The 65,258-nt window shown below is 35.3% G+C and overlaps 1 protein-coding gene and 4 pseudogenes across 1 annotated transcript; 1 reads left to right on the forward strand and 4 right to left on the reverse strand.

Annotated features, from left to right (window-relative positions):
- Window positions 1-13,659: 13,659 nt before the first annotated feature.
- On the reverse strand, window positions 13,660-32,920 carry LOC120154644 (annotated as a pseudogene).
- Window positions 32,921-34,559: 1,639 nt separating this feature from the next.
- Window positions 34,560-36,973, forward strand: LOC120154646 (annotated as a pseudogene).
- Window positions 36,974-37,450: 477 nt separating this feature from the next.
- LOC120154649 lies at window positions 37,451-39,934 on the reverse strand (annotated as a pseudogene).
- A 7,025-nt stretch (window positions 39,935-46,959) lies between these two features.
- On the reverse strand, window positions 46,960-50,068 carry LOC120154648 (transcription factor MYBS3-like). The gene is made up of 3 exons (XM_039166320.1): window positions 49,610-50,068; window positions 47,617-47,828; window positions 46,960-47,539 (listed from the first exon to the last, which is right to left on the reverse strand). Exons 1-3 carry the CDS (start codon window positions 49,938-49,940, stop codon window positions 47,000-47,002), a joined length of 1,083 nt encoding a protein of 360 aa, XP_039022251.1. The 5' UTR covers window positions 49,941-50,068; the 3' UTR covers window positions 46,960-46,999.
- Window positions 50,069-51,807: 1,739 nt separating this feature from the next.
- LOC120154645 lies at window positions 51,808-58,185 on the reverse strand (annotated as a pseudogene).
- Between the last annotated feature and the right edge of the window lie 7,073 nt (window positions 58,186-65,258).

Consider the following 65,258-nt stretch of genomic DNA (forward strand, 5'->3'; position numbering starts at 1 on the left):
ACTTCACATTGCATTAGAACACGTGAACATGTGAACTTCACAGTACATAGCTTGACATTCCCCCTGCTTCTTCTTCTTTTTTCTTCTTTAAACATTCTGAAAACACACCCTTTCACGAAACTCTTCAAAGGCTGCTTTTGTCAATAGTTTGGTAAACCCATCAGCAGTTTGGTGATGCACATGAACATAGCTCACTTGTAACTGCTTGGAGCCAACTTTTTCCATACAAAGTGTACGTCAAGATCCATATGTTTGGACTGTGCCTGATAAATTGGATTGGCGCTCATGGTCACCTCATTGGTATTGTCACACCCGATTATCGGCTCACCAGGCACAGACAATCTGAGAGCACTCAACAAGGTAGCCACCCATGTGACTTCAGCGGTAGTATCAGCCAAACACTTGTATTTCGCCTCCATTATGGATCTCGCAACAGACTTTTGTTTCCTAGAACACCATGCAACAAGATTATTACTAACGAACACTCTATACCCCGTTGTTGATCATCGATCATCTATATCGGCAGTAGGCACCCCAGTCGACGTCTGAAAATACTATAATTGACAGCCTTGAATATCCCGACTAGAAGCACAGACCCAAATCAACTGTGCAAACAATGTATCGCAAAAGTCTTTTTGACAGCTGCAAGATGCGTGGTTTGGGGTGCATACATGTACTGGGCAACTTTTCCTACACTGTACGCCAAGTCTGGCCTTGTATGACACGGGTAAAGCAATGAACCTACTATACTACAATATTCACTAGCATCAGGTAATAAATCTCCTTTAGTTGATGACAATTTAGAAGTTGTGACCATCGGTGTAGTGCACGGAGCAGCACTCTTCATACCCATCTTGTCCAGTAACTCTATTGCAAACTTCCTTTGGCTATTCAGGAGACTTCCCTCGTAACGTTAAACCTCTATCCCAAGAAAAATAAAACTTAACTCACCTAAGTCTTTTAGTGAGAACCGCTCGCCTAACATTCTTATGACCTTATTAACTTGCTAAGACGAGCCTCCGGTAATGACTATATCGTCCATATACACCAGTACATATATAGCCTCTCTGTCTTTTCCTTTAACAAACATCGAAGAATCTTCTCGTATACCAACGAACCCCCTTTGAAGTAGGTTGTCTTTATGCTTCGTATGCCAATTTTAAGGAGCTTGTCGAAGCCCATACAAGGCCTTCTCCAGCTTGCATACAAGCTGGCCACCATCTTCAGGCACCTGTTCAAACCTGGTGGCTGTTGCGTATACACATCTTTTCCCAAATGCCATTAAGGAATGCATTGTTGATGCCAACATGCCTTAGTTCCCCATTATTACTCACAGCTAAAGCCAGAACTATATTCAGGAAAGTAAACCTTACAACAGGACTTAACGTATCCATGAAATCATACTTGGGAACCTGCGAGTAACCCTTTGCAACCAACCGGGCCTTGTACTTATGAACCTACCCATCAGGATTACGCTTAAGTTTAAACAACCATTTACATTCAATCATTGTCCTACCTTCATGTAACTTGACCAGCTTTCAAGTTTCATTCCTTTGAAGGGCATTAAACTCATCACTGACAGCTGCTCTCTAGTGTGATGATCGTATGGCTTCATGCACATCTTTTGGAACTTCCTCGTCAAGAACTTCAACATAGCTAGAAAAATTTAGGGTTTAAAAACCCTATACTTTCTTCTAGTCAACAATGGATGCGTATTCTATTGAGGAATAAGTGAACCATTATTATCTCTTGGTTCTTCACTTGCTATATTATCACATCAACCGCTAAATTATCACCTCCATTACCTAATGTTGGGAAATAAGCGAGTACAAGTAATTTCCCTATAACCAGATTAGTGAGAATGCAAAATAAAAATGGAAAAATAATACCCGAAAAATTGATAACGGAGTTCAGCCAATTGTGCCTACGTCTCCGGACTGCTGCAGATCTTTTACTAAGAGAGAAAATTTACAGGTGTTTATAAAACACTCAATACTCACAAGAAAACTCTCTAGTATTGGGAGAAATAAATGATTTGGGATGATTTTGAAGCTAAATGGGTTAGGGTATTTACAGTTGAAGCTTAAGGACTAATCTTATAAATACCCTAAAGTCCAGTGACTAATTATAATTACCCCATTACAATTTGTCAACAAACATCTACCAAACTTTGAAAACCCATTTTTCAAAGAAACATTTACCAAACTTTGAAAACCATTTTCAAAGTTGGTTGCCAAACTTTGGACTTTTAACAATCTCCCACTTGAAGACTGATTTTAATCTGTCTTCACACCTCGATCGATGCAACAGCATTTCTAGTCTTGTTATTCTAGCATGCCAACTGAAGCTGAACACAGCATCAGTTTGTCTGTGGCCACCGTCTTTGTCAACATGTCTGCCAGATTTTGAGCTCCGCTAATCTTTTCAAGTTTCAAAATCCCATCTTCCAGAAGAGACCGAATAAAATGACATCGCAATTGTATGTGCTTCGTCCTGGAATAAAAAGACGGATTCTTTTCTAGATGGATAGCACTTTATTGTCGCAGTACAAGACATTGTTTTCTTGTTTCTTGGCTAACTTTTCCAAGAAACTTTGGAGCCACACCATCTCCTTGCTGGCTTCCGAAACAGTGACATATTCTGCTTCAGTTGTGGAGAGAGCAACTATCTTCTTTAGTTGAGAAACCCAACTCACTGCAGTACCTCCTAGAGTATAGACATACCCCGTAGTTCTTCTTCTGATATCAACATTTCCGGCTAAGTCAGCATCTACATATCCTGTCAGTATCGTATCTCCACCTTTGAAACAAAGTACTTTGTTTGTGGTACCTCGCAGATATCTGAGGATCCAGTGTACCTTGCTTGGATTATTCATGAACCTGCTAAAAGCTCCCACTGCATGAGCAATATCTGGTCTGGTACAAACCATGGCATACATCAGACTTCCAATTGCTGAGTCATACGGCACCTTCACCATGTGTGCACGTTCTTTCTCCGTCTTTGGTGACTGTTCTTTGGAGAGTCTAAAATGAACACCTAAAGGTGTACTTACTGGTTTAGCATCTTGCATGTTGAACCTGGAGAGTACTTTGTTGATGTACTCAGCTTATGATAACATCAAAGTCCCCGACTTTGTGTCTCTCTTGATCCTCATCCCTAGAATCTATTTTGCAGCACCCAGATCTGTCATTGCAAACTGCTTTGACAATTTTTACTTCAAGTTTATAATCTCTTGCATGTTTGAACCTGCAACAAGAATGTCATCAACATACAACAATAAAATAATAAAGTTGTTGTCGAACTTCTTGATGTAGGAACAATGATCTGCTTGGCATCTGGTAAAACCATTACTACCCATGAAGCTATCGAAATTCTTGTACCACTGTCTAGGAGCTTGTTTTAAACCACACAAGCTCTTCTTCAACCTGCATACCAGGTTTTTCTTGCCTACCTCTATGAAGCCTTCTGGCTGCCTCATATAGATTGCTTCATCCAAATCACCATGAAGGAAAGCTGTCTTCATATCTAACTGCTCAAGATGTAAATTTTCTGCAGCTACAATTTTCAACACCAGTCTGATTGTAGACAGTTTTACAACTGGAGAGAAAATTTCATTGTAGTCAATACCTTCCTTTTGCTGAAAACCTTTGACAACCAATCTTGCTTTGTAGTGTTTGCTCCCATCATGCTCTTCTTTGATCCTATAAATCCACTTGTTGTGGAGCGCTTTCTTTCTTGGTGGTAATTCAGCTAGTTTCCATGTCTGATTTGACATAAGTGAGTCAATCGCATCTTTTATGGAAGACTCCCACTTTACTGAATCCTCCACTTGCATTGCTTCATCATAGCACTCTGGTTCACCGTTTTTAGTCAACAACAAGTAGTGCAAAGAAGGAGAATACCATTGGGTTGGTTTAGGAATTATGGAGGGGTGTCTCAGTTCTGGTGTACTTGGTTCTTCTTGAACTGCTTCAGGATTGATCTGAACATCATTTCCATAAATCTCCTAAAACTCAGCAAATTCCTTTGTTTCAGCTTTGGTATTGGAGTTATTTGATTCTATGGTTGCCCTGTCTTTGTACATCACATTCTGATTGAAAATGACATCTCTGCTTCTGATGACCTTCCGATTTTCATAGTCCCAAAACTAGTAACCGAACTCATCACCGCCATAACCAACAAAGACACATTTGTTGGACTTAGCATCAAGTTTACTTCTTTCAGCAGAGTCTATGTGTACATAAGAAATACAACCAAACACTCTTAAGTGTGAAAAGTTTATTTCTTTCTTGCTCCAAACTTCCTCTGGTATTATGCCATCCAAAGGAAATGAGGGCTCACGGTTGATCAGGTAAGCTGTAGTGTTGATAGCTTCAGCCCATAGAAATTTGGGCAATCCGACATGTATCCTCATGCTTCTAGCATATTCATTCAGAGTTATGTTCATGTATTCTACTACGCCATTCTGTTGCGGTGTCATGGGAACTGTTGTCTCTATCTTGATCCCATTGTTTGCGCAGAAATCTCTGAATCTACTATTTTTGTACGCTCTACCGTTATCAGACCTCAACCGCTTGACTTTCAAACCAGTCTCATTTTCCACCATGGTCTTTCATTTTCTGAAGGTATCAAAGACTTCTGATTTATTCTTCAGAAAATAAACTCACACCTTCCTTGTAGAATCATCGATGAATGTGACATAATATAATGAGCCTACAAGAGATGGAACTGGAGATGGTCCTCATACATCAGTATGAACCAACTCTAACCTTTCTGCCTTGGGTGTCTTGCCAATCTTTGCAAAGCTGACTTTTTTTTGTTTGTCAAAGATGTAATCCTCGCATAGTCCGACATCTACATTCTTTAGATCCGGCAGCTTCCCTTTTGACAAAAGTGTCTTCATCCCTTTCTCATTCATATGGCCAAGCCTTTGGTGTCACAAGTTTGATTTTTCATCAGCATCTGCTACTGTAATGATATTCTCTAAATTTGAGGTTACATAAAGAGTATCAGTCTTCTTACCACGAGCAATGACGAGTGCTCCTTTGGTAATCTTCCATTCACAGCCTGAAAAGGTTGTACTATAACCTTCTACATCAAGTTATCCTACAAAAATAAAATTTCTTTTGAGGCCAGGAATATGTCTCACTCCTGTCAGCTTCCAGGTGGTCTGGTTTGGCAGCTTTAATCGGATGTCTCCTTTTTCGACAATCTTCAAGGTTTCATCTTCGGCTAGATGAACTTTCCCAAAATCACCACTAACATAGTTCTCCATGATTTCTCAGCATGGGGTAGAGTGGAAAGATGCCTGTAACATCCCAAAATACGGGTTAGTGACCAAAATTGTAAATTTTCAGAATATGGTGATTAAAGTATAATAGTTTAATAGTTTAATAGTTTAATGATTTGTTCGGAAATATTTCCTAAAAGTTTATAGTAATTATCCAAAGAATTAAAGGGCAAAATGGTCATTAGACTTGAAAATTATAATTAAATGATATATATATATGGATAAGGATGGGAGATTTTCCAGAAATCTCTTCTCTCTTTTCTTCTTCATTTTCTCTTCTCCACGTGTGAAGCCAAGCAAAGGTGAGTTTTCTCTTGAGCTGATTATGTGCTGAAATTTAAGTTTAGTTTTGATTATTAGATGCTAAGTAAGATTAAGGAAGGATTAATTTGCTTTAAAACAACAAAATGAAGAGTTTATGAGGATTTAAAGATTTGGAGTTTTTGAATGAAATATCGAAATAAAGTTTATATTGAGAATTGAATGTTGAATTTGACTTGTCATCAAGTTAATTAAGGGATAGGAAGTGTTAGAATAGGAATTTGAACATGTTGCAAAACTAGTATAATTTTTGCAATTACATAGGAATGACTAGATTTGAAGTTAAAGAAGTGATTATGGAATAGAAATAAGTTTAAGTATGTGTATTAAAGTTAGGAGTATTAAAGGAAGTGAAATAGGAAGGTTTGAGTTGAAAATTGATGATTTTCGATCTTAGAATACAATTTCTGGGTAGAGGGAACCGATACCCTATGAATGGGAATCGATTCCTCCTCTTGAACGAAAAATTCCAGTATGTTCAGGGGGTATCGATTCCCCTGGGGGGGTATCGATTCCCCCCTAAATGAAAATATAGAATTTGATTCATTAAACCGGTTTAAGTTATTAACATCAAGTTTAAAGTTTAGGCTTCTGATACTTGTTTTGAAATGATATATTTATGTAGATATTGAGCCTAAACAAGTTCCGGAATAATCAAAGGATTATAATCGAATCAAAGCAAGGCTAAGGTGAGTGCAATTTAAATTGTACTTATGTGATTGATCAAACATTGGCTTGCGATGAGTCAATGATAGAGTTACTATGGTAAGAAGTAACTTATATAATGTTATGTGATTACTCTGTGTGCATTAGTACATAGAAATGGATGTATGTTTATATGTTACATGATTTACATGCTTACATGAAAATGCAACATATGATATTAAATATGTGCTTACATATACATTTGGTATGTGATAGAAGAGAAGGAACATGTGATTATGAGATCAAGGATTACACGTACATGTGATACGTGACTGAAAAGAAAAGATATGTGTTTATAAGAGAAAGAATATGAATAAGAAATGTGAATGGTCATAAATGATAATGCCCATGTTATGTGATATGAGAGCTAGGGGTATAGTTGGCATGCCAAGGGTCGAGGGTTACCTATGTTCTTCGGGACATATGGACTGTTTACCTATGTTCTTCGGGACATATGGACTGTTTACCTATGTTCTTCGGGACATATGGACTGTTTACCTATGTTCTTCGGGACATATGGACTGTTTACCTATGTTCTTCGGGACATATGGACTGATTACCTAGGTTCTTCGGAATCTATGGACTGGTCCTTCGGGACATTGATCGAGCTGTGGTGACAGTATAATGGTGCACAACCTCAATGTACTCACATACCTTAAGTTCTCAAAAGTATACATGGGCTAATACATGGTCTTTACAGAGAGTAAATAAATAAATTGATTTACTACTATGTATGTTTTGTTGTGAAGTAGTATATGTGCTCCATGGTATGTAAAGAAATGTTCGATATATATATATATATATATATTTATACGATAAAAAGGTATTAAAAGTACTTGTATTATCTTATGTTATCATGTCTACTGAATTATATGCGACACGATTGAATTCATAAGATTGAATGTTTATATTTATGAGAAATGTATTATTATTATTATGTTTTTGCTTCACTAAGTCTATGACTTAGCGTGTAAGTGATTTACACGTAGGTACTGAGAAGCAGAAGGATCAAAGCTAAGTTCATAGTAACAACATATCTCTGCTCAAAGACCAGATCAGAAGTAAATTACACAGTATGTATTATTATGTGATAAATAGGTTGGCATGTAAATAAAGTAGGTAAATTAGGTATTTATGCTCTGATCGAGTTTTGTAATATTTTAAACATATTTATATAAGTACAAATGCAAAGAAATGAACTGTTAAATTTTTACGAGTGTTATGTACAATTTACGAAAATCACTGTAGCAGGTTAATGTATTACTGTTCATATCGTATTTCACCGTTCATAAACACGTTTTATCTCAAAATTTTATACCAAACATAATTGAATAATACATGATTGTATTTTCTTAATATAAATTTAAATGTTCAGTTATTTTACAAGAATAAAGGTTTTGAAAATGTCAATGTGACATCTCGGACTCGTATCCAGGTCGGGTACGGGTTGGGGTGTTACATTTAATGGTATCAGAGCTACGGTTTAGCCGATTCTCGGCATAAACAAGAGTCTAGGGTGTCTTATAATGTATACATGTCAACAAAATAGTGAAAACTTCTGATCTGGTATAGTAATGAGTATGTTGTTTTGCTAATAGAACGATATGTTTATTCTTAATAGATGTCCGGACATGATAGTTATAGAAGTCAAGCGGGAGATGATCGGCCCGCTGAGAGCAGTAATTCACCTGCCCTGGCCAGGCAAGGTGAAGAACAGACACCTTCTGGAGTGCCTGTAACTGATCAAGATGTGTTCTTTAGAAAATTAGATGCGGTATTGACGCGTTTTCAACCTCCTGTTACTTCAACTCCAAGAATGAATGTTGCAAAGGAGTTGAAGGGTTTAGGAGCTACAGAGTTTAAAGGTGAAGCCGAAGAAGCTCTTGTTGCTGCGGACCTTTGGCTTAATGATGTAAAAATTTTGTTAGATGGACTTCACTGTTCTAATGTAGAGAAGTTAGATGGAGTGGTCTCCTTGCTTCGTGGGCAAGCGAGAATTTGGTGGACAAATGTTACTTTGAGAATGACCAATGATCAAGTGACATGGTCTTTGTTCTTAGAAGAGTTTAAGCATAAGTATATAGGAGACCAATTTATCAGGCAAATGAAGCAAGAATTTTTGAATCTGAAACAGATGAATCGCACAGTGTATGAGTACGAGTGCGAGTTTAATAAGTTAAGTCATTTTGCGGCTGAGTTGATCCCAACAGAGAAGGATGTGTGTGAGTGGTTTGTAGAGGGCTTGCGCCCAAGGTTGAAAGAAATGTTAATAGTATTGAACTTGTCCTCATTTCAAGAAATAGTAAATCGTGCTAAAGCTCTAGAGAGAGCTCAGAATGAAAGGTTTGGGGATCAAAGAACCCAATCATCTAAAAGAACCGGGGCTTTATCGAGTTCTGCACCACCCAAGAGGGGTAGAGATTCTGGTACTCAGTCTCAGGCAAGGTCTGGATTGGTAGAATCCTCCGTTAGAGAATCAAATCAGAGGAAAGCTAGACAGACCCAATCAGTAGGGTTTGGTGAGGACAGAACCCAACAAAGACATTGTCAAACTTGTGGAAAATATCATGGTGGAATATGTAGGGTAGAATCCGGAGCTTGTTTCCGATGTGGTGAAATGGGACATTTTGTGAGAGATTGCCCATTGGGGAAAGGAGAACCAGTACAGTCGGAACGATCTGCTTCGATATCTTGGAGAGGGAGAGGTAGAGGAAGAGGTAGGAGCCAACCTGAATCCTCTACTCAACAAGAAATACGATCCACTGCTCGAATGTATAATATTAATACCAATGAAGATTTTGATGATCCGGAGATAATAGCAGGTATCTTTCAAGTGTGAAATAAATACATTATGATAATGATTGATTTAGGCTTGTTTGTTCATATATTAGTAGTAAATGGGTGAAAGAATTGAGAATTCAATTAGAAATTATTCATAGTAATATGACAGTGACAAATTTATTAGGGTACAGTGTGTGGATAAGTAAGATTGGAAATAAACCAGTTTTATAATTACCATAAAAATGTTAATTATAATTGAAAAGAGTAGAGTTAACCAGTTTAGATGAATTGGAAATTATAATGTTAGAGGATTTATATCGTTCTGAAATAGAATAGTTTCTTTGCTGCATTGATAAGATAAGGTATAGGTGATGATTCTTATAAGGAGAATATTAAAAGATCAAATGATGCAGAATATGGTTATAGAAAAGTTTAAGAATATATATATAATAAATATAGATGGATTATTGGTATGGAGTGATGACAATAGAGGTTACTGTCTATATAATGAGTTACATTATATGGATTTTAGAAAGGTTAAAGTAAAATACATTGGAGATGTGTAGACAATATCTTATATCCTGGTGCAATGAAAATTCGAGGACGAATTTTCTTAAGGGGGGAAGATTTGTAACATCCCAAAATACGGGTTAGTGACCAAAATTGTAAAATTTCAGAATATGGTGATTAAAGTATAATAGTTTAATGATTTGTTCGGAAATATTTCCTAAAAGTTTATAGTAATTATCCAAAGAATTAAAGGGCAAAATGGTCATTAGACTTGAAAATTATAATTAAATGATATATATATATATATGGATAAGGATAGGAGATTTTCCAGAAATCTCTTCTCTCTTTTCTTCTTCATTTTCTCTTCTCCACGTGTGAAGCCAAGCAAAGGTGAGTTTTCTCTTGAGCTGATTATGTGCTGAAATTTAAGTTTAGTTTTGATTATTAGATGCTAAGTAAGATTAAGGAAGGATTAATTTGCTTTAAAAAAACAAAATGAAGAGTTTATGAGGATTTAAAGATTTGGAGTTTTTGAATGAAATATCGAAATAAAGTTTATATTGAGAATTGAAAGTTGAATTTGACTTGTCATCAAGTTAATTAAGGGATAGGAAGTGTTAGAATAGGAATTTGAACATGTTGCAAAACTAGTATAATTTTTGTAATTACATAGGAATGACTAGATTTGAAGTTAAAGAAGTGATTATGGAATAGAAATAAGTTTAAGTATGTGTATTAAAGTTAGAAGTATTAAAGGAAGTGAAATAGGAAGGTTTGAGTTGAAAATTGATGATTTTCGATCTTAGAATACAATTTCTGGGTAGAGGGAACCGATACCCTATGAATGGGAATTAATTCCTCCTCTTGAACGAAAAATTCCAGTATGTTCAGGGGGTATCGATTCCCCTGGGGGGGTATCGATTCCCCCTAAATGAAAATATAGAATTTGATTCATTAAACCGGTTTAAGTTATTAACATCAAGTTTAAAGTTTAGGCTTCTGATACTTGTTTTGAAATGATATATTTATGTAGATATTGAGCCTAAACAAGTTCCGGAATAATCAAAGGATTATAATCGAATCAAAGCAAGGCTAAGGTGAGTGCAATTTAAATTGTACTTATGTGATTGATCAAACATTGGCTTGCGATGAGTCAATGATAGAGTTACTATGGTAAGAAGTAACTTATATAATGTTATGTGATTACTCTGTGTGCATTAGTACATAGAAATGGATGTATGTTTATATGTTACATGATTTACATGCTTACATGAAAATGCAACATATGATATTAAATATGTGCTTACACATACATTTGGTATGTGATAGAAGAGAAGGAACATGTGATTATGAGATCAAGGATTACACGTACATGTGATACGTGACTGAAAAGAAAAGATATGTGTTTATAAGAGAAAGAATATGAATAAGAAATGTGAACGGTCATAAATGATAATGCCCATGTTATGTGATATGAGAGCTAGGGGTATAGTTGGCATGCCAAGGGTCGAGGGTTACCTATGTTCTTCGGGATATATGGACTGTTTACCTATGTTCTTCGGGACATATGGACTGTTTACCTATGTTCTTCGGGACATATGTACTGTTTACCTATGTTCTTCGGGACATATGGACTGTTTACCTATGTTCTTCGGGACATATAGACTGATTACCTAGGTTCTTCGGAATCTATGGACTGGTCCTTCGGGACATTGATCGAGTTGTGGTGACAGCATAATGGTGCACAACCTCAATGTACTCACATACCTTAAGTTCTCAAAAGTATACATGGGCTAATACATGGTCTTTACAGAGAGTAAATAAATAAATTGATTTGCTACTATGTATGTTTTGTTGTGAAGTAGTATATGTGCTCCATGGTATGTAGAGAAATGTTCGATATATATATATATATTTATACGATAAAAAGGTATTAAAAGTACTTGTATTATCTTATGTTATCATGTCTACTGAATTATATGCGACACGATTGAATTCATAAGATTGAATGTTTATATTTATGAGAAATGTATTATTATTATTATGTTTTTGCTTCACTAAGTCTATGACTTAGTGTGTAAGTGATTTACACGTAGGTACTGAGAAGCAGAAGGATCAAAGCTAAGTTCATAGTAACAACATATCTCTGCTCAAAGACCAGATCAGAAGTAAATTACACAGTATGTATTATTATGTGATAAATAGGTTGGCATGTAAATAAAGTAGGTAAATTAGGTATTTATGCTCTGATTGAGTTTTGTAATATTTTAAACATATTTATATAAGTACAAATGCAAAGAAATGAACTGTTAAATTTTTACGAGTGTTATGTACAATTTACGAAAATCACTGTAGCAGGTTACTGTATTACTGTTCATATCGTATTTCACCGTTCATAAACACGTTTTATCTCAAAATTTTATACCAAACATAATTGAATAATACATGATTGTATTTTCTTAATATAAATTTAAATGTTCAGTTATTTTACAAGAATAAAGGTTTTGAAAATGTCAATGTGACATCTCGGACTCGTATCCAGGTCGGGTACGGGTTGGGGTGTTACAATGCCCCTGAATCCAAGATCCATGATTCAATCGGACTGTTGACGATTAGAATCATGGCATCACCTGTCTCCTCTGTCACGTTGGCAGAATCCTGTGCATCGATATTTTTCTTCAGTGCGCGGCAATCTCTTTTAAAGTGACCTTTCTTACCGCAGTTATAACAGGTAAAATCTTTCTTTCCCGTTATTGATTTTCCCCTTCTGGATTTTGATCTGCTACGATTTGAATTTCTTTCTGAAGTTATCCCTCTAGATTCCGTGTGCAAGGCTGAGGAGGTTGATGTTTCACCCGATTCTCTCCGTCGAATTTCTTTGCTCAATACCAGATCCCGAACATCGTCGAATTTTAATTTATTGTTTTCCGACGAGCTGCTGACTACTGTAACAGTAGCACTCCAACTGTCTGGTAGAGATAATAAGAGAATTAAAGCTCAAACTTGATCATCAAATTCAATTTCCACGAAACTTAACTGGGTTGTGATTGTGTTGAGTTCATTCAAGTATTGAGACACTGATGCCCCTTCCGCCATCCGCAAATTGAACAATCGCCTCATCAAATGAACTTTATTTGAGGTCGATGGCTTCTCATACATACTAGAGAGAGGCGCCATAAGACCCGCCGTGGTCTTTTCCTTTGCTATGTTGAAAGCAACATTGTGGGATAACGTCAGTCGGATAACTCTGAGGGCTTGTCTGTCGAGAAGAGCCCAGTCTTCATTCTTCATGCCCTCTGATTGTTTTCCTGAAAGGGGTTGATATAGATTTTTCTGGTATAGAAAATCTTTGATATGCATCTTCCAAAAGCCAAAGTCCGCACCATCGAACTTTTCAATTTTCACCTTCCCTTCATCTGCAGCCATCGCTGCCACTCGAATCCGGCTTCGTTTGGATCGTTTTTGACAATTCTTGCGAACCACCGTGTATTAGAATACCTCCGTCGACAAATTCGTATCGCCGACAAAATTTTTACTATTCATGAAATTCACTATTCACATAAATAGTAATGAATAGTAATCTCACAAAAAATTGACAAAATTCATAACCAAAAGCTCTGATACCAGTTGTTGGGAAATAAACGAGTACAAGTAATTTCCCTATAACCAGATTAGTGAGAATGCGAAATAAAAACGGAAAAATAATACCCGAAAAATTGATAACAGAGTTCATCAAATTGTGCCTACGTCTCCGGACTGCTGCAGATCTTTTACTAAGAGAGAAAATTTACAGGTGTTTACAAAACACTCACTACTCACAAGAAATATTCACAAGAAAGCTCTCTAGTATTAGGAGAAAGAAATGATTTGGGATGATTTTAAAGCTAAATGGGTTAGGGTATTTATAGTTGAAGCTTAAGGACTAATCTTATAAATACCCTAAAGTCCAGTGACTAATTATAATTACCCCATTACAATTTTTCAACAAACATCTACCAAACTTTGAAAAACCATTTTTCAAAGAAATATTTACCAAACTTTGAAAATCATTTTCAAAGTTGGTTGCCAAACTTTGGACTTTTAACACCTACCATGTCAGGCATTATACTGAACCTACTCGAGCTAGCAACAGAATCATTTTGCTGCTGAACACCCGGTGTATTTCTGGCCTCACTACTGGAGACACCACCCTCTAGAGAGCTCAACACATCACCTTGCAGCCTTCTAGGGTTGGTCACAATATGAATGGCTTGTGACCGTTGTCCTGACTCCTGATATTACAGCAGACTTTAAGTTATTATTACTTCCTGCAAGTGGAAAAATAAACTCGTTAAACACTACATGTCGCGATATAAAAACACGCCCATCACTGGCAAGGCATTGATATCCTCTATGTTGAGGACTGACACCAAGATATGTGAATGGCTAAGATCGAAAAGCCATTTTATGTTGCTGAAAAGGCCTTAGATGCGGAAAGCACAAACAACCGAACATCGTCATTTCTTTATAAACGAGTTTTTTCCCGAATAGCTTCTCATAGGACGAAAAATCTTGAAAGACTTCAGTTGGAAGTCGATTGATAAGCTGAATAGCAGTAACAACTGCATATGACCAAAGCTTAAAAAGAACAGATGCTTGACCCATCAAAACCAAGGCTAGCTCAACTATATGTCGGTGTTTCAGTTCAACTACACTTGGGGGAGGGGCTTAATAAAATATGGCAGGTTGTTGAATTGGTGGGAGAGAGTATATCTAGCGGGACCAAATCGGCGGGACGATGAAAAGTTTGCATCTGCCTCAATTGAAAAACAAAATTTTCAAATTGATTCGAAGGCATCGATATTCAAGAGTTTCACTATCCATCCTCTTACAATTAATAAAAACCTATTACATTGTTCATACAACCGGATATGTGTCGAAATTAGAAGTATAAATGGTTTATTTCATAATATGTCAATGGTTGACAGCTACGGTAGTGTCGCTACTAGGGATGGCAACTCAACCCGAATCCGACGGGTTCCGACCCGACCCGACCCGATCGGGTCGGATTTTTTTTAAAAAAATTCGGGTTCGGGTCGGGTTTTTTTAAATGCACTGTTCGGGTCGGGTCGGGTCGGGTTTAGGGTAAAAAAATCCGACCCGACCCGACCCGAAAAATATATATAATTTTATCTTATATAGTTAGGGATAATTACAATAATATCCCTCAATATATAATTTTTTTCAATTAAGTCATTATTTTCATTGAATTAATTTTTTTTTTATTATTTCGGGTCGGGTCGGGTTTCTAAGTCATATATTCGGGTCGGGTCGGGTCGGGTCACGGGTGGAGAACCCTTTCTTCTCGGGTCGGGTCGGGTGGCCCAAAAACCCGACCCGACCCGACCCATTGCCATCCCTAGTCGCTACCTATATTATTATAAATGTAAACTTGATTTATCTTATAATTTTAAAATAAAAAAAGGTTTACATAATGTAATTTATACGATTTACCATTTCAAGAAGGAGCTACCTATATTATTATAAATGTAAACTTGAATTATGTTATAATTTTAAAATAAAAAAGGTTTACACAATGTAATTTATATGGTTTACCATACCAAGAAGGCGATATCTATATTATTATAAATGTAAACTTGATTTATCTTATAATTGTAAAATTAAAAAGGTTGACATAATGTAACTTATACAGTTTACAATTTTAAGAATGCACAACTTGTATTGTTATATATATATATATATAAACATTTTTCATGTTACATTTTAAAATAAAAAGGGTTTCACACATGAGAAGTAAACGATTGTCAATGACACACGGTGCTACTTGTATTTTTACAATGAAAACCTGATTTATCTTATTTGTTAATGTTAAAATAGGTTGGGATCATATAATCTTAACGGTCTACATTGAACTAATTTCATAACCTAATACGTTTTCATTAGAAACTGCATTACTATTATCTTACTATAATGCAATCGGTTTTATAATTATAAAACAAAAAGGCAATCAAGGATAGAGCTACCTATATTGTTATTGTGTAACAAGGTTTACTATAACTTCTTAAAGAAAAAAACCAGTGGTTGCAGCTTCATCATTTGCCTCCCAAATCTAAGATGAAAACCCCCCAAACCAGTAACGGTTTCATGGATCAACCAATATCATTTTCGGTTTGCACTTGTGGATATTCGGTGGATTTGCATACATCTTGGTCAACTGACAATCCAGGAAGAAGGTTTTTTGGATGCAAGAAACATGGGAGCTCATTTCGACATTTTTGCAGGTATTTTGCTTATTATGATGAGCCCGTAACTAAGAACTACTACACGTTTAAAAATTATTATTAACGGGCTACTGAAAAGAATCAAGGTTAACGATAGACGAACTAAGAACGAGAAAGTATTTTGGGTTATTACTTTAATTTCTTCCATTTTAGTTGTGTGGTTCAGCAATGTTTGATTGCAGGTTCAGTAAGGTAGTAATTGTACGCTTATTTATCGTAAGAGCACCAAATTCCATCTTTCGTGTCGCACTCATGTTTTGAAACTCCACTCTTTGTTTAACGCCAGATCTGGTCAGTATTACGGTTGACTGCAATTTTTTTGTGAAGTATGTTCAACATGAATGTAAAGTTTTACCCAGAAATACAAAATTTCATCAGAACTTATATTTAATGTATCGCTATTTCGAGTTAATTTTCTTTAAATTCCTTTTCGAATTTAAAATTATCAAAGGACACAACCAACAGCATCGATACATGTACAGGACCTTATTTAAAAAAATCCATGCTTAATATATCAGTCTATTACAGTAAAGTTTATATTTTTCACTTTCACTCCCATTGCAAAAACATTTCGAAATGACAAATATCTAGACATACTTTACTAGTTTCGGTACATATCGAACAGTAAGATTTCCTCTACCAGTTACAATTTTGGACTTTATGCCACAAGTATCAATATCTAAGAAATAACGTATACTTATTTAATGGTTCGAAATAAAAGTAATCGATACTCATGAAAATAATTTCAATATTATCCTTCCCAATTTTATTTTAGTCTAAGTGATTTAACAATACCTCCGATCTTTTAACAATAATAACGATACCCATAGATTATTTAAATTTCCAAGAATGGTTTCAATATTAAAAAAATCAATACTTTTGACATAAGTTCTGATATGAAATGTGGAATACTTCATTACTTGATGTATCAGGTTATGCTGGTTTCGGACTCCCTGCAGTAAAGTATTGACAACTGTCGTTTTCGATGTCAAAATAATACCTTATTCTCAATCAATAAATAAAGGAAATACGTAGTATAGAAAAATAAGGGTCGATTCTACATGGACTTAGAAAATCACAATTTAATGTTTGAATGGTTTTAACCATGCGAAAATAGTAAAAAGGGGGTTTGTAATATGAGATTAAAATGGTAAAAATAAATAAAAAAACAATTTAAGTAAAAATAAGAAGATGAAGATTGTGAATAAATACGGTAAAAGTAGCCTCAAGCTTCGCTTTGATTCAATTTCCTTTAGATCATCGAATAAGATTTTCTCTTCGGGATTCACGTCGGTTACTTTGTCTACAAGGGCTATCCTTGTGACTCTATCTTGTATACCGAATACCCAATGCAATCTTTGATTCCGGCTTCGGTAGTTGATTCTAACAACATCTATTATCGTAGATCAAATACCGTTTAAGTTCGTGGCGACCGACTCGGATTGTTGTTTCTATAATCGTCAATTCCGATCTCAATTCCCTCTTGGCGAAGCTATCTCGCCAAGTGTGTTCCCAGGAAGTCGAATTGCTTTCTATAAGCCGAATCTTCCTCCCACACGTTTAATCGCAATAACTTCTTGACCAAAGTCAATCTTCGATTTTGAAAACTATTTTGATTTTGAAAAATAAGCGCAGAGATTGAGAGAGAGATTCTGAAGATATTAAGGGACCGTTTCAATTCTCCCGTTGGAATTGAATCATCGCGACAGCTCTCGGCTTATGAAAAGTTTAGCTAAGCATGACAAAAGTCATACTTAGCATAAAAATAAAACTTGAAAATAAAGAAAAATAAAAAAGAACTTGAAAAGGAAAAGAGAAAACTTTTATAAAAACTAGAGAGAAAAGAAGAATGTATTCTGAATGATCATTTTAGGCTTACCCCAAGTGGGTATTTATAGCCTCTCAAAGCCTAAAGGATAAACAAAGAAAATAATAAAATAATACAAAAGATAATTGTTTTTAAATTTAAATTCAAACTTAAACTAGTCTCCTAATGCAACTCTACTCGTCAATCTTCCAGAAGGCGTACGGAAGAAGTCTTCTAGAAACCGCCGCTGACTGGACCTTCTAGAAACTGTCACGTCATACCGCGTCGTGCCCATGTCTCCAGCCGTGACCAAATAATAAAAAAAATGCAGAATTCGCCCGTTTTGTCACAAATTCTGGAAAACAATGACCTGTACGAAAAGAACAACACGACCAAATCAACAGCAATAAATCCACAAAACCGAAGAAATAACGAGAAAATATTAACTATTCTGAACACTCATCAAATTCCCCCTCACTTATCTCATGCTTTTCCTCAAGTATGATTAACCAAATCAGTCAAAAACTTCATTAAACGTTCTTTGTCAAGTTTCATATTCAAGGAAGCAAGGTAGAGACCACAATAACTATTGAAGTCAAGAAATCAATCAACTGAACATCACCAATTGAAACAAGTCAAGTATAATTGTAATATCCATTCATTCATAAATCTCAATGCTCATAACTCAATACCTTACCGGGATTCACTCAAATCACTCAATGTGTTTGGGGTAAAGAAACGCTCAATGTCAGAATCTACACAGTATTACCATAAGCCTGTAAGTAAATCAAATCTCCACTACTAATAAGAACAAGATGCATAAATCAAAGGGTCTTTTATTGGTTGTAACGGGGCTTAGGTAAAGGTGGGGAAAAGGCTAAACATAAGACTAAATGTTCAAGGCAAGGAACTAACAAATAATAATCTCAACTCCATCAAAACATTAAGCACAACAAGATAAAAAAACAAAATATCAAACAACAAATTTCTTATCGAAATGCATTTTTCACAATTTTGTTGTTTTGTCTTGCATTTTTTTCACGTCTTTTTTTGTGTCCTTTTTTTCTTTCGAACAGTCTCTCTTTTTTCGAACAGCTGCTTTTTGTTTTTTTTTTCATTCAACATTTTTTCGATGGAGAATACAATGGTAAAAATTATTCACTTGCCCTGAAAATGGTAGAAAAGAGGGATAAAATAAAAAGGCTCGGGTTTATGAATATGGTGAAAACAAAGAAGCGGGAATAGGCTCAAAAGTGTTTAACTAAGGGAAAATATGCATGGGTAGGCTATTTAGTGGGGAAACGGAATGGTTAATCCTAAGGTGCCCAAATCATTTTTAAGCATCATGTTCATGTGTAATCTCGACAGTATTTAACATGCAGGTTCTAGAATACCAATGCCAAATTCGACACACTCAATCAAACAAAATGAGAGCGAAAATGATATGCTCGTAAAGGCTCAAATCTCACCAAATTGTTTCATGCATTGAGCTAATTATATTTCAACCAACAAAGTCATGGAATATCACAAAAATACCAACTTATCACAATTCATGCTATTCGCTATCAAGAATATCCTAACCTAAACAATTATGTGTTCCCAAGCAAGCATAGCATTCCAAAAAATTTCAACAAGACAAAGATAATTAATGAAATTTCCGACCAATTCAACCAACACATACTAGATTCAAAGCATAAAGATAAGCGAAATGAAATTCAATCCTACACTCTACTCCCCCTCACTTAAAGCGTTTTGCCTCAAAACGAGAAAAAAAAATTAAAGTGCAAGAGAAGGAACAGAGTACTCCCCGGATTTACTGTCGACCGGTCTCCTTAGAAGTGTGCTAACGTGCACCGTTACATGCTCCTAGGGGTAGAATTTGGCATTGTTCGGACGATAATCTCTCAATTCTTCGTTGTTTAAGTTTGAAATTCCTGCAAAATTAACTAAAATATGCTTAATCGGAAAAAAAAATAAAAGAAAAAATAAAAATAAAAATATAACGGAATTGAAAACAATGGGTTGCCTCCCATGAAGCGCTTTATTTAACGTCATTAGCTCGACGACCTGGTTCAGACTACAAGTTCTTCCAAGTTGAGATCTTCAATTAAGCAAACTTCGCTATTCGCATAATATGGCTTAACCCTGTGTCCATTTACTTTAAACCGAGTGCCCGAACTATCTTCAATTTCGACTGTGCCATGAGGAAATATTCCAGTTACTGTATAAGGTCCGTTCCATTTTGACCGAAGTTTACCTGCAAAAAGTTTTAATTTTGAGTTAAAAAGAAGAACTTTTTGCCCGATAGAAAAAGATTTAGAAACAATTTTTCGATCATGAAATTCTTTTGTTTTGTCCTTATATATTTTTGCGTTGTCGTAAGCATCTCTCCGAATTTCCTCAAGCTCTTGTATATGTAACTTTCGTGTTTCGCCAACCGCTTCTAGCTCCATATTGCACTGTTTTACGGCCCAATACGCCTTGTGTTCTAACTCGACAGGTAAATGGCACGGCTTACCGAACACAAGGCGGTATGGTGACATGCCAATAGGTCCTTTGTATGCAGTCCGATAAGCCCACAGAGCGTCAATCAATTTCAAGCTCCAATCCTTGCGATTTGGCTTAACTATTTTCTCAAGAATCATCTTGATTTCTCGGTTTGAAACTTCCGCTTGTCCGTTCGTTTGCGGATGATAAGCCGTGGCAATTCTATGATTCACTCCATACTTCCTCATAAGCACATCAATTACTCGATTGATGAAGTGTGTGCCACGATCGCTTATTATCGCTCTCGGTGTACCAAACCTGGAAAAAATACAATTCTTTAGAAATTGAACAGTAGTTTTAGCATCGTTGTTGCGAGTGGCCTTAGCCTCCACCCACTTCGAAACATAATCAACCGTAAGAATTATATAACAATTGCCAAAAGAAGAAACAAATGGACCCATATAGTCAAGTCCCCAAACATCGAATATTTCGTATATATGTATAGGATTAAGGGGCATTTCGTTTCTTCGACTCAAATTACCTGCACGTTGACAATTATCACAAGTTTTGCAGAACAAGTAGGCATCACGGAAAATATGAGGCCAAAAGAATCCGCATTCAAGAACTTTATGAGCAGTTCGTTTCGGTCCAAAGTGTCCACCACACGAATAAGAATGACAAAAATTTAAGATTGAGCTTACCTCGCTTTCAGGAACACATCGACGAATTACCTGGTCTGAACAATGCTTACAAAGATATGGATCATCCCAAATGAAGAAACGAGATTCTCTCTTAACGCGGTTTACTTCGGCTCTCGTTAAATCAGATGGTACCTTCCCTGTAGCTAAGTAATTAACTATATCTGCGAACCAAGGTATTGATGTTTGCGCCATCATCAAGATTTCCTCCGGGAATTCTTCACGAATGGGAGAATCAACCGCAGTGATTGGAAGCCGGCTTAAGTGATCGGCTACTAAGTTCTCACATCCTTTATTGTCCTTGATTTCCAAATCAAACTCTTGGAGGAGTAAGATCCAACGGATTTGTCGTGGTTTCGCCTCCTTTTTGCTGAGCAAGTACTTCAAGGCTGCATGATCGGAGAAAATAATAACTTTAGTGCCAAGAAGATATGATCGAAATTTATCTAATGCAAAAATAATGGCAAGTAATTCTTTTTCGGTTGTTGAATAATTTCGTTGTGCGGAATCCAGGGTGCGGGATGCATAAGCGATAACGTGAGGTTCTTTCCCGATATTTTGTCCGAGCACAGCCCCAACGCTTCCATCCGAAGCATCACACATAACCTCGAAGGGAAAGTCCCAATTTGGCGGTTGGACTATGGGTGTCGACACTAACTTTTCCTTCAATATGTCGAACGATTGTTGGCATTTTTGGTCGAAATTGAAGATTTTATCCTTCTGTAATAGCTCGCACAATGGTTGTGCCACTTTAGAGAAGTCCTTAATGAATCTCCGGTAAAAACCTGCGTGACCAAGGAAAGAACGAATTTCCCTCACCGAAGTGGGGTAATGAAGTGAACGTATGATATCCGTTTTCGTCTTATCTACCGCAATTCCTTTGGACGAAACAACATGTCCTAGAATCAAACCTTTATCAACCATAAAGTGACACTTTTCATAATTCAAAACAAGGTTAAATTCTAGGCACCGACGCAACACATTTTTCAAATTTAATAGACATTCCTTGAATGAATTACCGTAAACAGTGAAGTCGTCCATGAAGACCTCAATACCTTTCTCAACAAAATCAGAAAAAAATACTAATCATACACCTTTGGAATGTAGCAGGTGCATTGCAAAGTCCGAAAGGCATACGTCAGTAGGCGAAGGTACCGAAGGGGCACGTGAATGTCGTTTTTTCTTGATCTTCAGGTGCTACTGGAATTTGAAAGAAACCTGAAAATCCATCAAGACAACAATAATGAGATTTACCGGCTAATCGTTCTATCATTTGATCTATAAATGGAAGAGGAAAATGGTCTTTCCGAGTTAATGAATTCAACTTCCTGTAATCGATGCAGACTCTCCACCCATTTTGAACTCGTGTTGGTACAAGTTCTCCTTCAGAATTTTCAACTACAGTAACTCCAGTTTTTTTAGGAACTACATGTACCGGACTTACCCACTTGCTATCCGAAATTGGATATATAATATCTACATCTAGGAGTTTTTGTATCTCCTTTTTTACCACTTCCATCATTGGTGGATTCAGCCGGCGTTGACCCTCACGTGTTGGTTTTGCGCCTTCTTCGGTTTTAATTTTGTGCCTACAAGTAGATGGACTCAAACCTTTTATGTCAGCGATGGTCCATCCTATAGCCCCCTTGTTTTGGCGCAAAACCGTGATCAAGTCTTTTTCCTCCTCCTCGGATAACCCTTTTGATATGATTACTGGCAGAGTGTTGTTTGGTCTGAGGAAGGCGTATTTCAAGTGGTCAGGCAACTGTTTAAGTTCAACTTCGGGTGCCTGCAGAACGGAAGGTAAGATTTTAGAAGAAATCAAATTCAATTCTGTATGATCATAATTCACGTTCTCATCCTGACCCTCCAGCTCCCTGCATATATCAAAAGAGAAATTAGTCTTTAAAAATTCGTCAGCCAAAGGATCAATTGAGTCGACAGAATTTAAACTTTCCACTTTATTAGGATATCTCATTGCCTTATATACGTCAAATTTAACGATCTCACCGTCAAACTCCATAGTTAAAATTCCGCTTCTCACGTCAATTTTTGTGTGTGCAGTACTCAGGAAAGGGCACCCCAAAAGAATATCGGACGATGTGTTCGTGCGTTCATTCTCCATGTCGATTATATAAAAATCGGCAGGAAATATCAAGTCGTTTACTTCCACCAATACATTCTCCAAGAGTCCTTCAGGATAGATTACTGATCTGTCGGCAAGCTGTATCGAAATCTTTGTATCCTTCAAAGGATCGTTAGTAACCATTTTATAGATAGATAGAGGCATTACATTAATTGATGCACCAAAGTCACACATAGCTCGTTTAATCTCAACCTTACCAATTTTACAAGGGATTGCAAACATACCTTGGTCCTTCAGTTTGGGTGGTAACTTTCGTTGGAAAACGGCTGAGACGTTCGCTCCTAAGCTTACTTTCTCGACTCCGGTAAGCTTCCTCTTTGTCGTACAGAGATCCTTCAAAAATCGAGCATACCTTGGAACTTTTCGGATAACCTCAAGGAGAGGTATATTAACCTCCACTTTCCGAAGTACGTCTAATATTTCCTTTTCTTCGGTTTTTTTATCCTTTTTAACTAACCTTGATGGAAAAGGTGGTGGCACGTCATAGGGAGATGGCGTCGGATCGTCCACTTGTTCTTCTTCATTCTTATTCTGGGATCCTGCGTCATTGGTCTTCTTTTTTTTTTGGACTACTTGGTCCGATGGGATAGGTGGCGCTACTACTGTACCACTCCGAAGGGTGATGGCGCTAACGTTTTCCCTCGGATTCACTTCAGTTTGAGACGGAAATTTACCTTGTGACTCTAATCTCCCCACGGTTTGAGCCAGTTGGCTCAATTACTTGTCCATCTCTTGGAAGTGGGCTTCAGTTCGGGTCTAAAATTTCTCCTGGGAGAGTGCTAACCTTTCGACAATCGATTCTAGTGATGTCTTCTGCGGCTGTTGTTGTGGTGAAGGTCTCGCTTGATAGCCTTGATTCGGTCTCGGGTTCTGCGCATAACTGAAGTTCGGGTGATCCCTCCATGCTGGGTTGTATGTATTACCGTAAGGATTATAAGCTTTTTGGGGAGGTCCCGGGAAGTTTCCGACTACGTTAACTTGAGTTGTTGCATCGTCTTGAATCAGTGGACAACCGTCTGTTGGATGATCAGGCAATGCACATATTCCACATACTCGGTTTTGTCATGTCTTTCCTGCAACAAGAGAGTTTACGACTTCAGTTAACTTATCTATTTTACTTTCCAAGGAAGATGAACTTATCTCATGAACCCTTCGAGAAGGTTCATTATTTGCGCGGAACTATTGGGAATTTGCAGCCATCGTCGATATTAAGTCTCTAGCCTCGGTAGGAGTCATATTCACCAAGGCTCCACCGCTAGCAGCATCGATCATCTTCATTTCCAGGGGAGATAATCCTTCATAGAAGTATTGAATGAGTGTTTGTTCGGTTAGCCCATGTTGTGGGCAACTAGAACACAACTTCTTAAACCGCTCCCAGTAGTCGTAGAGCGACTCTCCATCAAGTTGCTTGATTCCAAGTATTCTCCTTCGTAGTTCACTTACTTTTGCCGCGGGGAAAAAACTGTCAAGAAAAAGACGAGTCATATTAGCCCATGTAGTAACAGAATTAGGAGGAAGATAAAATAACCACTCCTTAGCCGAGTCGCCTATGGAAAAAGGGAAAGCTCTAAGTTTTATTTGGTCCTCGGTTACTCTCTGTGGTGTCATGCTAGAGCAGACCATGTGAAATTCTTTGAGATGTTTGTGTGGATCCTCGTTTGGAAATCCGCGGAATGTAGGGAGGAGATGAATAAGGCCAGTTTTCAATTGGTATGGAGTTTCGCCTTGGGGAAGATCAATGCACATAGGCCCTTGTTCAGTGGGTGCCGCGGCTAACTCCCGAATAGTAGGTTCGGCCATCGGATTTGTATTACCAGAATTTGATCTTTCTTCTGGATCTAATTGTTGTCTCCTTCTTTCCCGAAGTGTCTGTGCGTGGAGTCTCCTAGCTTCAGCTTCGATCTCCGGGTTGTACTCCACTAATGTGCCCGGATTTGTCCTGGTCATAAATCAAAAACAAACAAAAATTAATAACTTTGGCGAAGTCCCCGGCAACGGCGCCAATTTGACAACTGTCGTTTTTGATGTCAAAATAATTCCTTATTCTCAATCAATAAATAAAGGAAATACGTAGTATAGAGAAATAAGGGTCGATTCCACAGGGACTTAGAAAATCACAATTTAATGTTTGAATAGTTCTAACCAGGCGAAAATAGTAAAAAGGGGGGTTTGTAATATGAGATTAAAATGCTAAAAATAAATAAATAAACAATTTAAGTAAAAATAAGAAGATGAAGATTGTGAATAAATACGGTAAAAGTAGCCTCAAGCTTCGCTTTGATTCAATTTCCTTTAGATCATCGAATAAGATTTTCTCTTCGGGATTCACGTCGGTTACTTTGTCTACAAGAGCTATCCTTGTGACTCTATCTTGTATACCGAATACCCAAGGCAATCTTTGATTCCGGCTTCGGTAGTTGATTCTAACAACATCTATTGTCGTAGATCAAATACCGTTTAAGTTCGTGGCGACCGACTTGGATTGTTGTTTCTATAACCGTCAATTCCGATCTCAATTCCCACTTGGCGAAGCTATCTCGCCAAGTGTGTTCCCAAGAAGTCGAATTGCTTTCTATAAGCCGAATCTTCCTCCCACACGTTTAATCGCAACAACTTCTTGACCAAAGTCAATCTTCGATTTTGAAAACTGTTTTGATTTTGAAAAATAAGCGCAGAGATTGAGAGAGAGATTCCGAAGATATTAGTTTCAATTCTCCCGTTGGAATTGAATCATCGCGACAGCTCTCGGCTTATGAAAAGTTTAGCTAAGCATGAAAAAAGTCATACTTAGCATAAAAATAAAACTTGAAAATAAAGAAAAATAAAAAAGAACTTGAAAAGGAAAAGAGAAATCTTTTATAAAAACTAGAGAGAAAAGAAGAATGTATTCTGAATGATCATTTTAGGCTTACCCCAAGTGGGTATTTATAGCCTCTCAAAGCCTAAAGGATAAACAAAGAAAATAATAAAATAATACAAAAGATAATTGTTTTTAAATTTAAATTCAAACTTAAACTAGTCTCCTAATGCAACTCTACTCGTCAATCTTCCAGAAGGCGTGCGGAAGAAGTCTTCTAGAAACCGCCGCTGACTGGACCTTCTAGAAACTGTCACGTCATACCGCGTCGTGCCCAGAGTCGTGCCCATGTCTCCAGCCGTGACCAAATAATAAAAAAAATGCAGAATTCGCCCGTTTTGTCACAAATTCTGGAAAACAATGACCTGTACGAAAACAAGCACAACACGACCAAATCAACAGCAATAAATCCACAAAATCGAAGAAATAACGAGCAAATATTAACTATTCTGAACACTCATCAAGTATCGACACGGATACATTGAATGAGTCCTAATAAAAATATATCACATTTTTTATAAGGTTCAATAAAGCAACGGTTAGTATCGATATTTTATGAAATTTTATCGATACGTTATGGACAACATTATTGTATGCCCCATTAAATGCACACACACCTAACATTGCACGCAGAAATAAATGTTGTAATTCAACTTCAATAACCACACATTAATACCCTTACCAAATTCAGGAGCTCACCGTGTGGTTTAGGTCAACAGGAAGCACTGACTATTGCATCCTAAAGTGAATAATATCAAAATCTGTTGTTCTTTTTTGGGTCACTTTTCCATTGTTAAATGGAAGTTGTTGCATCGCACATAGTTTCAGTTAATAGAGAATGTGGTGAATCAGTCTGTCGAGATAGTTATCAAAAGTTGGTAGGGGTTGTATTTTTGTCTCGTGATCATGCTTGGGATTTTTATCGAGCTTACGCAAAGAAGCGTGGTTTTAGTGCACGACACGGAACAACACGGCTAGATAAGGATGGCAACGTGAAGTCACAAGAAATTTGTTATTCAAAACAAGGGTTTCAAAAAATCTAAAATAAATAATGTTGATCGCCAACGCGCTCATCGGGATGTTACGAGAACATGATGCAATGCTAGATTAGTAGTGTATTCAACTAAAAATGAAGATCAATAGGTAGTGGGCAAGGCTAATGAGGAACATAATCACGAATTGTGCCACACGTTATGTCACCTTTTCTACGTTCAAATAGAGTTGTCACTAAGGTTGATTTGGAGGAGGCAACAACTTTTAAAGATGTTGGAGTGGGGATATCACAGGTCATGAATTATTTCACGCATCATCAGACAGGGGATTATCACAATGTTGGCTTCACACTAAAAGACATGTACAATGCACTTGAAAGAGATAAAATGAAGGAAATTATCCATGGAGATGTCAATGTTCTGATCTCCTACTTCGGTTTCAAAATGCAAGATGATCCTGGGTTTTTTATGACCTACTTAGTCGATGGATCGGGCACATTGCACAGTATAATCTGGGCCAATTCAACATCAAGATCAGACTACACTTGCTTCGATAACGTAATTTCTTTCGACACAACTCACAAGGATAATTTATATGATCGACTAATAATGCCTATTTTCGGTGTAAATCATGATCATGCCATAGTAGTTTTCGCTACTACTATCATCGTCGATCAAACAACTCAAACTTCTGAATGGGTTCTAAGTAATTTTGTGCAGGCCATGTTAAATAAAACACATGTTTCGGTTGTCACCGATGGAGATTGATCCATGCAAAGGGCAATCAAATCTGTTCTCCCTTATGCTAAGCACAGATGTTCATGGCATATGTCTCGGAATGCACAAGCAAACATTGGTGCATTTTCCAAGATTATGTCTTCTTGGTGGACAACTACTGAATTTGATAGAGAATTGCATTCACTTGTTTCTCAATTCAATGTGGAAAAACATCCATGGGTGATTGAGAAGGGAAATACTCGTGAGTTATGGGCACAGACGTACCTAACAAGTCATTTCTTTGCTATAATTCGGTTGGCGCTAAGCGCGAGTTGATGAATTCTTCGCTCACAAAAACGTTGGCTAATAATAAGACATGTAAAAGTTGTTCGTGCAATTGATGAATGAATCGACGAAATGATGATGAACGAGTTGCAGGAGGATTTCTTATGTTCAAAGACAAAACCTTTCTAAATGACTAAACTCACTGACCAAGAAACCCATGTTGTTGAAGTTTATACACGAGCATCGTTTCTTCTTTTCCAAGAAGAACTTCAACATGAGACATTGTACCGGCTTCAGGACACGGTTAAAATATCAGATGAATCTTAGACTTTTGTATTGCCAAAGTACAAGGAAAATAAGAAGATTGCTCAAGTTCGTTTTGACCATGTTTTAGAAAGCCTAACATGCTCTTGTCGAAGATTTGAAACAGTCAGGATTCCATGTCGACATCAACTGCACGTCCTAAAGAACAAGGATTACACATCTCTATCAAATTCATTGATTCTTAATCGGTGGACAAAGGATGCGAAGACTTCCGCCATGAGTTTTTTTTATTTCGATGTACCATCCAAGTTTACAGAAATGGCACGGTTCGCTTCTCTGCGTGCAATAGCAACAAGATTATACTACGCTGTATCAAAGACATATAAGTCCTTCAAAACAGCAATGGATCAAATGAAAAGACTAACAACACAATTTAAAGACATGTTTACTATGAAAGATTCATCTCAACATAAAAAAGACATACATCGCGTTTGTGACCCCCTCGAAAACAAGGAAAACGAAAAGAAGTGCCAAAGCAAAGGTCGGAAAAAAATTAGGCGATGTGGTTTCTTGAAAAAAAACGGACATAACAAAATTACTTGCCCATGATTGCAACTCTGATTACCAACGAGCTCACCACCAACACAGTCTGATTTCTTCAAAGATCAATACATGCGAAGTTCTCCGATTGTCGGAAATGATGAGTATTATATGAGTCAATCCGCATATATATTTTACTGTTATTAATTACAATTTTTGTTTCCCTTTCTAATTTTTTTACCATTACATATCAGGACAACGATGCATGTTGGAGTACCAAAAGTTTGGGTCTACATCTACAGTAACGGTTCTAACATATGCTACATTACGTCTACATTTGTATATTAACAACTTATACATTTCCTTCATGAACATGTATACATGCATTCAGTTACGTTTTAAGCATTTAATATATACATCCAAAATTAGTTCTCATTTCAAGTCAATCATACAACGCCACACCACTCCCTTCCTCTTTATCTCGTTGATACTCCTGTGCGGCATAATCGATGAAGGGCCTTTTCTAGTTATCTCGATAGCTAACGAGATCGGTTAATATCCTCATCCGATCCCATTCCCCCACATCCAATTTTTGCATTGTAATCCAATACAATACCGCAAATAGTTATTCACTTTATTAAATATACCAATTATGCAACGCCTTACCATGTCTTGTCCAAGTCCCAACAATTCAGCTTGCATCCTCCATATGACATGAACACCACAATCATTTCTGTTCAATTTAATATCTTGCCAACGTCGAATCAATATAGTTGCACAAAAATTAAAGAAAAGATTAACGAATTTCTAATGTCAGAATACCCGTTCGTTTCGACTTTCGGTTTTTCCTCCACAACTTTCAAATCTTTGATTCGTGTCTCTGGCATCCCCATTGCCTCCTGAAAATATTTAAACCAAATCATTTGTCCAATGATTTAAGTCGCATTGAAAGAATTTGTAACTAGGATCACCATCTAAATCTACACTACAATATGCATAATAATCAACAGTTTTTTACAAGTTACTAACCAACTTCCTCGCCAACTGTACTCTTACTTTTTCCTTGATGAAGTAAGAGTATCGTATACCCGTGCTTCCAACATAATCAAATCCATAACCACTAAATACCAATGGCTAGCATTGTCATTCACTGGACACAGGATCTGCGCAATTAAATCACAAACGTTATTTCACAACATATAATAAGTCTCCACAGTACATTACATTGAGCAATTAAAATTCATTCGTTCTTACCGTATCAGAGTTTGTAAACTTAGCATAGGACCTTAACACAGCACCAAAAACTTACGCAATATGCTTATAATCGACTTTTCAACTAGAAGCATCAGCTGCAATTCTATCTCGAAATCGTTACTTTTCTAACATCCATAACAGTATTTGTTAGATGAATTTCTTTAATTCAACTTACCGCTGTGTTGCAAGAAAGGTACCCAATCTTCAATGTCGTTGACCCTCTGTGAGAGTCTCGTACCAAGGTCAACCCGACCATATCAATAACCTAACATCGTGCATTACAAAAATGTTATGCCAAAATTGTATATCATAAATATGAATCTCCATAAACTACACAATTTCAAATCAAATGTTATCAACAAACCCCTGAGCCAACCCATGTTGTCGGTTTCAATGTCCCCACGTCTACTACTGTTACATGTTGCCCTTAAATTTCGACAACAACTTCACTGAATATAAATTACATTTAGTTATTCTTACACAGCCCAACCCCTAACAACTTATTTTAAAACTAACTTCAATTTCAGATACCTACCAATTTCGCAAATCAGAGTTCCAAATATAATCACAATAAGAATACTCCATTTTACAAATCGCCCTTGGTATTTTCACCTGCGACATTAAAAAAAAGAAATACTCATCGACAATACAACTAATGAAGCAAACAATTGTCATTCCCTTTTATGTTTGAAACAAATAGTAATCCCCATTTGCATGCCACTAACAATTCATGTCTCTACAAAAGTTCGTCATGGGTACTTTTGGTCCTAACTAATATTTAATCTTTCCGTTCTAACAACAGTTGCTTCCCACTAACCTTTGGCCCAGAACCCATAACCTACAAAATTAAACTTCAATTAGACACAATAGTACAACAAAGACAAATATAAACTTCACGTACTACGATTCATATTACCTTCTACTTTTTTAGCGGTGCAAGACACTTGGAATCAAATTCGTCAACACTGACTATATTAGGTGTCTTCAATCTAGCCGCAGATACCTCACCAACGTGATCATTTTTCACTTTTTCTTCTTCCCCCCTCCACTCCTTCGAATGACCGCTTCTCCATTTTACACATATCAACAATTTTATTGTCAATTGATACAAAACATTTCTTTGTCTCACTCATTTCTTCCCTCAGTTCCCTAAACCCCTCTAGACATTTTTTTTCTTAATTTCACCAATAGCAATAATCACCTCCTTCATTTCACTCCTCATCTTGTCAACTTCTTTTGATATCCCATCGAAACTGGCTTTATTCTTCTCACCAGACTCCTTCCCATTGAATTTCAATTTGTCCATCACTTCCTCTATTCTCATTTGTCTATCACAAACCTCTGAAATAGTTCATTTCATTTGCAGCAACTTATACATTATCGCATCATGTTTGTTTGTCCCAATATCATTCGAGGAAGTCCCCTTACAACCATCTTTTTCTCCAATGTTCTCATCCTCCACTGGAGCACCCTACAAAATTATAGTACACTGTTGAACGAAGTTATTTAATGATTCATAATAAAACCTAGATGTTATTACCTTTTCTTTTCTTTTCTTTTCCATCTTTCTGATTTCAGCTTGTTCATAATTCGCACCACCTCATCCTTACCCCATGCAAGGATGCGTGGAATCCCCTTTTTTTTGTAGGTCGAGACACTCACAGAATTTGACTATAATCAAACAATACAACCTAGATTCCAAAGGAAATTAATCAATTTAACTCTACAAATTTGTTCAATTAAATAAATATTTTAACAAAAAAATCTTCAACACTCAATTACCTCTAATATTGCAATGCAACCTTGCAAGTATATGTGTTTTTCGGGCTTTTGGAAAATCACTATTGCCACTATCAATTTATCCGCAACGAATTTCGCCCAGTTTAATTTTCCTTTCATCCCTTTGTCACATAGCAGCTTCAGATAGTCCGTTCTCAGGGATGTATCACCCGTTGGAGCAAGAAGTATTCCAAGAACGTACAACAAAACTCTCACCTTCAGACATCACCAACAAATTTACCGCTTTTAATCTCTGCCTTCAGCTCAGCTAATGTAACCTTTGGCTTGATATTATACTTCATGTTGTGTTCTTTCCAATCCTCCCTCTCAAACACTTCTTTAACACAAGTCCCTTCGTTTTTTAGACCCAACACAGCTACAACTTATGCAACCGCCACAGGAGAATGATAGCCACCAAACTGAAGCATGCGGTTTTCAGTATCAAATTTCTCAAACAACTCCAGATACAACTCCCAAGGAATTGGTTGTTCCTTTACCTCAATCAAACACTCAAATCCTAATTATTTAACAACATTGAGGCTTCCCCTCCCTTTCAACTCCTCCATCAACTCATACAATCTTATCAAACTACATCTTATGGACACTGCCTACATTTATTTAAAAACCAAAAATTGTGTTATGTTATGTTATACAATATATTTAAAAAATGTTATAGAATGGAAAATATTCGGAGTACCTTCTTCTCATGTCCACTCATTCATTCGTTATAAACTTATCTATGTTTCTCCTTCATTTTTACATAAGGTTTTTTCTCCTCTTTTCTCATCAACTTCTATTTCGTTGTCGTTTCCTTTCTCACCTATGATCAACGTTGCTTTATCAATAATGTTGATAACAATCCATCTCTATAACCTTCTCAATTCAATTCACATACAAACAGAACCAACCTTCTTATCATTTTTCGAAATTCCCTCCAAACGTCTACATTTCATCACACTGTAAACATTTCAAATTTCTCATCAATATAATTATCTATTATACTTTTAATCAATAAACACCTTTCAAACAAGTTGCAGACAAATACATGGTCACTTACTGAAAGTTCATATATGCACACATTGGTTTCTTCGGCCTTCCCTCTGTGTCAATCGTATCCTGGTCTTGAAAAACATCTTCTCCCTCTTCTCGAGGCATATTTTCCATGTCAAAACCTCCTATTTCATTCATTTCATCAACTGAATCCATCTTTTTCTTCTTGCTTTACATTCAATTATTACAATACAAAACAGATTTCAACAACAATTTTTGTTATAAACTGTTATGTAAATGTAACAGTAAATACTTCTCATGACTATTTATATCAATAACGGTTCATTACAGTCACTTATCATGTACAACTTATAAAATTATTTACAACCTAATTTCCCCCAACAACCTATAATATTCATTTCGTTTAGTTTACTAACAATAATCAATTCACATTCCTTTAACCTTAACAATAATCGGTCCTCAGTTCCATAGCTTTACCCTCTACAATAAACCCTAATCACTAAATCCCAAATAACTTAATTGAAGAAACAAACTAGGGTTTCAACAACGCACCTCTCTCTTCTTCAAATTGAGATTTCAGTTTTGTTCTTCTGACTTGATGTTTACTTCTCATATAAAACAGATTCTTGAGACGAACCCTTGCTCTGCTCTATGATTCTTGTCTTTACCGTCATTAAATGGCTTATGTTATGTGTAAATACTCGGTACTTTTCCATTTGTATCGAAATATGTGCATATGTCTGATACTTTTAAATACAATTCTTCATTTACTTCTTTTTACAATTCGAAAGTATCGATACTCGGGGAAAAACTTTCGATATAATCGGTTTCCAACTAAAAAAATTGTACTCATCGACCGGAAAAATTATACGTTACTTTAATGATATTGGTTGAAATTTAAAATTTTACCTTCTTAGTGTCACAACATTTTTAAAAAAACGTTATTGTTATACATTTCAGTAATATTTTAGGTTTCTACTATAAAAATTAAGCTCATGTTGCCCTCTTCCTTCACACATTGATGTTATAAGTTGGTCTCTATACTATAACCGGTTTCGCTCTGAACTATTATACAATTCGAAAATATCGATATTCTTCTAAGTGAGTTTCGATACTAACCGGTAACTTAACTTACCCGGTTAAGCCATTCTTTTGTTTCCTAAAATACATGAAACTTAATATATATATATATATATATATATATATATATACACACACGCTTAATTAATATTTCCGATAACGCTTAAGCTATTTCATTAAGTTCCTTTAAATATTTTCGGTTACGTTATTTTTTAGCCTTATATTACATTGCAGTTGCTTAGAATTCCCTATATTTTCCCCGTAAATTAATCAAAGAAATATCATATCTCATGTGTCTTTTCATCATTGTCATATGGTGTGACCCACCAAATCTAAGTTCTTGTATAAAGCTACCATGTTTTTTTTACATACACGTGTGCATTCATAACCTATTTCAGCAAATAAAAACCTACAGCGTTATTGCCTCATTGGTAATTTGCTTTTTTTAGTTTGGGATCTTCCAAATGATTTGATCTACTCATTCTTTCTTCAGATCCTTCTATAAAGGATTTGTTTTCTTCTCAAGATACAAGAGATTGATCTTTGTAATATGTTTCCTATAACTGAACCCTATTGAAAATTAAAAACAATATGTTCTCATCTGAATGAAACCCACCGTTGCTTACATTGGAAAGCAATATCTTTGCTTTGATTTATATGTTCATCGCACCGAACTCTAATCTACATTCAACAACCCAGAATTCCCATTTTTCATTTTGAAATACCTTTTTCTTTATTCCTGTTTATTTAGAAAATGAGGAAGGTTGCAGTTGGGATAGCGGTGGCATGTGGGGTAGCGGCGGCGGCCGTTGTTGTTCTTCGGAGGATGAAGAAGGCGGGGAAGTGGGTGAAAGCAATGGAGATAGTGAAAGATTTTGAAGAGAAATGCGCTACGCCTCTTTCGAGGCTGAGACAAGTGTTGGATGCCATGATCGTCGAGATGCAAGCAGGCCTCGCCTCCGAAGGCGGCAGCAAACTCAATGCTCATCAGCTATGTGGACAGTTTGCCTACTGGGTATTTTTTCCCTTTGTTTATAAAACATAAAATGCATTGAAGATCAACGTTCATGCAATACATATAATATATTGCTGATGTATATGTGTGTTAGAGATTGTAGAATCAAGTTCATGTACATGTTAGAATTGGATGTCGATAATCGTACTAATCGATTAGTGTCCACCGTCCGATAGGGACTTTTGTTGAGATTGTAATGCAGTTTTCTTTACCTACATTAGGAAAGAGAAGGGATTGTTTTATGCATTGGACCTTGGTGGAACTAATTTCCGTGTGTTACGACTGGTACTCGGAGGGAAGGGTCGTGGTATCATCAATCAACAATTTGTGGAGTGTCGATTCCGACGAGTTTGATGACAGGGTCTTCATCGGATGTAAGTGCTTCTGCTCATCGATAAATGACCGGAAAACTGGTCGAGGCATAAAGATGTCTCGAATGTCTGATGAATGATCTAGTTGATCTCAGGAGTTGTTCGACTTTATCGTAGCGAAACTGGCGAAATTCGTAGCTCAAGAAGGCCCGGATTTTAAACCGACTCCGGGTAGGCAGAGGGAGCTTGGTTTTACCTTCTCATTCCCTGTGGTGCAAACATCCCTTGCTTCTGGCACACTTCTTAAGTGGACAAAAGGCTTCTCCATAAACGAAGCAGTCAGTTCTAATTGCTCACTGTTCTTTGTGTTCTTCATAGATGGATGAATGCAGCAGCTCTTATCCTTGACTTATGTTTCTTTACTGTCATTGAGTGCTGAATTAACAGGTCGGCCGAGACGTTGTCGATGAATTGACCAAAGCCATGGAAAGACATGGCCTTGACATGCGTGTTTCGGCTTTTGTAGGCTTATGTTAATGTACCTTTGTATGCTTAAATTCGAGTTCCGATTGCTTTTCATTATCGTTACTCTTTCCCCCACGGTGCCTTACTGCAACCATTTCCATAAAGGTCAATGATACCATCGGGACACTAGCCAGTGGTCGATATGCCGACAACGATGTTGTCGATGCTGTGATCCTTGGTACTGGATCAAAGGCAGCATATGTCGAACGTGCAGACGCGATACCAAAAGGGCATGGTCCACTACCAAGATCTGGAGAGATGGTTAGCTGTTCTTCTTTAATTCCTACTAGTGATTAGTGAACACTCGATAGCTTCGACATCGTTTCTTTCGAAAACTAAAGTTGCTACCGGTATTTGTCTGAAGGTTATTAATATGGAGTGGGGTAACTTTAAGTTAGCACATCTTCTATTATCAGAGTATGATCTTGAACTGGATGCTGAGAGCTTAAATCCTGGTGATCAGGTAAGTTGGTAAATTCGCACCGTTACGGTTTGTTTCGCTTTTGCATAGTCCCGACATCATTTATTGGCATTATATTCGATTGGTTTGCCGCAGATTTTTGAGAAGGTGATGTCTGGTATGTATTTGGGAGAAATTGTCCGCAGAGTCCTAAATTGGATGGCTAAGGAAGCTGCATTTTTTGGTGACACAGTTCCACCCAAACTTAAAGTGCTTTTCATATTGGGGTAATTTCACCGTTTTACAAAAAATGAAGGGTTGGAGTAACATAGTTAAAAAGGGTCACCGGTTCTTTACCGATATTAATAATTGAGCATTGCCAACTTGCAGGACGCCAGCCATTTCTGCCATGCATCAAGACACTTCCCCTGACCTCAAAGTGGTAGCCAGCCACATTAAAGACATTTTCGAGGTATAATCTTGATCATCAAAACTTGGTTGTTGAGGAAGTAGTACTATTAGCGAACTCGGTGTTGTGTTTAAGCCTTTTGTTACATCTTTTATTGCAGATATCAAATACCTCTCTGAAGATGAGACAAGTAATCGTCCGGATTTGCAGCATCGTCGCGATGCGAGGGGCACGTCTTTCGGCTGCCGGAATATTAAGTATCCTGTGGAATATGGGACGGGATACGATCACGGGAGGGGAGAAACGAAGGACGGCGATAGCGATGGACGGCGGATTATACGAACACTACACGGAATACCGAAAATGCTTGGTGAACTGCCTAAACGAACTGCTAGGGAAAGAGGTGTTCGAAAGCGTCGTGCTCAAGCTCTCGAAGGATGGTTCTGGTATCGGAGCTGCTATTCTTGCTGCTTCTCATTCCAAGTATCTCGGATGGGATGACTGAAAACTGGGCTGCAATTCTTGCCAATTTCTCATTCACCATTTTTGTTTCCCTTCTGGTGGTCTTAAAAGTGGCTAATGCCGCGCCACCAAAATAATTGCTAACCCACATTCTTCGTAATGCATGCGCCTCACACATAATCTAATTTATTTTTCTTCCAAGTCATTCATGATATTTTACCTTGCAATATGTCTATCTAGTTTACTATTTAATCACCAACTAAAGTTCGGTGAAAATTTTGAGAATTTTTTAATTAGAGTGGAGTGATTATTTGTATAGCTTTCCTTTTTATTAAATTATTCGTGTTTTATAACTGAATCATTTGATTTTTCTTAGTGATAATAGTTTAAATCAATTGAATTAAGCTCCAAAATAAGAAGAAGAAAAATTATGGGTTAATGACCATCCCAAGAGGGTTCTTCTTAATACAAAGTACAAAACACAATTTACATATAAAATTCAAAAGAAATTTGCACTTTGCGCCAAATGCCATTGACGTTTAAGCTGAAGAGAAAACACATCAAAACTTGCATATAAAAACGACTTACACACACCGTTGAGTGCAATAAGTTACATTGCAAAATAGGGTTAAAAAAACTGTCAAAACATAATTCAAAGCTCTCGTTCTCCAACATCAACGGAGAATCTTCCGAGGAAAACTCTTGTTATTATGGTGGCAAAGAGTTTCAAGCCTTCATCTTCCCTTGCTTACCACTCCCAACTGTAAAACAACAAACACTTCTGTTCAATTTCATGACCAATGGTTAATCGTTCTTATAGTAATAAGGAAATCGGCGGTCCGGCACTCACGGCGAAGCAGGGATAGTTCGGAGCTCTTCAAAGCACGCAGCCTCTTCACCTTCGACACAAACATGCTGCAAATCCAATAAAAAAACCAGATGGTATACAACATAGTATTAAATAACCAAAACAAAACAAAACCGGTTTCCTGTCGTGTACTTCGGTAATGCGCGCATCAAGAAAAAATATGCCAACATTGAAGAAAGCATGCATGATTTTGGTTGAGATATAAGGAATCTAATGCTGTTTTTCCGGGAAAAACTAGAAGACAAAAGAAAAAGGTATTCTACTATATCCTCAGTCACTAATATTGGGAATATAATATGGTATAGTATAATCTCAAACTGCAATCCACCAACAGTGATAAAAAGATACTGCTTACTGCCATGGGACATCCCCAACAAGCATACTGTCTCCTTCATTATCCTCATAAACAAGTGTATATTCTCCGCTTCCGTCCAATACGCCGGTAATCGCTTTCTCCCCGTCTTCCTTGTTCACTATTCCACCAGCAGAGGAATCTCTTTGTGCTACACAGTTCGAACAAAACGACAAACGGATGAGATCAACCATATCTGTCATTTAAGATCACATTACCAATTTACCATAGCCTAAGAGCTTAATTGCAATAAGAAAAGCAAATGAGTCCAAAGTTTCGGCCCTTGAAATATGCAAATCCCCCACTTCCACCACCTAAACCGTTGAAAACTAGCACTTATAGGTAAACCAGATAAGTTGCTGGTGATGTAGGTGTCATATTAAACAATGAATTAAACAAAATGTTTCCCCTAGTGGCTAACGGGGACATTACTATCATTATATCACATCTGCTTCACCTAATCCAAGTGAATAAATTATTACCAGCAAGGAGGCCTCTGAAGAGTTCATCCACAGCAGTTGACAGTTTTTCATAGCCATCATAGGATTTGAGATCCACTTTTCTTCCTATGGGAACACCATCCATGTTGATTTTCACAAACAGGCCTTTGCCATTAGGTTCAGCTGCTGGTTTTTCAGTAGGAGGGTCCACACCTGGTGTATCAGAAGCTAGTTTTGAAGAACTGGCGAGATTTTTTCCTTATGGATCGAATTGGAGGCCAACCCACAACTGATCCAGGAGCAGTTCTAGTTTCCATGATGATCATAATTAGACCAAAAAAGGTAACATTTGGAATATTAAATGGAGATTTCAGGGTTTAACATGAGAAACGTAAAAGAAATGAAACAAAAGAGGTAACAAGAACAGCATGCATGGGTGATCAGTGATGGACCACACAAGCATCAAGTAATGTAACTTGTAGTGAATATCCTCTGTCAAAAAAATTGATTTCAAAAGGCAAAAATAAAGTAAAAGATATGCACAGAGAGAAAGAGAGAGAGAGAGAGAGATGTAAAAGCTGGAATACCTTTTCTGAGAAGTATTGAGAGGCACAGCTGTGTTTGCAGGAGCTTTAAATGCTTTTCTCTCAGCATCCTGCAAGTCCACCGCTTTATTGCAGCAGGGCTGTGACGATTCCTTTGCCATAACAGGCAAGCTATGTGTTGGAGCAGTTGTTGATGGGAACTGGAGAAATGAACGAGTCTTTGTCTGTTGCTGTTGGTGGTGGCTTTTGCCCCATGGGGTGGACAAAACTGACCCCATTGAAGAAGAGAAGTAGCCGAGTGAGATTAAAGATTCATCATCTCCCTCTGAGTTGTCCTCACCAGGCGGACCGAGCCTCAGTTCCAGCTTCTTCTCCACTGAAGATCCATCCTTTCTTTCATCTTCTCTCTTCACATGATGCCACTCTCTCCCTTCAGGAATCAGATCAAGAAGTTGAGGACACGATGATTCAACATTCTTTGAACAACCGCTCGCCATCAACTAGATCACCTTTGCTCGATAAATTTGAAGACCAAGAAGAACCAGCAACAAACTGAAAATATACATGTAAAGCTTGAAGTTAAGCCATGCATATGGTTAAAACGAAGATGGGGAGTTGATGCATATACCTTAAAGGGAACCAGTCAACCAGAGCTCAAAACAAAAAAGACCCACATCACGAAATCAACAGAAACCTTTAAGTTCAGTAAAGAAAAACACTGAGAGGAAGAGGTGAAGAAAGTAGCTAACAAAGCAAGAACTGTGGAGCTTAGAGAGTCTGTCAACCAATAAATGCTTTAAAAACCGACACCTTTGAATGAGAAAAGCCAGACCAAAAAACGCTATATTATAAAAAATGACAGCTTTGAAATATAAAAAAACCCCACCAAGGTGAAAGGTAACCTCCCAATTGAACAAAGTGGTTTTAGCGACAACCCAAAGCGCAAATGATATAGAGAGAGTGAATGTGTGTGTGTTTTAGTGGGTCGTTCTTGCCCTCTCTTTCTAGTAGAGGTGTTAAAAAAATCCGAAACCGTTAACGTAATTGTTAATGGGTATAATTATTATATTTAATATGTTAATTAATCAAACTATTAATATTAAATAATTTCAGTTAATTAAAAAGCTAAAAATTATAGTTAACGGTTAAGGTTACAGTTATAAATTTTGATAAATGTTTAATCATTGGTTAATTATTAATAAATTAAATTTATAATTATATTTTTAATTTATTAAATTTTTACACAAGAAACTTAATATAAATTTCTATTATTTATAATATATATATATATATAATAAAATTTGTATAGAAATAAATTAATGTTTTTTTTTATATTATTTATTTATTTGAAAATATATAAATATACTTACATCAATATAATTATATGTTTATTATTAGGTACTAAAATATTGGAAGACGTACATACTTACACCAGTGTAAGTATATATTAAGTATTATATTTTTTTATTTTATTTACTTACATCAGTCAGTGTAAGTATGTGTTAAGTACTACATTTTTTATTTTATTCACTTACACCAGTGTAGTATGTGTTAAGTGATACACTTGTTTATTTTATTCACTTACACCAGTGTAAGTATGTGTTAAGTGTTAATTTTTTGTAGTATGAATTATGAAAAAATTTCAAAAAAATTGTAATAGGTTAATCGTAAGTTAACTTGTAACCGAACCGTTAAAAATGGTTAACCATTAACATTAACTATTTCTTAATGGTTAAGTTACGGTTAAAAAAAATCTCATAACCATTATAACGGTTAACCGACTGTTTAAGTTAAATGGTACAGTTAACCGTCTTTTCTAGGCTCCACATAGGCAGCTGATTCTAGAGAGAATAGTGTTTCACTGTCTTACTCGCAAAATTAATCAATCTACTAATTATTAAATATTTTTGAATGATTAAAACCTTATTTTATAACTCAAATCTTATTTAAAATCTTTTCAATTCGATATAAATTTATGAAATGGTGAATCAAATCAATTTTTTAACTTGGAATGGAAATTTTAACGTTGAATCAAATTCAAAAATATATTTTTTAAATTTAAGTCAAATTTTATTCACCCTCTTTAAAATACTAAGTTGATAGCCCACTCATTATTATTATTACCGATTACAGCAATTCAATCGTACGAGGATGCTGGTACCTCATCCAATTTTATATAATCTTACCTTTTAATTTCAGCAATTTAAACTCCCAGTTTCTGCGTTGTCAAACACAAATCGCGATGGAAATGGGAATGTAAAAACCTAGTTAAGCTTTCTGGTTATCATAGTTTTTTATCATTCACTTAGAGAATTTAAATGACAAAAACAAAACTCAGATTTATAATTGTAGGCGCACTAAAGGTAGCCGTCTAACCATGGTACACTTGTTTGATGGGATACTCTTCACCGTCAGATTAGCGATGCTAACTTCTTGGCTATCATTTGTTGTGCGATTGAATTGGTACCATCGAGGCAACTTTTAATTCTTAAATTCAGCGATAAACAAATCACATAAGTGTTAAAATATTTGTCATTTTTAGGTTCATATTTGAGAATAGCGCATATTAAGTGTATAAGTGTTTATTATTAAATTATTACATTAAAAATTATATTTGAATATATAATATATTATATTTATTTTAAATTTATCAAAAAATTCTTAAATTCTAGATTTTTAATTTAATTTACAATTTTATTTGAGTCTATATTTTTTTGAATAATATAATATAATTACATGATAATATGTGTTTACAATATTTATTAACTATTGATAACGCACACATACCTGCAACTGCTTAAACTTAGAACTTAGAACCTTTAAAAAAATAACACTAATTTTAACCATTGAAGTCACTACGTAGAATCTTATTTGAGACTATATTGATTCTTAATTCTAGTATTTTTTTTAATTATTTTGATAATGAGAATTATAAAATTCGTACTATATGACATAATCTAAAAAATATTATATTATTAAAATGACAAAAATACTAATTATTAAAATGATAAAAATGTTACATTATATATTTTTTGTTTTTAAAATTATATCTCAGTATCACTTTATTATCTAAAGAATATTCTTTTTAACATTTTTATTTTCATAAAAAATATATTTAAATTTAAACTTCCATTTAACGAATATCAAACTCGTTAATATTAATTTAATAGAATTTATTTTTAAAAATAATTACATGAATCAATTATGCTTGTTTATCTAAAATGCGCTTCTCTTGTTCCCCTTTACCTTCGGCATTTCCTTTTCCAAGTGGCTATTCTTTTTCTTCACTTTCATTGATTGCTTTATGACTGTTTTTTTTTTTTAATGGGTTTTCATTTGTGTATTGTCTTGCTTCCATTTACATATTGTTTTTCATGCGCCGCTATTAATGTACTAAATCACTAGTTGGCATTGATATCCATATCCCCCAACTTCACTCTCACCCTTTGAGCTGATAAGCCCTACCCAGGAATGCACAGGGTCAATTGTCCCTATAAAAATTTAAAATTATCATATATTTTTTTTAAAAATATATGTATTTCTTATTGAAAATATGTTTCGTCCCTTAGAATTTTAATTTGCCCCCTAGAATTTTAGTTCATCCCCTTTAAGTTTAAGTTCACCCCTAATATAAAATTATGTGTGTCTCTGGCTCCACCAATCAATACCCTAATCATATATATATAAACAACAATTGTTGATCAGTATTTAAATGAAAAATAAAATAGATTATCATGAGAAATAAGTAGGGGCGATTCTGAGTGGTTCATCCTTTTTTAGTCTCGATTAATAGAGTATTTATAGTGGGTTTTTAATGTGAATGTCAGTCGTATGATAATGAATCAAGATGATTATTTGTAAGTTGATCATATTAGAAAGATTTGATAGTTAGACCTTGAATTTTATCATGGTGTGTCATTTGGACCTTTCAGGGGGTCTTATCTTAATATTGTATGTGCATTATAGTTGACTTGTGGATTTATGCTCGAGAGACACAAACTTTTAGGGGCTCCAATAAGCAGAGAGATCTATATGAAAACCCATTATCAATGAAGTGTTAAAAGATTTAATACGATGAATACTAAGAGATTCATGAATGATATTTTTGAAAATATACCAATAAGTGAAAGCAAGGAAATAAAATAAACTTTTATCATTACAAATTTGGGAGAGGGATGAGTTTTAACAAATGTAAACTCTGATTAGAGATAAAGTTACGAGGTTGGTTTAAATTGTAATAAAAATATAAAATCATAAATTCACATATGAGAAAGTTATATTTGGACATTTTAAAACGAAGTGAGGATGAATATATAATTAAAATATATAAATAAAATATGCTTTTAAGGTCTAAAGATTTCTAGACGTATCAACAATACCACTTGAAGCAACTCGTTGGTTTAATTATTGTTATTTTTTATCAAAGGTGTAATAATTATTAATGGATTCAAATAATGATACATAGGGGTAGATTTAAAAATAAAATAATCTACTAAAAGAGGGGCCGTGTTGTATTCTCCTACCAATTATATTAATTAAGAATCCTTTAGGGTTAGGGTTTAGAGAGTCTAACTTTGAATTTAATGATGACATGCGTTTAATTAAGAGATCTATGCTTAGATTAAGTCAAGATTATATGCTTTCATTCTTTTAATTTTTAAAATATTTTCATGCACGCGCATAAGCATGGTAACTATTACACGTGTACAATTGTAAACTAAATTGGAGTAAACAAAACCGTATTAACTGCTTTTTTTAAAGTGTACAAATCAATCATTAAATTATAGAATAAGATCATACAAAAAGGTAAGTGAAAACTCAATCAAACAATTAAAAAAATAATAAATACAAAAAAAATATCAATTTTGAATCAGTCTATGATCATCGATAAATTGATTTCATCATAACACGATCATAATTTATCTTTAATGATTACAAACGTTTATAAATAAAAGAGAATCAAAATGAAAATTCAAAATAAAAATAAAATAATAAGATAATCAAATAAATATCAAATATATTATTTTATTTTTGTTTGTCATTTAATTGTTATTTTTTCAAAATCTTAATGTTACATTTTATTTTGTTTATATTACTCACCATTAAAAAATTAATGTTGATGCTGATGTGACATCTTTAAATTATCTTTCACTTCTCACTTAATTAATTTTTTATAATTTTTTTAACAAGATGGAGAAAATTAAAACCGAAACTTAGCCCTCTTGAAATAGGGTCATGCTTGTTTTGTGTGAGTAATTGAGTGTTTAATAAAATTTCTTAATGTTTTCTATTCAAATTCGATGTATTTATTAGATAATTTATTAAATGTAATAAAGAAAATAATTTACAAGCAAATTTATTTATTTATGCTTACTCTTACAATTCAACTTTTTTCGATACATATTATTAAAGACCTAGTTTTTATGTTCGTCCTAAGTCACTAAAATCTCATAATATATCGAATCGAGTAGGTTTATCAAAATATAATTTGATAAAGCCATAGTTATTATTTCAAAAGGAAGACTTTTATTCTATCCTTTTGCCTTTATATACCAAACGACAAAAAAAGCCCATATGCTCGGAATTATTGGTACAATATAAATTCATAAAGTGACAAAAATAAATGAAAAATTAAAGAGATAAACTTTCAAACAGAATGTTCTCTGTATATGTATAATTATATAAATCATAAAATTATCTACAAGAATCTTGTCAATTTTTTAAAAATAATTAACATGTGTATTTAATATTTATACTTACTTAAGGGGAATGCATGTATTTATGGTTTAAATTTAATACTAATTACACATTCAATTTAATTAAAAAAGTGAAGCATGAATATAAATGTGTACTAATATTTATTTTTATCTCCAAAAATCAATATTTTTATCCAAAAAATGTAAACTCTATTGGGCCAAAAAAACCATTCTAAGTTTCAGTTGTAAGTCCATACTAAAGACATGGATAGACTAATGATGAAATTAAACATTATATAAGCTAAGTGTTAAATATAAACTTTTTATATAAAGTTATGGATATAAGATAAAATGATATCGTAAATTTATACAATTTCTTCAAGTATAATTAGGATGTCATAATATTCTATCTATTGGGATCACACTTGTAAGATTTTTGGTTACATTAGTAGAGTTAATGATCAAATTAGTAGAATAACGATCAATGACCAAAAAAAATTATTACTTAAAAATTTTAACTGATAAAATCTGTTTGTTCGAACGTTGAATTTAAAATAATGAAAAATTAGTTGATATTTTCTTAAAACAAAGTTGAGTTTCTTATACCCTTAAACTAATATAAAATAAATTGGATAAATTTTACATGTTAATATGATTAGCTATTTTAATTAAGGGTAAACTCACCATATATCATTGAACTTTAGTCGTTCTATTGTTTAAACTATTGAACTTTCAATTTTTCCAATTATAGCATTGAACTTTGATTTTTGTTTCAACTATACCACTGGACCGTTAGATCGTTAACTGTCAGATCAAAACAATGTCATTTTGGTGAGCTGTCTATATCAGCAGTTGTCATCCACATCATCATTTCGTTAACGATTTAATGATTCAGTGCTACAATTGAAACAAAAATTAAAATTTGGTGCTATAATTGGCAAAATTGAAAGTTTAACTAAAGTTTGGTAGTATCTGATATAGTTTGTTGTAGCCCATAGCATCCTTGAGTTCATGGGATAATGAATAAGTAGCATTTTTTGTGGATTCGTTTGTTTATTTTTATTATGTCTTATACAAGCCTTCATCAATTTGCTCTTGCAGCCAGCAGAATATATAAATGAGTTGACCAAGTAATTACAGAATGATAAATGATTTCTTTTAATTTATCAAAAATTAAGTTAAGATCGGTCTAATGTTAATAAATGAAATTCAGAACAAATATCGGATGAAGTTAATTTTGAAAAACAGAAAATATTTATAGAAAATATTAAATACTTAAATTCAAATATCAAAGAAAGGATAGGACTTTAATTTAACTAATACTTAAAGTAATAATGAGGGCTAAATTCCTCTCTTACTTATAATCAGTTACATATAACTAATATAAATATATGAGTTAGAATATGTTCACAACGTGTAAAATTTTTTAATTTTATATTTCTAGAATAGTTGGATAGGTGAAACTAGATGACTGAGACGAATAGTGTAAAATGAAATAATATTTTTACAAAATGAAAAAAAAAGAAATAATTTAACATTTTAATTTTACTTATTTAACGATATTGAAAAAGTACAAAATTAAAATGGAGTATGTGGTGAATCACTTGAGATTATTTTATTTGGTAAATCGCCTTTGTCTTGACTTACAATTACATCCATCATTTATAGCTTTTATTACTCAAATTAGAAATAGATACGCCGCCATAACTTCAGTATTTCTATGTAATTAGTCTCCTAGCTTATGTCACATTATCTACATATCTATTAATCAAAAAACAATATATATATATATATATATATATATACATATCTAAGTTTTTTTTGTTTAGTTAACTGTATATTTTTATTTCATTTAATTATCATTTGAAGATACATAATTAATTATTTTTTATGGTACGATATTATTGATCTGAAATTAAAGTTTTTGCAAGGTGAGTATCAAGTAAATCTGGTTCAATTTATATCGTCAGAAGCTGTAAAATCTCAAAATTAAAAGTCCGGCAGAGCGGAAATAGAAACTGATCTTACCCTATATTATATGGTAAGGACCTTGAAATTTCATACCGCAACAAATAGCACAAATAAAGTAAACATTGCAAATGTTTTTTTTTTTTTTTTAATAACCCAAACAAGATGTAGCTGTACCACCTTCCCTCCCTGCATTTCCGAGTTCAGAGTAAGACCGCTTCAATGGCACTGGTCTTACCATTGCTCAAATCCCTCCCACCAGGTTGAGCATTGGCATGAAATGCTGATTGTCGCGATGGTTCTCCAAGTAGTTTCAAGGATAGTGGTGAAGGCTCTCTGTGGCCATTCTCGGCCCCTCCGATACTAAGCCGAGACATACCGACTACTTCGTCTACGTTGACAGGTTCTTTGGGAAGCAATGGGATCGGCTTCAGTACCTGATGTTGAGATGCTTCTATGCCCTTATCTTCATTTGGTGGGGCTGGATTCGGTGGCCAGAAGGGGTAAGGAACGGGTACGTAAGGTGGAAAGAAACCATGGACCATAGGTGTGATTCCGCTTGATCTCATCATGGTTTCTTCAGTTTCTTTAACTCCTCCTTGTGCTGCTGCATCTTCTCCATGCTCGAATTCCGAGTTGAGAGAGAGGTTTAATGAAGGTATTGAATTCGCATTGTCGGCTTCTTCTACCTGTGAAGAAGGCGGCAAAACGTGCTCTTCGGGCACAGTGGGTTTATCCGTATCCTGCAAAACAATAAAAAATGAGTTGTCTTGCCAGTGTTAGCAAATGCTAAAACGCAACATAAAGAGGCAAGAGAAACCATGTCATCCGGAACCATGTCGAAAAGGCTTGAACGTCTCTTCCTTCGGCTAAAATTACTCTGACGGATGAAATACTTCTGGGCATGACTTGCTACCTGAGTAGGTGTCCTTGACACCACAAAATTCCGAGCTATCCCCCGCCAGTCCCCTTTCCCTAATTTATGGAGGCCAACTAGAAAGAGCCGATGTTCCTCTTCGGTCCATGGGGTACCTGTGAAGCAACCAAATTTTAACTGCATTTCTCCAAATATCATGGCAAAATCAATAATTTTCTGTCACCATATATTTCCATTCCACCAGTTAAACGGATCATCCATCCCTGATCTCCGTCCTCTCCTCTATCATGGATAACTTAAAGTTGCATGAAACAAAGGGTAAGCTAACCATTGATATTTGTTGTTGGAAACAAGATTGACTCGTCGGCCGGTGACGGTTCATTCCTTCAGATTTGGCGAGAGCCATGGCCAATGAAAATACGATCGTTGACCGATATTTTTCTGTGATAGAGATGGAAGCATAAGTGGAAAGATGGGGGTTGAGAAGGAGAAGCAAGTAATCACAATCCCCATCTTCCCTTATGCTTCCATCCCTATCATAGAAGGATACCGACTAATAACTGTGACTCTCTGTCTAAGTCAAAATAGGTAAACCCGGTAATGGATCAAGAGTCAAATTTGTTCCATCAACAATGTACAAATATAGAGAATGCATTGTTGCTTGGAAAACCAATCCTTCCTTTGGCGGAACTCACAAAAGTTGCAATCACATCAAAGTTTGCTAAAAAATTAGAGCCGCTCCTAGTTCACAGGCACATCATTTCCCAAAACAATGAAGCAAAACACTTTGGAAGCCCCAACCTTCCAATCTTATACTATATAAAGAAACCTATACCTAGACCACTCAAATAGCTCTTCCCACGAGCTAAGAATCAACTGATGCAACACATTGAGGCAAAAAAAGTAGTGTCCCTTCCAGCAATTAACAAGAAAAAAATACAATAATTATCACTCTAAATATCAAAATCTCCTTAGCAGTATGGAATAAAAACCGTATAAAAGACGGCCAAATAAAATTGAAATTGAATTCAAGTTCTCGTCCAGAATCCTCACACGTGTCATGCAAATAAATAAACCACTTAAGCCAGCCGAAAATTTTGATTTTGCCCAAGGTTGATGTTATGTATTTGTCCTTGAATATGAGTGGACGATAATGACACAAGTTTCTACAATAAAGCACAAACCACGTATTTACTTTTCACCAAGAACGAGGGTAGCTCGGATTACTCAATAAAATACAATAATTTTTTAGAGAAAATTAGAACTTGAAAGCTCCATTCACGGTTCAGGTATGGCGAAGTGAGAGAGAGATTATTCTATCACGACAAAGCAGCTAATTATCCTTACTCATCTGGTCCCCGAAAATTACCCATATATATATAGAGAGAGAGAAAGAGCTAAACTAGAGGAGGCAGGCTATTTTAAAAACCAAGTGTGACTACATAATATAATCTTAAAAAACACACACAAGATCATTTCTACACGCTACTGATCTCCCGTAATTTCTAAAACCCTATATCAGAAATAATAAAGGTTGGTACTCGAACTTTCTTAGCCAAAATATTTTACTGAAAATGAAGAAATTGATGTATTATACGAAATTTGCCTAAAAGAGGAAGCTCTTACTTAAGTAACAAAGTATAAAACTAATGAAAAAAAGGAAATTTTATAATGAAAGTAATTACGTTTAATTAACAGGAAGGATTAAATAAGCATTTTCTACATTTACTTCAAAACGAAGATAAGAAAACGAAATCTACAAAATCCCAAAAAGAAATAAAATAGTTGATTGACCATTAATATGCTGTCAACACTGTTTCTCATGAGAAAAATGTTATGAAAATTTGTAAAAATCAACCTTAAATTAAAGTTAAATCCTCGCGCTAAAAAATAGTAAATAAACAACGCAAAAAAGGCGGCGTTCTGAACTAATCACCTTTCTTTCTATCTCCGCGACGATTGGTTGAGAAGTGTGCAGCGGGGTCATCAGAGAGATAGCCGTCGGGATCGTGGTTGTGGTCACGAACGTGATCGGATAGAGGAGAGTCATGATTAGGCGAAACGGCGGCTGATGACGAGCTATGGTAGTGCGCCGACGACAAATTTCCCATACTCGCACTCTTTTTTATTATCGAGCCATCCGTCAGGCGGACGCCGAATAGCTTCACTCCTCCACCGCTAATTCCGCCGTTTCCGCCACCATCGCGCGTGGGACACGTGCGTGAGTTGTGGCCGTTGTTGCTGCAATGCGAGCATCGCCGAGTCATGACTCGACGAGCCAAAACCAAAGAAAAATACTAATCTGGTGTTATTTATTTATCTATTCGTCAAAAAATGACGGAAAATAGATCAATAAACACAATAAATTTAGAGAGAAGAGAAACTGAGAGACGAGTGCTTGGAAATGATGGGGAAGAAAGTAAAGAGGGCGGATTATAAAATGGGATAAAGGAGAAAAAGGGTCTTTTGGGTATTTCGTAAGCCAGTTCAGACTCGGAGGATTATCATATCTCAGTGGATCGTTCATTAGGATAGACTAAATTACGGAGTTACCCTCGTATGAAAATAACGTCCTGCTCTCATAAATGTGAATACTTTATTCTGTGTGCGTTAGATACGTCTATTCATATCAATTATATTTCAACACACGACAATTTTTAAACTATGTTCAAATGTTTTTTTTTTATCACTCAACATTTAAAAGTTATGAATTTATTAAATTATTGTAAAATTAAATATGATATATATATATATATATATATATTATTATTTCAAAAATTAATGTAATTGTAATAAATAAAAATAAAATAGAAAATGTAAAAGATATTCAACATTAAGTGATAAAGTGGATTCTTATCTACTTAATATTTTTCACACTTTTCATTACGAAAATTTTAATGGATAATTTAATGATTTATCAAAATATGCCCTTTAATTAAAAAAATGTAATCGGCTTTTGTTACGAATATTCAACATAAAACGATAATAAAATCACAAAATATAAAAATATAGAGTTATATGAAAAATTAAAAAAAAAATCACAAGCAGAATTCTTTTAATAAAAGTAAAAAAGAATAAAATATTTACAACATCTAAAATCGTCTTACCTTTTATCCCATTTTCTAACGAATAATCCATATCTTTATTGATAATATCAATTAAATTTGAAATATTAAAAATAAGTCATCGTGATTTAGAACACACAATAAATTATCAAATTCAATTATCGAGTGAATGATCTTAATTGTAAACGTAGAGTTCTCTCATAGATACACCTTACCCTTTTAGTTTAATTTTATTCGTCGTAATTAATCTTATCTTTTAAAAATTAAATTGAAAAACCATTTAAATGGGAGACCATATCCAATGAATTTTTGAAAAACGGGGCAAAAAAGAACCTTATCAAAGGACAAAACATTAAAGCCAAATGTGTAGGGACACCCTTTGCGTTTGCTAAAAGAATACGGCATATGTATTCCTCCTTTAAATACCAAAGAATGAAACAAGCTTTGTGGACTCTATCTGCAAAACAGACAAAGTCTTGCTTCTCTTTTTTAAAACACAAATTGGCCTTAGAAATAGGAGATTATGGCCCCCGGACAAACCTATCATACATTATATCTTATTATATTTTAATAACTGTTTTACAAGCTTATTTTTAATATGACCAGACTTATAATTTGCTTTATGAGTTTGGGATTAGATTGAATAATAATAATAAATACAACTGTATTACGGATACCTTTATCCTCTTCTAAAAGGAAAATGGCGTTGAGTGTGAAAAGGTGAGATCACAGCTTTCTTCTTCTGTTTTCTTTTCTAAATAAAAGTTGAGTTTCTCTTTTTAGAATTATAATTATGATCAACGCATAGGACATAACTATTAAAATTAATTATTGCAATGCACAAATATATTCAAATTTAAATTTAGATAAGATTTGCACTGGATTGACCTTAGTGATAAAAAAATGTTCCAACAGTTATCTTTATAAGTTGATTTTGTGTTATCAATTGGCTAACTGAAATTATGAACATAAACAATTTGATTCCTTTTGGTTTTTGCAATTAAAGTTGAAAAAGCAGGAGAGAAGGGAAAATAACCCCATCATTGACACTTCTGCAAGTTCATATTCCATGTAATGTGAAACACTTCCAAAGTCCATATCTACCTTTTATCAAATGCTCTATATATTTGCTTCATTTGATCTTAACTACAACCACCACCTTACAGGATGAACAAAACTTCAAGAATGGCGAAACCAAAAAATAAATATAAAATACAACACTTCAAGGACTGGTTAAAGTGGGTTCTTTTCGGGGTTATATATATATATATATATATATATATATATATATATATATATATATATAATGAGGTAAAAGCAGACGCCTTCTCGTGCTCACCATCTTCACCCGTAACTTTGGTAGGCAGGATTGTACATGCAGTTCTCGGCATACTTCACGAGATCGTGGGGCCAAGGCGTGCGAGTAGCCAAACCTATCAAACAATGGGGTGATGATATTTCCGATTAGATAACATGGGAGTTGCATGTCGTATCATATTAATCGACGACGAATGAATTTTACCGAGTTGGTATGCTTTAGCTGCAACATTGGCTGCAATATGGGCTGAAATCTTTCTGATATCTCTGAATGGTGGGTAGATGAGTCCCTTGTCGAAGTTTTCCTGTGTAACCTGTGCAGCCAAAGCCTCTGCTGCGCAAAGAAAACAAAGAAAAGGTTAGGCTCCATAGCATTTGAAACTCGTAAACGTTAAATGTTAACTTACAGGCTGCCAGAAGCATATCATCGTGAACACGGATCGCACCGGACAGTATTAGACCCAGACCGAGTCCAGGGAAGATGTATGCATTATTTGCCTGCAGAACAGAAATATAACAAACTCAAATTAGCCCTCAATGCAAGACAGAGCCAAATATGGAGGTAATATCGCTCTAGATACTACCTGGCCAGGCACAAAAACTCTTCCGTTGTATTCTACAGGATCAAACGGGCTTCCACTGGCGAAAATGGCTCGACCCTGAAGGCGAACAACAAGGGAAGAACCATTTAGTGTCACACCGTTAACGGTCATATTTCAGAAAGGCTGAAAGAATAAAAAACAAAAGCTGCCTGAATGATTTACCTGACTCCATGTATAAGCCTATTCAGCAGTACATTCAGATTGCGAAGTTGGATTAGAAAGAGAATATAATACGTTTCTGCAAGCTCACATAAACAACGGATCAGTTTAGCTCGAACATATAACTTATTTATTAAGCAAATTATATCGACAGATACGGTACTTCATTCAAGGCACCCATAGCCTCAACCACTTCTTTTCTTCTGTAGTAAATGTCCTTCCTACTCCTGATGTTCCTACTCTTGATGTCGCAAAATCTTCTCGCGAGCCTCTTTGCGGGACATATTTGTCTGCATGTGTAATCCGGCATTATTTCCAACGGCTTCATGGCATGTGCAACCAAATTCAAAGTCAGGTAACCAAAAAAAAAACAGAGAATGGAATCGAGGACTTTCAACAAGTTGCAACAGCAACTCTCCTCTCCAGCACCAAGGAATAAGAACCTATGATCGGCCAAGGTTCCACCAACAACTTTTTGTGCATCAAGAAGCCCTGCAAGGACCAGGTAATTTACCCAAATCATAAATGAAATGTTTATGCTTACGTGGTTCAATAAAACTAAGCTTAAATGCTAACCTGAATGTCATCATTGAAAACAAGAAGAGTAGTGCTATATTTAGCAAGCAAGTCAAATGCAATGTGGTTTTCAAAATCTTCAAACTGCAAAAAATGGTTCAAGATTCAGAAAACAATTAAACTTAACATATAGGCAAACACATAAGTCATGTAATACGGCCAATATTTCATAGATGTCTTTGCTCGAGTCAACTTGCCAGAATGAGAACTTTCTCCCCATAGGTCTGCTTGACTGCAGACATGAATTCGTGCATAAGTTCAGCATATTCCTGGAGTCGAAAGAAGCAAAAATCTCTTTAGTATAATTATTTTTATTAACCCGATGGCGATAACAAAAATGAAGCAAGTGTAGTTTAAGCTTGTGTACCTGCCCAGTAGCTCTTCTTTGCCTAAGCCCAATATAAAACTTGTCATTCAACAATTCCTCGTGTTTGTACCCACATCGATGGTTACAGGCAAGCACTGCAAACAGTAAGTTATAGCTCATTACAAGGCTCGTCCGAAGTCATAACCTAATAATGGAAGCAATATGCAAGGAACTGCCATCACTTCTTAATAATAAAGCAAAGGGTAGTGATTACGCATCGTTACAGATACTTACAGCCGTGTATAAAGAAAGCTTCCCTATAGGTATTCCCATTCCCTGAGAATACAAATTCCAATTAACAAGTAAACAATACGTGAGAAAGGAAAGAGAGAAAGAAGCATTTATCGATGGATGTCTTCTAGTATTTATACCTGACAGCCAAGATCACCTAGACCCAAAATCCTTTCCCCATCAGTGACAACGATGACTTGAATATTCCTCTGGGGCCAATTTCTCAGAACTTCACGAATCTTCCCCCTACAAAAGATACATATCAGAGTAATATACCGGGAAAGAAGGTGGAAATCAAGAAAGCCATCTATAATCCGAGGAACCAGTTCTCGTTTGACAATCTTGCTTTTCTTCAAACTGATAAAAAGACCCTGAGGACGCCTGAAGATGCTCTCATATTTCTGGCAATCTTCACCAACAGTTGGAGTATAGACAACCGGCAGCAACTCCTCAACATTGTTGATGAGAAGTTTGTAAAACAGCCATTCATTTAACTCCTGAAAGCAAGAGTAAATCGATATCAATTCAAAAGTGTTAAAGTCTTTCATGGAAATTGATTAAAGAGCAGCATTGGTTTGAAATCAATAAACATGCAGTGACAACTCCATCCAAAACCAACGACTATTAATATAGTGCATGGTTACCTGCAAATCCATCATGGCCATGTACTTCTGCAGAGGAACTTGATACTGGGAGATGCTATGCATCGTTTTCTTCACCTGGTGAATAATAGTAAAATGGTTCATTAAAATATCGCACGGTTAAGGAAAACAAACAAAATTCATCATGAATGATTCAAATGAAGGTAAAACAGATGTACAATCCGGGTAGATAACCTGAAGATCCTGGGAAATAACTGTTGGAAGAAGAAGACCGCACAAGTAATAAGCATCTCTTTCTTTATCATTGAAGGCAAGTCCTTTGTTATGGTGAGTATCTCACAACAACGCATACCTGCTGCAGAGGACAAAGAAGAGCTAAGACTTCGAAAGAATACGAAAGCTAATTCATATTCGATTTCGATATACACTAGTTCATTAAAAACATACCATTCGATCTAACATCATCAGAATTCTAATAATATCTAAGAACAAATACAACCACTAATCAAGAAATGGAAGACCAGAATTGATATTCATATTCGGTTTCGATATTAGACTAGTTCATTAAACATACCATTCGACCTAGTATCATCAGAATTCTAATAATCTCTAAAAACAGATAGAACCACTAAACAACAAATGGAAGACCAGAATTGATAAATTATTGTTGGCCAGTTGACCACAACATTAAGATCCATCATTCAAACAGAGTCCACAACAAAGACATCGAAATAAAATAAGACCCGGCACTTAGGCAAAGACAATGATACTAGATCTGAGGGGCATAAATTAAACTCAGAAAAGAGAACACATGAAAAATACAAAGAACTGTTGTGAAAGGGAAAGTGATAGAATCCTACCTGGCGACAGAGAGAGACCAAGGGGTGACAAGTTGATCATCGGTGGCAGCCTCATCGTATGAGACCTCAGGGTCTTCGCCAGCAACGGTAGAAATGGGGTCCACGTCAGCAACGGAAGAAGTGCCATCATCTTTTATTTCTTTCAATGGGTTGTCGTTCTCAATCAAACGTTGCTGTTTCGGTCCCTGTTGGGGCCTAAAGCCTTCACTTTGACTGAAGCTGGTGGCGTCTTCTTCAACTTGTAAGAGAAAGGGCTGGACGACCCAGAAATGCCAGTGTTGTTCTGTTTCCAAAAAAAAAAAATCAGTAACAAAATTGAAAACAAAACAGATTCTTCTTTAAATAATTATGTAAATATGAGATATTTATATAGGAAAAAAGGAAAACTTTTGTTGTGTATCTAAATGTAAAAGAGTTACGACAAAAAAGACCCTGAACTACAAAGAACAAAAACAAAGGTAAAAATCATGTGGTTTTCAAACTAGAGATTAAATTCTAGGAAGTGGGTATCGGAGAAACATCCAAAAAGAACAAATTACCAGAAAACAGCTTCTGTGCAGGGAGATATTGTGATAGAAAAATGTGGAGAGACAAGAGAATTCAACTTTAAGTTTCTGGGAAACTTTGAATCTTTCTCTCAAAAGAAAGGAAAGGAAGAGCGATGGGTGGAGATTTGAGGATGCGTTATATAAAGCTATTCCCTTCCCCCTTTGACTTGTTTTCTCGCTGGTTTCATGTGTGACAGAAAGAGAAAGGAAAGAAGCAGACAAAGGTAATACTATAAAAACGTCCGGTGTTTTTTCCCCTCTTCTGCAGACATTTTTCCTGGCTGCAAATGACAAATGGGTAGCTGCATTTGGGCATTTATTACGAAAGTGCCACCATCGTCACCATTAATACGAGCCCAACCTCTTCTGAGTGGACTGTAAATGAGTCAACTCGAGTTTTAGTATTATCTATCTCGATTATATTCTAAAATTTTAAAATTAAGTTTGAATCAGTTAAAAAATATTTTGAGTTTAAAATTTTTGAGTTGACTCAAACTTGAAATAGAAAATGAAACTCAACTTAAAGTTTGTGAGCTTAGAATGTTCAACTCGAGTTCGATTTAAAATCAAAAATTAAAATTTGACTCAAACTCAAATTTTAAATATATGAAAATATATATATTTTAAAAATATATATTAACATTTTTCGTGGTTGTCTTTCTGTGAGCCTTTAATTGGGCTTCGACTTGAAATAATAGGTTAGAGTTGATCATTTTAAAACGAATTTAGGTGAGTCGGACACCATCTTACATAGTCTGCGTTTTACCAGAAACGTGTTGAGTTCTGGAGTCGGTTACGGTCAATGAAGGATTAATACCCTTGAACGCCCTTTCGATACCAATTAATTTAACGATTGTCTTTAATTGCAAAAATTAAAAAAATAAATTAAAATTACCCGATTTGAATTGTTTACCTTTGATCGATTGGAAGTATCTCTTTAAAAAATGTCAAGAAAAGTGTTAGATAAAAAGGTAACGAAAATAACTAAAATTAAAAACAAAACAAACGAAATAAAAAATGAAATAGAGAAAGAAAGGAAAATAAAATAATAAAGAAAATAAAAGAAATAAAAAACAAATAATAATAATAATAATAATATATAGAATAAATAAAAACAAGAATAAAATAAAAAATAGAGAAATAAAATAAATATAAAGAAAATAAAAAAATAAAGAAAAAGAGAGAAGAAATAAATAAAAAGAAATAAAATAATAGAAATATGCATATAATAAAATGTATAATAAAACATAATAAATAAATAACATAAAATAAATAAAATAAAATAAATAAAGTAAAAAAAAAGATAAAATAAATATAAAAGGTAAAAAGGATGAAGATAATAAAAATAAAAATAATATATATATATATATATATATATATATATGTATAATAAAAATAATGACTAATTCGAAATAAATATTAAAATTAAGGGTCAATTCAAAAAAAAATCGGAATGAAATTAAATTTTAGGGGCAGAATACATGTATGGTAAATACGGGGGACTAAAACTGAAATTACCCCATTTTAGCTTGAAAACACGGGAATAAAGGGGCCAAAACGACATAGTTTCAATCCCAATATAAAACCCACAATACCCCCAAAACACTCATTCTTCCTCATTTTTCAAATCTCTCTCTCTAAATGATATCTCTCGTCTCTCTTTAGAGAGAGCTCCACCGATGGGAAACTGGCCTCGGGCCGTCGTCGACGACGCGGTGGTCGAAAAAACTGCAACCCACCAAAACGTTCACCTATTCACCCTTAACCTGAATCTGGTCCCCGATTGCTCATAATCGAGCCCAAACTGCGTAGATCTAGGCTAAAAGGTCTCGATGTTTACCCTTTCTCGGCATCTTCTCGGCTTCCGATCGGGGCTCCTTGTGCTGATTCCTTTCGATGTTTCATATGGTTGGGTATTGGTATTTGTTTATGTGGTATTTTGGGTTTTGCTTTTCTTCTTGTTGGTTTCGATGTTTATGTGGGCTCTCGGTTTGTGTTGTTGGCTCCTGGTCGATGTTTTGTTTGGTTTTTCGAGTCTGTTATGTTTTTCGATGATGGTTGTGGACTCACTGTCTCTTGGCTTCGTGTTGATGGTTGTTCTAGTACCCCGTTGTAGTGGCTTGGTGGGGGTATTATACCCCACCAGTGGCATGTTGGTTCCGATTGTTAAGGTAACACTCGTCATTGACCGGGGACTTCGGGATGGGTCACTCCGATTTCCGGTCGAAATCTCGCATCTTTGTGACATGCCTTGACTGGCTCTCGGTCTCCCTGTATCCCTCCTTTACGGCACCTGACTGGGGATGTGACTAGGGTTTCCAAACCTAAACCTTATTGGGCTAGATCAGGCCCAAACATGTTGGACCTATTGGACCATGCAACAAAATGAAAATGAAAATCAATTAAGTAATAATAATAATAAATAAATAAATAAAAAGGTAAATAAATTTTAAAAAATAAACTAAAAATATATTTTCAAAAAATCTATATAATATATATTTTTTAAAAATATTTTAAAATTATATATTATATATATTTTTAAAAATGTTTTCAAAATTATATAGTTTTCAAAAATATTTTTAAAACTATATATTATAAGTTTTCAAAATAATTTTAAAATTATATATGATTGATTTTCAAAAGTTTTTTTAAAAACTATAATATATATATATGTTTTCAAAATGCTTTATATATTATATATTTTCAAAATCTTTTAAAAACTATAATATATATATATATATATATATTGAAAAATGTTTAAAAACTATATATTATATTTATTTTTAAAAATGTTTTAAAAACTGTATAATATATAAATGTTTTCAAAATGTTTTCGAAACTATATATTATATATATTTTAAAAATGTTTTCAAAAACTATATAATATATAAATTTTCGAAAACCGTTTTCTGAAAATTATATATTATATTTTGTTAAAAACGTTTTCAAAAACTATATTACTATATATACATATATAAAATATATATATATAAAACAAAAAAAAACTTCGGGCGAAAATGAATGTGTACAGCTGCCCCTCTTTGTCCTTTTTCGTGGAACGAAAAATATGAAAAAGATAAAAGGGCACAAATTTTCGCTCGGTGGAGCTGAAAATTGATTTGAATTAGGAATAACTCCCTGTTGAATTTGAGATACAGCTGACTCCCCCATCGCGAGGTCGAGTCCATCTTTTGGGTACGATATCATTCGTTGTGAAGTTGAAATCGTAGGATGGCTCCTTCGCTGTGAAGTTGAGCCATGGATTGGATATCATTCGTCGTGAAGTTGAAATCCAATATAAAGATAAATGTTGTTGGTGAGCATGATATCATTTGTCGCGAAGTCGAAATCATGGATTCTTTGCTGCAAAAGATGTCATCTTTGCTTCGTTCTCTTGGCTGAGTCTTCATCTTCAGTTCTTCAAGTCGCAGGTTTTTTCTCATCGTGATCTTTCTTCCAGAAATGTTGATCCCTCAAGAGAGGTGTTACTGATTCAACTTCATATGTGATGAATCGAGCAAGAAGTTGATGTTGATCCAACTCCTTCGGTGATGGATTTGAGTGAAAAAAAAATGTCGATCCACCTCCTTCTGTGATGGAATCGAACAAGATGTTGGTGTTGATCTATCTTCTTCTGCAAAAGATTATCATGTGCAGTAATAATTGTGTTGGAAGTAGCCGAAGGTATTGACCTGAAGGTTCTGAATCTTTATTGAGATCACTTCTTTAAAAAATAAAGACGTGAATTGATTCTTTGCTGAAATCTTCTACTTCAACATGGAATTGTGTAATGAAACCTCTGTAACTTTGGAATTCTTGTCAAATATTCAACATCTGGATGAAAATGAATAAGAAATCTGTTCTAAGAAAAGCTCTCTCGAGTGAGATAAATTTCTTGTTTCAAGGGAAAATTGTCTCAAGCGAGACGAAATTTGTTTCATGGGAAACAATCTCAAAGGTTGGTGTTTTCAAGAGAAATTGTCTCAAGAGAGACAACATGTTTTAAGGGAAACAATCTCAAATGTGGGTGTTTCAAGGGAAACTGTCTCAAAACTCGTTTCAAGGGGAACTGATTCAAATATTTTATTTTCAATGGAAATGTTTTCAAAGTTTATATTTCAAGAGAAATTGTCTCAAGGGAGACAAAATTTGTTTCAAGGGAAACTGATTCAAATATTTTGTGTTTCAAGGGAAACGTTTTCAAAGTTTATGTTTCAAGAGAAACTGTCTCAAGGGAGACAAAATTTGTTTCAAGGGAAACTATCTCAAGAGAGACAAAATTCATTTCAAGGGAAATGTTTTCAATGTTTATGTTTCAAGAGAAACTGTCTCAAGGGAGATAAAAAAAATTTTCAAGGGAAACTGTCTCTAGCGAGATAAAATATTTTGTTTCGAGGGAAACCATCTCAAGCGAGACAAAATCTTCTGTTCGAGGAAACTATCTCAAGCGAGATAAAATCTTTATTTCGAGAGAACTATCTCAAGCGAGATAAAATATTCTTTTAAAACAGACTTGAGTAAAATGAAATGCCTTCTTTCGAGTGAAAACGGTCTCAAGCGAGACAAATCTTGTTTTAAGAAAAACAATATTGAATGAAATAAATCTTCTTTCGAGTAAAACAGTCTCAAGTGAGACAAAGTCTGTTTTAAGAAAAGCAATCTCAAGTGAGATAAATCATCTGCATTAAATGAGACTGCCTCAAACGAGACAAAATTTATATTGGAAATTTTGAATCTGAAGATGATTGTTCCTCTTGATGAGGATGTCTTGTTGTCTAGTGGATGTTTGATGTATGCCAAGATGAAATTTATTTGTTGTTTTATTGAATTTGTGCTTAAGAGAGGAAAACTCAAGGTCTTTATTACACATGATGATGAATGCGAAGATACAAATTTCATGCGTCATGTATGTATGTGTTGATGTATATGTTGATATGTGAGGGAATAGTTGAGTGAGCTGGGTATATTCTATCCCTGCTCAGTTTATCTTCATTTCTACCATGGTGTACTATTAAAAACCTCAACTTGAGACAATTTGTTTTACTTGCTCCAACAAATTTTACCCCAAAAATTTGGCTTCTCTTGCCCCAACTTCAATCTTGAGCTTCGGAGAGATATTCGTTGATTTCTAGATATGTTTCCAGAGAACTTATCTTGTTTGAAAATGTTTTCCTTCTTCTTATTTTCAAAATTTTGAAAATTATCGAAAGGAATTTTGAAAATGTTACTTCTTTCTAGGTTTCACAATTGAAGCAAATCATAAAACAGGAGTTCATTGGATATCAAAAGAATCAAATGCTCTTTTAATCTTTGATAGCTGTAAATCTTGACAAATATCAAGATCAAAAAGTTGGTTAGAGGTGGGTTATTTAAATAAGGTTTGTTTCATCGATTCAGTTATTATGAAGATCATGGCATACCCCTTTTCTTGATTTGGCATTTTGATCGGAGGCAAACAAAATGGCACTAGCATAATCAATGGCTAGACCTTTCAGAACACTTCTGTTTCAGTTCTTTGAAATCTTACATTGTTCAAGCTTTGTAGACTTACCTAGTCAAGGGAGTGCAGGAATCGGTCTAAAATGAGATCCTCGAGTGCTCGTGTGAAATTGACTATAACAGGTGTTCCTTAACTCCCTTAGTACATTTTACCGAAACTCCTTATTTAAATTTACCATTGTCTGGCTAGCTGAATTCATAAAGCCGGGGCGTTCAACCAATTTCTCTAGAGGGATGGCTTAATATCATTGTATTATAATCACCTTTATCAGGCTAGCTAAATATTATCCATAAAGCAGGGCGTTTAACCAATTTCTCTAGAGGGACAACTCAAGCTTTATTGCATATTATAAACGCCTTTATTAGGCTAGCTGAATCTTATCCATAAAGTCGGAGCGTTTAGCCAATTGCTCTAGAGGAACAACTCAAGCTTTATTGTATATATATAATATTATAATCTGGGTATACGGATTCAACTTCTTAAGTTTTTTCAAGAAGAACCTGTTATAGTCTAGGTGTTTGTTGAAGGTCACAAATCTCATCGTTAGAGTTCAATTCCCAAGCAACTGACCTAAACTAGATTTACCTACTTGACCATTCCATTTGAGAAGATCATGATCATCATTGAACGTCATTAACAGAAGTAGAAACCAATTAGCTTTGCAATTTCAAGTACTAGATGCCTCATTTTATCTGCTCCTAATACATGTAAGAGAAGAGCATGTAGTCTGATGTATCTTTTAAATTAGGATCAAGGGGTCTTTGTTTTGCAGGGTTCAATCTGTCATTTGTCAAAGATTTACAACTCAATTATTAAAAAGTTTTAATTTAGGTGATATTCAAGGAATTCAAGATTAAAATTGTTCATTTCCTTAGAATGAAGCATTTTATTTAAAATGTTTGAACGTCAAGTGACTTTTAACATAAGAAACACAAAAGAAAAACAATTTCAAACAAGATGACATGCATGAGAATACAATAAAAACTCCTGATGGATGCCCCAATCAACTCCCGATCGGATTACCCTATTATTGAAAACCCATGCCCTTGAATCGATCAGTCATGGCCTTGAAGATATAGGGTCTCTCTAGGTTTGGATTGAACTGCAGTCACAGATTTCTCAACTAGAGTTGGGAGCAACTCTTAATATATCATTGGGATTGGATTGATGCGAGTCTTTTTATGGAAGACATTATGAGGTTAATCCCCCATATTAGTAGATGCGATCCCCTTAGCTGATCTCAGCTCTTTCCTAAATAATCGTATTGACCCTGCCTTCTTGGTGGTTAGGCAAAGGATTTTGAGTACATCCCCTTTTCGATTTTTCCTTTCTTTATGGTCATTTATATAATTTCTCCGGCCATTACTATGTCAGCAAAATTTACAGATGTGATTGCGACCAGGTGCCCGAATAAGGAGCCTTTAGTGTCTGCACAAAAAACTTCCTGGTTTCCTTCTCATCCAAGGTGAATGAACTTGCATAGTTAAATCCCTCCATTTCCGTGCATATTGTCTGAAACTCTCGTTATGCTTCTTTACATGCTTTGTAGCATAACTCGATCGAGTTCATCTCATTGATGTGTTTGTATTGTTCCAGAAATAACTTGGCCAAGTCATTCCAAGTCTTGAAATGGGATCGGCTTAGCTGATTATACCATCAGAGATGGCTCGACAGACTCTCCCGGAAGCAATGGATTAGAAGTTGATCGTTTCCTCCATATACTGTCATCTTCGGTAGAACATGGTATGTGGGTGGATGGGCAGCTGTTTCCATCAAATTCTCGAACTCCAGGGACTTGAATTTCGGAGGAAGAAAAGTCTGGGACTAGACTGAGTTGCGGCATCGACTCCATGGTAGTCATGGTATCCTTTAACTACCTTCAGTTGGTCCTCCAATGCTTGATTTTTTCTTCCATCTTTGCTTTGCCCCCTTCGTCCAAATCGGTATATGGTAAAACTCAGATTGTTCTTAGCGTTAGATACAATAATTTGTATCTTTACAGCAAATGGGGTCTTTGCTTATAACGGATGAGTCCCTTGAAGTTCAGGTAAGATTCTAGGTGCGATAACCACTTGTGGGGTAGGTGATATATTTACCCCTTCCGATGAACATGCCCCATGTACACTCGCTTGTTGTAGACCGGATAACTTGGTCATAATTGATGACCAAAGATTTTGGCTTTTCATGATTGTATCCAGAGTACTCAGACTACTCTGGTTTATCTTATCTCAAGTTCTTTCTGCAATTTCCATGTCTCATGATTTTCGATTCTTGCTTCCATCTTCTTCTTTTTTAGGGGGTGTTATGGGGATGGGGTGTGTCCAATGCTTGAGGTGGTGTATCCATATGTGTTCCTTTCGATGAGACAAGCTTTGTTAGTTAATGTGAATGTAAAGAAAAATAACAAAATGCAAAATATGTCTAAATGCATGATGCATGAAATGTTGAGGCATTGATCAAAAATGTGTCTTTTGTTATAAATAATCCTCATTAGGGACAAAAATGTTACGTCTGAAGAGACAAAACATTTCGATGGTATAGATCCAAACAACCTCTAACAAGTTGATTCTTCTTCCTTCTTTTTCTGTCACTGGTTGAATATCCTGTCGAATCGTTCCGGCTCCTTTGGCTAAACTATGCAAGTGACGAGTTTCTTGCCCAAAAAATATCTCGAATGACTGCATCTCTCGGTTTTCACTCTCTGTTGAGCCCGTTCCTAATGAAAGTGCCACTGGAGCCCTCAATCGATTGGAGTTATCCGAAGCTTGCTTCTTGAATTTGTCAACAATGGCCTCCAGTTTCAGCTATCGTTTGTCATCTTATTCTTGTTGTCTTTGAAAGGACGCTCCAGGTCAGCAACCTTTGCCCATGTAACTCTTACTAACTCAAAATGTTGGCATTTGGTGTACTCGGTGTAATCCCAGTTTGTTCTGAATCCTTTTTGACCATAGCAGGACTTTGAGATTTCATCTCTTTAATTATAATCCTTTGTCCATTAATGTCAATTAATTACGTTTAACGAACACGTTTTTGGCAGATCAAACACTCTTTCGAATGATGTAATAACGAAAACAAATAAAAGGGAAAAAATGAAAAAGTTAGTGAAAAAATAATCAAAACGTCATGAAAATAAAGGTTCTACCACATGATATCTACCTCACATGCTTAGTATTCATACCCGGATATGATCTATATCTCGTATGCTAATTTTAAACAAATCCTAACCACATATTTGTCTAGTTCGCATGCTTGAACAGAAAGTAAAGCAGAAAATAATTCAGGCATCCTAGGGTTTGAAATGAGTTTTGGGGTGGGCTCTAATTCCTTGTAGTCTCCTGGTTTAGGTTCTAAAGAAGGTACCCGAGTTCTCCTCCCTGGTGCCCCCTTGGGCTTGCCAGACCCTTAGTCTTAAGCCCATTACAAGCTTATATAGACTAAGTTAAACTCGAGATGATACATTCCCTACGCACATACGGAGAATAAATTCACACGAAGGCATAAGGTATATGAATCCCGAAGGCTACTTGCTAGGCCCACGGTGAATAAATTCACACGAATGGTCACTTTCACCCCCACTTAAATAGGGTTTGAGCTCAGGATAGAGTATGATATGAAAATTTGAAAATCTGAAATCATTAGAAAAAAAAAAAATGCCAGTACAACTATTTACTTGAAAAATAATCAAAGATAAATCATTTGAATCGAATAAATAAATTAAAATTTACTATTTTCGCATAAAAAAGACCATCAAAAAATAA

The sequence above is a fragment of the Hibiscus syriacus genome, unplaced genomic scaffold (genome assembly GCF_006381635.1).
Source record: "Hibiscus syriacus cultivar Baekdansim isolate YM2019G1 unplaced genomic scaffold, ASM638163v2 tig00111138_pilon, whole genome shotgun sequence".
NCBI lineage: Eukaryota > Viridiplantae > Streptophyta > Magnoliopsida > Malvales > Malvaceae > Hibiscus > Hibiscus syriacus.

Coding starts and splice junctions, on each gene's coding strand:
- LOC120154648 (XM_039166320.1), bottom strand. CDS start 49,940: ATGACTCGGCGATGCTCGCATTGCAGCAACAACGGCCACAACTCACGC. Junction 47,829..49,609: donor TCGCGGAGATAGAAAGAAAG/GTGATTAGTTCA, acceptor GTTGCTTCACAG/GTACCCCATGGACCGAAGAG. Junction 47,540..47,616: donor ACATGGTTCCGGATGACATG/GTTTCTCTTGCC, acceptor ATTGTTTTGCAG/GATACGGATAAACCCACTGT.